At 45.9% G+C, this 71,783-nt stretch overlaps 2 protein-coding genes and 1 pseudogene across 2 annotated transcripts; 2 read left to right on the top strand and 1 right to left on the bottom strand.

The window, feature by feature from the left end:
- The first annotated feature begins 4,110 nt into the window (after window positions 1-4,110).
- LOC122125523 (serine/threonine-protein phosphatase 2A 65 kDa regulatory subunit A alpha isoform-like) lies at window positions 4,111-8,354 on the top strand. The gene is made up of 9 exons (XM_042700062.1): window positions 4,111-4,122; window positions 4,794-4,851; window positions 4,939-5,009; window positions 5,214-5,350; window positions 5,554-5,725; window positions 5,825-5,885; window positions 7,141-7,295; window positions 7,656-7,798; window positions 8,309-8,354. The coding sequence occupies exons 1-9, from the start codon at window positions 4,111-4,113 to the stop codon at window positions 8,352-8,354; spliced, it is 855 nt and encodes a 284-aa protein (XP_042555996.1).
- Window positions 8,355-41,824: 33,470 nt separating this feature from the next.
- On the bottom strand, window positions 41,825-68,595 carry LOC122125522 (annotated as a pseudogene).
- Window positions 68,596-69,448: 853 nt separating this feature from the next.
- On the top strand, window positions 69,449-70,090 carry LOC122125521 (vomeronasal type-1 receptor 4-like). Its single transcript, XM_042700061.1, has one exon. The coding sequence runs from the start codon at window positions 69,449-69,451 to the stop codon at window positions 70,088-70,090; it is 642 nt and encodes a 213-aa protein (XP_042555995.1).
- Window positions 70,091-71,783: the final 1,693 nt, after the last annotated feature.

Raw genomic sequence — 71,783 nt, 5'->3', positions numbered from 1 at the left:
ATACTATACAGAGGGTTACAGTTACGTTAGCAAGGTAATGAGTACAGTTCCTATTGAGTATTGTTTCCCCCTCCATTGTTTTCCCCCTACCATCCCTTCGCTCCCTACTTTCCCTGATGTTCTTTTTTTTTAAAAATTGTGGTTAAGTGAATACATGATTTCCCAAATTTCACAGTACTGTGGAATAATGATGCTCATTTAAAGTCACAAGTTCATTCTAACTTTCCTGGGGCAAATTGTCTATCAAAGTCTATAACATATAGTGGTGTACACTATACACCATACATGTGATCAGCAGCATGGGAAGCTCAGTATTTTTATCTCACTCTGTAAATTTAACTAATTGGTTGGTAGAATTTTAGTCATTCTCATAACAATTTCTAAAAATTTAGTTCATAGATTCCATTTGGTAAAGGAATCAATATCAGAGGTAATATTAAGTTATTAAACTAGGAAATGAGATCCACTAATATAGCTTATGGTTATTAGATTTGAAATACTTTAATCATGGGATAATCTTATGTTCTAGTATAAGATTTCATAAATGACTTTAACTATATGAAGATGTAATTGTCGTACTGCAAACATCCCTTTTGCATCCCTTTTGTGACCTAAATTTACAAACATTTAAAATTGTGTTGCATTTCTGCTTTGCTGTTTAATAAAAAGATGTTTCACACACACAAAAAAGAAGATGTAGTCTATTTCCATCACAAAGTACAACTAGGCCAGGAACAAGAAGGAAATCCTGTCATTTGCTGCCACATGTGTAGAACTACAGATCGCTGTGGGAAATGCAAGAAGTCAGACACAGAAAGGCAAATGCATGTTCTTGAAACAGACAAGAACAGGGCAGAAGAATTGTCAGCAAGACTAGGAGGGTCCAGGTGAGGAATGGAGTCACATGCAATGAGGTAGACCAGAAACCCAGGGTGAGGAGTCACTGCTGATCCTCTCCTGAGCACAGTGACAAATTTCTGCTTCAAAATCACCACTGCTAAGATGAAAATGAGCAGGGAATTAGAGAATGAAGCTACCTCCTCAGAAACGACCAGGCATGAAAAGAGATCACCCTGCTTTCAGGAATATGCATGAAATGCTTACCTCTAATCTCCAAATGAGTTCTCTGGGGATGAAAACATTTTTAGAAAAAAATGGCCATTATTGCCAAAGAAATTCCTGCACAGAAATGTCTCATTCTATTTTCTTTCTTTTGTGCCAGTCCAGTGGTTTGAACTGGGCCTGGATACTGTTGCTGAGCTTTTTTGTTCCAGGCTGGCACTCTACCACCAGAGAGTGGAGATAAGAATTGGAGATAAGAATTTCATGGGCTGAACAAGTTTACACTCCCACCAACAATGAAGTAAGCTTCCCTTCTGTCCACATCCCCTCCACCATCTGTTGTTATTGGAGTTCTTGATTTTTGCCATTCTAACTGGGGTGAGGTGGTATCTCAATGTTGTTTTGATTAGCATTTCTTTTATGGCTAGGGAGGTTGAGCATTTCTTCATGTGTCTGTTGGCCATCCTTCTTTCCTCTTCAGAGAAGTTTCTCTTTAAGTCTTTAGTCCACTTATTTATTGGGCAGTTGTTTCTTTGAAGATTTGTTGTTGGGGGATTTAATTTTTTGAATTCCAGGTATATTTTAGATATGAGACCCTTGTCTGTTGTATAGCTAGTGCAGATCTTCTCCCAATCTGTGGGCTTTCTATTGATATTGCTAGCTATGTCCTTTGCCATGCAGAAGCTCTGCAATTTCATGCAATCCCATTTGTCCAACCTTTCTTTGATTTGTTGTGTTTCTGGATCTCTATTAAGAAAATTTCTGCCTGTGCCAAGGAGACCAATGGTTTCTCCTATTCCATCCTGTAATATTTTCAGAGTGTCTGCTTTGACTCCAAGGTCTTTGATCCATTTGGAGTTGATTCTGGTGCAGAGTGATATATAAGGATCTAGTTTTAGTTTTCTACAAGTAGTTAACCAATTTTGCCAACATCATTTACTGAAGAGGCTGTCGTTCTTCAATTCAATTTTTTTTTTCTCCCTTATCGAAGATTAGATGGCTATACATCTGTAGGTTCATTTCTGGGTTTTCAATTCTATTCCATTGGTCCTGAGGTCTGTTCTTGTGCCAATACCAAGCTGTTTTGATTACTATGGCTTTATAGTAGAGTTTGAAATTTGGTATTGATATTCCTTCAGCACTGTTCTTTCTGTTAAGGATTATTTTTGCTATTCGGGGTCTTTTATTGTTCCATATGAAATTTTGGATTGCCTCCTCTATTTCCTTGAAGAATGAGGTTGGAATATTGATAGGTATCACATTGAATTTGTACATAGCTTTGGGAAGTATTGCCATTTTCCAATCCAGGAGCATGGGAGTTTTTGCCACTTTCTACGTTCTGTTTTGATTTCCTTTTTCAAGTTTTTAAAGTTTTCATCATAGAGGTCCTTCACTTCTTTGGTTAAGTTAATTCATAGGTATTTTATTTTTTGTGGGGCTATTATGAATGGAGTTGCTTTCCTAATTTTAGCCACACTTTTCTCCTTGTTAGCATACAAAAAGCCATTGATTTTTGAGGGTTAATTTTATACCCTGCTGCTTTGCCAAAGTTTTGAATCAGCTTGAGTAATTTGGGAATGGAGTCTGTGGGATTCTTTAAATACAAGATCATGTCATCTGCAAATATGGAGAGTTTTATTTCTTCTTTCCCTATTTGGATCCCCTTTATGTTTGCATCTTGTCCTATTGCTGTAGCTAGGCATTCTAATACTAGATTGAAGAGCAGTGGAGAGAGTGGACATCCTTGTCTCGTTCCTGAGTTTAGAGGAAATGGCTTTAGTTTTTTACCATTAAGTACAATGCTGGCTGTAGGTTTGTCATATACAGCCTTTATTGTATTGAGGAAGGTCCCATGGATTCCTAATTTTTCCAGAACCTTTATCACAAAGTGGTGTTGGATCTTGTCAAATGCTTTTTCTGCACCTATTGAGAAAACCATGTGGTTCTTATCCTTGCTCTTGTTGATGTGATGAATTATATTAATTGATTTGGGTATATTGAACCAGCTTTGCATCCCTGAAATGAATCCTGTTTGATCGTGGTGTATGATTTTTTGGATGAATTGTTGAAGTTGGCCAAACTTTTGTTGAGAAGTTTTGCATCAATGTTCATCAAAGAAATGGGTGTATAGTTCTCTTTCTTTGATGAGTCCCTGCCTGGTTTTGGGAAGAGGGTTATGATGGCTTCATAGAATGAGTTCGGTAGTGAACTTTCTCTTTTAATTTCATTGAAGTGTTGGAGGAGTGTTGGTGTGAGTTCTGCTTTGAAGGCCTTGTAGAATTCCACTGTAAAACCATCTGGTCCTGGACTTTTCTTAGATGGGAGGACTCTTATTGCTGTTTCTATTTCAATACTTGATATGGCCCTGTTAAGATGGTTTAACTCATCTTGGTTTAGTTTCGACAGGACATTTTCTTTTGTGCAGTGAGTCCCTGCTGTTCTCTCATTCCCTCCCAGGCCCTCCCTCCCGTCTCTACCCACCAGCTGAGCAGTTCACTTTCATCAATGTCCAGTGAGCTCCATGGATGCACTTTTTTCCATCCTTTTTCCCTCCTTGGACCCTCCCAAACATAACATGAGAACAGGCTGTTTATCAGATAAAGAACACAGAAAAATCAAAAGCTAAAACCAAAATATATATATGTATTTTGTTTCCACATCTTGGGATTTGTTTCCATATGTGTAATATTTTATATGAATATGAAGAGACGCTTAGGCATTGGGCCTTTGTGATTCTCTCCTAAGACTATTCTCCTTTGGTCTCACTGTGTGTGAGTCTCTGGAATCCTGTGGCATTTGTCATATCCCAGTGCATTTTAGATCTAACTTCCTTATATCAGAAAATGTGCGCTGTTAATCTCCAATCTTGACTTACCTCACTTCACATGATTTGTTCTAGTTCCATCCATTTCCCTGCAAGTGACATTATCTTATTCTTTCTAATGGCTGTGTAAAGTTCCATTGGCCACATTGTGGGTCCACTCATCTACTGTGGGGCATCTGGGCTGTTTCCATATCTTGGCTATTGTGAGTACTGTGGCAGTGAACATGGGTGTGCAGGTGTCCTTGTCATGACATTCAGCGTAGATGCCCAGGAATGGGTGGGAGGGAATGTCTGTGTTTAGTATTTGGAGGAACCTGCAGACTGCTGTGCTGAGTGGCTGCACTAGTTCACATTCCCACCAGCTGCACAGTAGGGCTCCTTTTCTCCACATCCCTGCCAGCATTTGTTCGAATTCACAATGCTGGCCAATCTAACTGGATTAAGATGGAATCTCAGGGTTGTTGTGATTTGTACTTCCTTCAAGCCCAGGAATGATGAGCATATCCTCCTGTGTTTCTTTGCCATTCTTCTCTCTTCTGAGAAGTCTCTCCTTAGCTCCCCTGCCCATTTAGTGACTCAGCCCACTATATTTTAGTGTAAATGTAAAAGCGGGAGAGTCTGCATCGCTGGCATGTTTGTGGATCCGGTCACAGAAAGCCCACTTGGGACAGTGTGAACTAAGGTCTTTGGTTTTGGCACATGCTGCTGGGGACGTGGCCTGGCTCTGGGGAGAGCAGCCTGCCTAGTCTCCACACCTCTGCACCACTTCTGCCTGGATTTTGTCCTCAATAACTGAGAGAGGCTGCCAGACCTCCACACATCCCGCCTCTCCCTGGTTCCAGGTTGACAGCTCCAGAAAGCAGTGGGGCTTGAGATCACCAGGACAGACCTGGTGCCTGCTTTCTAGAAGCTGATAAAGGACTGTGAGGCCAAGGTGAGGGCCGCGGACTCCCACAAGGTGAAAGGTGGGTGCCCGTGACCCATGCTTGAGGAGGGGGGGCTCAGGGTGGAGGTGTAGCCGGCACCATCTCATCCCCCGCCCTGGCCTGCAGCGTTCTGCGAGAACCTCTCTGCAGATTGTCGGGAGAAAGTGATCATGACCCAGATCTTGCTGTGCATCAAGGTAACCGGATTGGAGGAGGGAGTCAGCTGGGCATTAAAGAGGGCCCAGAACAGGCTGTGGAAATGCCCCAGGCACCTGGGTCATGGTCTTCAGCCAAGGAGATGGAGACAGGACCCCTGCAGCCCGCCCCCAAACCCCCTGCCAATCATGTGCAGAGGAGGCTGAGGCAGGTCCCCTTGGGCCTCCCTCCCCGCTCCCTCCCAGGAACTGGGGTCAGATGCCAACCAGCACGTGAAGTCTGCCCTGGCCTCTGTCATCATCGGCCTCTCTCCCCTTCTGGGCAAAGACAACACCATTGATCACCTCCTGCCACTCTTCCTGGCCCAGCTGAGGGACAGGTGAGTATTCCCTCCCCGAGTCCCCCACCCAGGTTATCGATGGCCATTGCGGAGTCCAGCAGGTATCCCCAGGGCCAGTTTGGGGCTGGGGCAGTGACCTTGGGGATATGGCAGGTCTGTAGGGTGTTGCTGTGGGGTGGCACACCCCTCCCCCCATTCAGGGCCGCCTTGGGCCAGGCATCACTGGATCCCCATCCTCTGCAGTCCCTTGAGGTGCGGCTGAACATCATCTCCAACCTGGACTATGTGAAGGAGATTTTCGCCATCCGGCAGCTGTCCCAGTCGCTTCTGCCAGCCATCGTGGAGCTAGCCCAGAACGCCAAGTGGCGGGTGCATTTGGCCATTATTGAGTACATGTTCCTGGTGGCTAGGCAGCTGGTGCGTGATCCAGGGCATGCCGGGTAGGGCAGGGAGGGGAGAGGAGGCTGGCTATCCTCCTTCACCCTCTGAGCCCTCACCACCTCTCTCCTCTGGCAGGGAGTGGAATTCTTTGATGAGAAACTCAACTCATTGTGCATAGCATGGCTGGTGGACCATGGTGAGTCCTGCCATAAGGAGCTGGCAGCCAGTGGGCGGGGCACGCCACTGTTCTGTCTGTGTAGCCCCCTGCTGTTGGAACCTTGAGGGATGCTGGTGCTGAGCCCTGACCCACTCTAACACTCCCCCATGGCCTTCTGCCACGGACCGGGTTCTGTCGGGATGACGGAGGATACCTAGGGGAGGAACCTGGAATAGGATGGGGAGATGGCAAACAGACAACTCACACACATTAGGAGTGGATGCTGAGTGCTGAGTGTGAGTGCGATTTAATGCAGAGGATAACAAACTTTTATAACAGAAGTCTTCATAAGAAAGGGGCAAAAGGTTACACAATCTTGCTGCAAGGCTTCGTTCTTGGATGGTCACCAGCTGGTCGCCTGAAAGGGCAAAAGTTTACACAATCTTGCTGCAGGGCTTCATTCTTAGGTGGTCACCAGCTGGTCGCCTGAAAGGCACTTGTTTCCGGCTTATCTCTAAGAAATATAATGGGTTTCGACGTTTGTCACCAACTAACCATTACCTTATTTCTATAGAGGCCTTAATTATCCCATAAGATTTTTCCTGGTCCTTCTTTAATAGTAAGGTCACGGAGGCCTAGATCTAGCAAGTCTCAGTAAATGAGAGTACCAGGAAGTTCTTTCTCCTAAGTAGTTATCTCAGCAATTGCCATACATTCCTTCTGTTCTAGCCGTGCCTACAGCTTCTTGTAAATTTCTTACAATTCCTTCTGCTGGAGTGACTTTGTGAAACCCCCAATACTTTTATATTTGCTTATAACTTGTCTACTAGCCTTCATAAGAGGGGTTGCAGGGTAGCACTTAACTCTGGTGAGTTAGTCATATTTTTGAGACATTCATCAGATATTGGAGTCGTCAACACTCTTAAGAAAGAGCTTTGAATAAGGGAACGTTGACAATGAGTAAGCACAATGAGCAGCAGAAACAGTAAAAGATTAATAGGCACTCTTATACAGTGAGGAAAAGAAAGGCAGAAACACATCTTTCCCAGGGGCTTGACAGCCTTTTTCCAGGAGTAGGCCTCTTAGAAGCCCTATTCTCCAAGGTAGACTTTGGTGAAGCCCCAAAACTTGGAGATAGGTTTCTGTAAAGCCCCATTCTCTGAGGTAGACTTCAGTGAAGTCCCAAAACTCAGAGATAGGTCTCTGAAGCCCCTATCTTGGTCTGATAGATGGTTTCCCATGCTAAGCAGACTCCACTGGAGTCGGCGTGGCAGCCTTCCTGTCCCCCTTGCAGTCTATGCCATCTGTAAGGCAGCCACCAGCAACCTCAAGAAGCTGGTGGACAAGTTCAGGAAGGAGTGGGCCCATGCCACCATCATCCCCAAAGTGCTGGCCATGTCTGGAGACCCCAACTACCTGCATCGCATGACCATGCTCTTCTGCATAAACGTGAGTGTGGCTCGCGCGCCAACTGTACCCAGGAGCCGGATTGCCAGGGGAGAGGCACACACAGCCCCGTCGTGACACCAAATTTGGGAGTGGAGAGGCCGGGGGCCAGGGCCAGCTCTACACATCCAGAGCTGGGTGGACTCCAGGCCTCCGGCACCCTTGGACTGGGTGTGGGTGACCTGGTGTGAGACACACCGTTGGCTGCGTGTTCAGAGTTGAGCTCATTGTAAATCGTAGTTGCGGGGAGGTGGTGTCAATTGTGTGTGCCTTTTGGATGCCGGTGAGGGTTCTTGCCGCCTTGACACCCGGGCCCAGCTGTCAGGCACTGACTGTACTGATTGTGTGCCCATGCTTGGCCAGGTTCTGTCAGAGGTGTGCAGGCAGGACATCACCACCAAGCACATGTTGCCCACCGTTGTTCGAATGGCAGGGGACCCCGTCGCCAAAGTCCGCTTCAATGTGGCCAACTCCCTGCAGAAGATCAGGCCCATCCTCCACAACAGGTGAGCTGGGACTCGCTGTTGTTATGCTCCTCTCCAGCTACACTGTTCCTTCCTTTGTAGTGATAGAGAGGGTTGACCTCACTTGGCAAGCATTCTGCCACTTGAGCCATGCGCCCAGTGCTTTTTACCTTGGTTATATTTCACAGAGTGCATGTGTAGGCCCAGGCTGCCTGGTCTGTGCATGCTGCTCACACTGCTAGGAATAGGGGTGCCACCACACCCAGCTATTGCTAGGGCTTCCTCAGTGGCTGGGATTCCAGATGTGCACCACTGTGTTCAGCTGCCACTGCTCCCTGCTGCTTCCTGCCAGTGTTGGCTTCACTGTAGACTGAAGAGTCAGCAGTGGAGGCGGCGAGCCTAATGGGGAGGGGGTGTGAAGGGAAGGGAGGTGAGGGGTGGCTCAGCATGGCTAGCAGTCTGGAGATGCAAGGGGGTGGCCAGGCCTGAACTGAGTTCCCAGCTGTGGGCCCCATCAGCTTCAGGCTCCAGCCCTTTCACCTCTGCTTCCAGCACCCTGCAGAGCGAGGTCAAGCCAGTCCTGGAGAATCTGACCTAGGACCAGGACTTTGCCCTGGAGGCCTTGACTGGTGCGGGCTGTGGGTGGGCGGGCAGTGGCAGGTGGGAGGGGTGGTGGTGCCCGGGCAGGGGCCCGGGAGGGCCAGAGTGTGGCAGTGCCCATGCAGGGTCTGGGGGCCAGATAGGCAGGTGGATGGGGAAAGGGTGGTGGGGCCTAGGCAGGAGCGCAAGAGGGCCAGGCTGGGCTTCTGAGCCGGCCCTTTCCTGTTCCTCCAATTCTGTCTCTTGCCTGATGCTGGAAGAAGAGCCAGTGCTTGGGCCTCCAGTGCCTGGCTCCGGCCCACCCTCCGCTCAGCCCTCACTGATCTCCTCCCTCAAGGAGCCAGTGTGTCGCTGACAGCCCTCCCTGTGCATGGCCTGAACCCAGACCTGGACCTATGCAGGTTCCCTGAGGTCCCTGGGGAGATGGCACCTGGCCCCCTCCCAAAGGCTGAGGGACACGTGATGGGATGGACAGCAGCCAGGAGGAAGGTGCCACTCTGCCCTGTAGGGAGAGACGCGAGTATCCGGGTCACTGCCTCTTGCTGCTGAGATGGGGACCCCATCCCCACCTCCCTCCCACTTCCCTCCCCTTCCCTCCCCCCACCCCCTACCCTGGTGGTTTATTTGTGTCAACTGTACTTTTTATATTTTATTTCCTTTCCCCCTCTTTTCACAAAGAAATAAAGGTATAGAAACAGTTGACCCTCAGGTCTTAGTGAGGGTTGGGGGGAGTGTCCTGGGGCCTTGGTCTCTGCCCTTTTCTGTGAGGACAATTAGTCCTAAGTGCTCACACTGAGTGTCCTGACCCCTAGGCATGCTGCCTGCTGTGGCAGAGCTGGCCAAGGACCCGGGCTGCCTGCGGAGGCCCTACTGTTCACAACCTCCTATTATTCACATCCTCCTACTGCTCAAGTCCTCTTACTGTTCACTGAGCCACACCCCTGCCCTGGGGAAATCATCCATGTATTTTGATGAGCACATAGCATTGTCAAAAAGCCTGGGTTTCCCACTGGGTACGGCAAGCATTCCCAAGGCCCCTGTGGTCGAGGACATCAGTGTGAGTCTCCTTTACGGCTTTATATCTTTTTTTGTTTTTGGTTACTCATGTGTATTAAACTCTGGTCCTGGCTGCTGGACCTCAGCTCATCAGCTGAGAGCGAGCACTCTACCACCTGAGCCACAGCCTCACTTCTGGTTTTCCGGCACCTGGCTAGGTTTGTGTCTTTTAAAGTCTGGATTCTACTTGAGAAAAACATATTTACGTTTCTTGTCTGGCTTGTTTTCCTTCCCAAGATGTATGATGAAATACAGGTTCATCCATTTTCCTGCAGGTGCCAGGCTTTGTTCTTCATGGAAAGTTGTTTTTTTTTAGCAGAACAGACAAATATATGAGATAGAAAGGAGTAGATGGCAATAGATAGCATATGAAAAATTTGGAGCTATTTGGTGGTGGGGAATTGATATACAGCATAAAGCAGACAGTATTTTCCGGATCTGTATACACCTGCCTGAACTATAAAGCTGTGACCCAGCTCTACCCTGTGCCTCTCAGCCAGGAGGGAGAGCTGGCCTGGCCCAGTTATAAACCAGCACTGCATAGAGATGACATTTCACCAGCCAAGACTGAAAACTGAAAGTTCAGTGTGGAAAACCATGCCAAGCAAATGGGAACTGACCTGAAAGGGAGCCCCAGTTGCATGTCCCATGAGAGCAGGGGAGATATCAAACCCAAGTTAGGCTGATGAGATAAAGACTGTCACCCTCTGCTGACAGACAGTGAGCCAGTGCACAGATGCCTACTGCTGCCCTGGTTTCATGAGCTAGTACTACTGGAGGCCATAGACCCTTAAGTCCAGGCCAAGTTAGAATGTTGGCTTAAGACCCCTCTCATCAAGTGATAGGCTGTCGAGCCCAAAGTCAGCCATAAGACTTAAGGATCAAATAAAGGAACAAGTTTACAAATTCAAGAATCAAAACCATAGCACAACTTTCCAGAACCTCTGGGATGCAGCAAAAGCTTCTCAGGAATTTACAGCTATTTGGGCCTGGCATGAAAACAGTTGTCTCAAATGCAATCAATGATGAAGCACAATATGAAAGCAAATCCAGAACAGTGGATAGAAATACAATCATAAGGTCTGGGAAGGTGACTCAGTGGTAGAGCACTTGCCTTGCATGCTTGAGGCCCTAGGTTCAATTCCTCAGCACCACATAAGCAGGAAAAAAAAGCCGGAAGTGGAGCTGTGTATCATCTGGAAGACTGCTAGCCTTGAGCTAAAGAGCTGAGGTACAGTGCCCAGGCCCAGAGTTCAAGTCTTAGAACTGGAAAAAAAGAGAAGGGACACTTTGGGTAAGAAACTTTGGGGACACATGGCTTACACACCGCTGAGGTTGTTTACAGACAGTAATCTCAAGTTGGGTCTCAGTGTCTCCTGCCGGCCTACTGGGATGCAGGAGAGGTAAGTGACTGCAGCACTCCCCTGCCCCCTGGAGAAGCACCCACATGAAAGTGAAAAGTGTCTTGATAATTGTCACATGGGGGAAAAGAAAAAGTTTACTGAGAACTTGGTCTGCCACCCCAGGTGAAGGGAAAATCACCGCTCCCGTGGGAGATAACCTTGGCTGCCGACCTCCTGGACCCTATCTAAGGAGCCCTCTGCAGCTCTGAAGTGCCCATGTGCATCTCAGAAATGACCCGCCCTGCCACGCACATCCTGAGAGAAGAGGCGAGCACTTGTGTTCATTGCCACTGGAGAGGTGCAGCCTTCAGGAGAGACCCCAGGTTCCACACTCTGGGTAAGAAATCACCTTAGGAGCAGGGATTCTGGATTGAAACCGGATGCATGACAAAGAAACAGGGAAGGATAGGAATGGGCTAGGATAGTGAAAAGAACTGGGGTTCTAGGCCCCCCCACCCCCAAGCCCTGTGGGTTCCTCACTTCCTCTTCCTCACAGAGTCTGTCCTGGTTTATGACAAATGAGGAGGAATCCTGATTGTCCAGGGGCTGGGGAAGATGTGTTCACATCAGTGACTCTAGAATGGCATTTGAACCTAAAATTGCCCCTCTCGTTCTCTGTCATCCACCTCCTCCTTCAACCGCACCATCCCCACCGCAGACCTGGTTCATCTTCCTGGTATTTCTTCTGTGAAATGTGGGCTCCGTGTTGAGGAAACGGTGACACCTGGGACCCACGCCCCCAGCCAGTGTATTGAGGTATAAGTGCATGTGACCCCAGGAATGTGTCACACGTTTCAAGTTTCTTTCTTTAGCCAGTCAGAGAGCTTGAACTTGGGGCTTGCCCATGTTCCTTGAGCCCTTTTTGCTCATGGCTAGGCCTCTACCACTTTGAGCACAGGTCTACTTCTGGCTTGCTGGTGCTTAACTGGAGAGAAGAGTCTCACAGACTTTACTTCTCTGGTCTGGCTTTGAATTGTGCATCCAAGGTCTCAGCCCTTGAGTAGCTAGGATTACAGGCTTGAGACACTAGGGACTTGCTTGTTTAGAATCTTAGATCTGATTCTACAGAGGAGAAATGTAGCTGCCTTCATCTCAGAACCTGATTCACCTTCCCTTAATGCCATTCTCCAGGTTCACCCATTTCCCTGAACATGCCGTCTTCCTCTTCCCAATGGATGAATAGAATTGGATTTTTCCTAATACATGAGAGACAGTAGGACAGTATTTCCAGTGGTGTGAATGCGGGATGGAGAATGTTGAGTTCCCTTGGGACCATGAAGGCCTCAGTTTCCCAAGCCAGAGGCTCTGAATGAGACTCAAGGAACAGAGAGGATGGAAGATGCCTATGTGTCTATGGGAGTGATCCTCTTAGGCCAGACTGTGGTTGGGTTTGTGGGTAATTTGTCTCTTCTCTCCCATTATCTATTCCTTTTCTGCATGGGTACCAGGATGAGAGCCACAGACTTGATTCTTAGGCACTTAATTGTGGCCAACTTCCTAAGTCTTCTGTGTAGGAGTGTTCCCCAAACCATGGTGGCTTTGTGCTGGAGAATTTTCTTAAATGATGTGTGGTGCAAAATTGTCTTCTATCTTCACTGAGTGTGCAGGGTGGTATCGATTGTTAGAACTTGCTCCCTGAGCATCTTCCTTGCTGTCAGCATCAGTCAGGGAGACTCCAGGTGGGCAGGGCTGAAGGGGAGAGCCACAAGCACATTGTCTCCACAGTGTACCTCAGCTGGGGGGGATCTTCCTCCTCCTGAGAATTGTTTGTGTCATGTACATGATCGGACCCAAAGCACATGACAATATGACGAGCTTAAAAGCCTATGGATACTGTTCTTCCATGTGTAATGATCCAGTTGCTGACGTGCTGCATGTGGCCATACTCTCGGTGCCTGATGTTCTGTGTCTGGGGCTCATGCTCTGGGCCAGCACCTCCATGCTCTTCATCCTGTACAGACACAAGCAGAGAATGCGACACATCCAGAGGACCAGTGTCTCCACCAGAGCCCCTCTGGAGTCCAGAGCCACCATAAGCATCCTCCTCCTGGTGAGTGCCTTCGTCTCCTTTTATACCATGTCCTGCATCTGTCAGATTTGCTTATCTGTAATTTACAACCCCAGCCCTGTGCTGCACCATATAGCGGAATTTGCTATGGGCTGTTTCCCAGCCCTCAGCCCTTTCCTGCTCATGAGCGGACACTCCATTCCCTGCAGCTTCCTCTTCACCTGCACAAAGAAGAAGAAAGTGGTTCTCCCCTGAGGACCACCAAGCTCGCATCTCTGCTTAACTTTGCTTGGCCATTCAACAATCTGCACACCTAGATAAAAGTCATCTGCTGAGAGATAGAGGTGTGCGCACATGTCCACACCTGTGCATTTGTGTGCTATATATCTCTGTGTGTGTTCATCTGTCTCTGTTCTGCTGGCCCACAGAATTATATGAATGTGGAAATATGAGATTTTGAATAATGCTTATTAGGTCACGTCAAGTTCCTCCCGAGAATCTGCCCCATTAATTGGTAGTCGTGTCAAATTCAAGATATACTGGTTAAACTCGCTTAACAGGTTTTCCTAATTACATTTTGAGTCTTTTGATTTTTTTTCTTTCTTTCATAATAGTTCCCTATGCAATGAAGCAAATAATTCTTAAAGCCCTTTCTGTTCTGGAGAAGAAAATAGTTGGAAAGAAAATATCAGCTGGCAATTGTTTCTAACATATTTATAAGATGATTTCTATGTTGCTTTGTATGTCCTTCCTCCATGGTATAACCCATGCTTTCACTGTATTTGATGTTGGTATAATTTGTGGAGGGGGAGGGAAAAAACAAATCTTTTAACTAGGGATACAGGTGGACCCATTGCAACAATGAGATGTACAGTTGTTATGTGGAAAAATGAACTTTACAACTTTGGTGTGGGGGAGAATCGGGTCGGGGGAGGGCAGGAGTATGGGAAGGGATGGGAAGGGGAAACAAAGAGGAGGCAACAATGCTTGATAGGAAACATACTCGTTATCTTGCCCATATAATTGTAACTCCTCTGTAGGGTATTCTCACAATAAAAAAAAAATAAAGGAAAGAAAATAGCAGCTGGGTGTGGTGGTTGATGCTTGTGTTCTGAGTTCATTAGGAGGCGAGATCTAAGGATCACATTTCAAAGCCAGTCTAGGCAGAAAACTCTCTGAGACTCTCATCTCCAATAAACCACTAAACAAACAAACAAACATGGAGGTGGTGCTGTGGCTGAAGTGGTAGAGCATTAGCTTTGAGCAAAATCTTCCCAGGGACAGAATGGAGGCCCAGATTTTAAGCCCCAGGCCTGGCACAAAGAAGGAAAGTGAGAATGAGGGACACAGACACACAGACAGAGACAGAGAAGAGAGAGGGCAAGCCAGCAAAGAAGGAAGGAAGGAAGGAGGGAAAGAAGGAAGGAAGGAAGGAAGGAAGAAAGGAAGGAAGGAAGCAAGGAAGGAAGGAAGGAAGCAAGGAAGGAGGAAGGAAGCAAGGAAGGAGGAAGGAGGGAAGGAGGGAGGAAGGAAGGAAGGAAGAAAGGAAGGAAGGAAGAAAAAAAGGGAGTCCTGCTGGTGTACCACTGAACACAAATATTAAGGCTCCTTCCTGACAGTTACTCCCTTCGTCTTGTCCATGCTTATTTCTTGCACATAATTTATTTTCACAACTCTTTCTTTTCCTTGGCAGTCTATGTTACATATCTCTAGACTCTTTGCTAATTCAACAAGGACATCAAGTGTACTTTTGAAAAGCACCTTTTAAATATAAAGTTGTTTTTAAAACACGAAGGCTCCTTGAGAAAGTCCTTTGCTTGGCTATTGTGACATTTCCTGCAGTGCTCCTCATGTCTCTTGTTATGAGGTCACTATACCACAGCCTCTTGGGTGCAGGTCAGGGTTGCTGTGCTGAATATGAGGAGGGGACTCCTGTCCAGGGCTCTCCACCTCCACCCTTCTGTTCTCAGGAATGAATTGCAGGGTGACAGCAAGCCAGAAGTAGCACTGATTTCCCGGGGACAGTCAACAACCTTGAGCACAAAGCTCAGGGATAGGACCCAGGCCCTGAGTTCAAGTCCTGGGACCGGCACAGAAAAGGGAAGCAAGCAGATGGCAGGCCTGCCTCCAGGAACCATCCAGGGACTGTATGCCGGGTGTTGAGTGGACTGTGGGCTCTGAGCCAGGCGCCTCCTCCTGATCCTGAAGTTCCTACAGCCACCCCACTGCAGAAAGGCTTGAACCACAGGTCCCGCCCCTGCACTCCCTCCCCCCACACTCGCTTTAGCTAGATTCCCTCCATGCCCCATGCCCTTAATCCAGCCCAAAGTCATTCCACCCAGCACACGCATGCTCTGGTCTCCATGGGGAGCTGTCTGGTGTCATCATTAACCTCACACACACCTGGTCCTCTCCTGACCCCTGGTGTTCCCGTCCCCATAGGTCCTCCCCGTCTGTGTCACCTTGGAGAGTGTGGATGTGGACTTAGCCTCCTGACCTAGGGGCAGCGCGTGTCCTCCACCAGCTCCCTGCCTTGTGAGGGGACACAGGCATTCCCTGCCCCCAACCCACCCCCTCTCAGCACCCGATCCCCAGCAGCACCCCACCCTCCACCCACCTCACACTCTGTCTTGAGCATGATCCAAATCCAAGACAACCCAAGCCCTGCACTACCCCTCCCCCACAGCGCTCCGCAAGCTCCACACGCTTTTCCTCTTTTATTTTTTGGTTGACCTTGGGGCTTGAACTCTGGGCCTAGGTGCTGTCCCTCAGCTATTCAGCTCAAGGTTAGGCTCTGCACCCCATGCACTCCTGCAGTACACTGGATGCACAGACACCCATCGTCATGCTGACATGCAGCCCTGTCTGGACTCATTACTTCTGGAGAGTTCCCACATTTAGGAGGTTTTTCTCTGCTGCGGACCTGCTCTGTCGGGATGACGGAGGACACCTAGTGGAGGTAACTGGAATAGGTGGGGAGATGGCAAACAGACAACTCACACACAAGAGGCTTTGTCGGGACGACGGAGGACACCTAGTGGAGGTAACTGGAATAGGTGGGGAGATGGCAAACAGACAACTCACACACAAGAGGAGTGAATGCTGAGTGCGATTTATTGCAGAGGATAACAAGCTTTTATAGCAAAAGTCTCCATGAGAAAGGGCAAAATTTTACACAATGTTGCTGCAAGACTTCGTTCTTGGGTGGTCACCAGCTGGTCGCCTGATCTTGTTTTTTGGATGACGAGGTATGATGATAGGCACTTGTTCCAGGCTTTACCTCTATTTTTAAGAAATACAATTGGTTTCGATGTTTATCACCTATTAACCACTAACCAGAGCATATGGGCAAGCTGCTGAACAGAAAGGCATGAAGTCTAGTACTTCATAGTTACTTTTGTTTAGTTTTATACTTTATAAGTTTCAAATCTTTTCTGAGCAATTGTGCTTCTTTGCCATTCTTTAGAGGGTCCCCAATTTGTGGCCCAAAATCATGATATTCAGTATACTTAGTTAAATCTGGCCATATATCAAATTTAAGCTCATAGTGTCTTTTCTGTAACCCTTTCACATAATCGTTTACTCTTCTCCATAGAGGCCTTAACTGTCTCATAAGATCTTTCTTGTTCCTTCTTTGATAGTAAGCACCAAGGAGGCCTAGATCTAGCAAGTCTCTCAGTAAATGAAAGAGAGTAATAGGAAGTTCTTTCTCCTAAGTAGTTTTCCCAACGGTTGCGATCCTTATCATACACACCTGTTAAAGGCTATGGATCTGGGGGAAGTCTTTAGGGTCCTCTAGATAATGGAGAATCCCACCATTTTCCTCTGATATGCCATTGCCACCTTCCATCTACCAACTTTTTAGGAATGTTATTTAGCTTTTGGTCTAAATAGCCCTCTACAGCTTTCTTATCTACAGGATATCTATATGAGTCTATTGTATATGCTTTAGGATTAAACGGAAGTCTCCAATAGCCATACACTCTTTCTGCTCTAGCTGTGCCTACAGCTTCTTGTAAATCTCTTACAAACAATTCCTTCTGCTGAAGTGACGTCATGAAACCCCCAATACTTTTATATTTACTTATGACTTGTCTACTAGCCTCCATAAGAGGGGCTTTCAGAGTAGCACTTAACTCTGGTGAGTTAGTCATATTCTCAGGACACTCATCAGATGTTGGAGTCGTCAACACTTCCAAGAAAGAGCCTTGAATAAGGGAACGTTGAGCATGAGTAAGTAGAACAAGCAGCAGAAACAGTAAAAGATTAATAGGCACTCCTATACAGTGAAGAAAAGAAAAACAGGAATAGAAACACATCTTTCCCAGGGGTTTGCCAGCCTTTTCCAGGAAGTAGGCCTCTTTGAAGCCCCATTCTCAGATCTGAAAGCAGGTTTCCCATGCTAAGCAGACTCCACCGGAGTAGGCGTGGCATTTCTCCATCTCTGTCTCTTCCTTTTCTCCTGAGCACCCTCAGTTCTGCGCCACCATCTTGTACGAGTCCCTTTCCTGTCTCCTATGTCCTTGCCACACTGTGGCCGGACCCCCCGACTCTTGTTCCCCCGCCGCACACCTGCCAGCAAGAGCTCACAGCCAGCTCCTGACTTGGATTCATTCACAGCAGCATCTCGTGACTATGCTCAATATGAAGGAGGCATGCTCACCTCTCACTCGTGGGGATGACTTGAAGCTCCTAACAAAGCCTTCCAGGAAAAATGGGTTGTGACACAAAGGTGCGACTCAGCTCATGAACCAGCTGGGAGGTCAGCTCCCCCCCACACCCTGCATGCTTAGCTTGGGGGCTCCAGGCCCCACCCCTTGTGCACCTCCTGCTGGTAGAGCATGCCACACTGTGGTTGCCATCCTTGCAAAAGAACCAGCCTGGAGAAGTGCGGCCATTGGGAGTCAAACAGTGGAATTCTGAAGGGCCAAGAAAGTCCTGTCCTGGGGAATTTTGGGGGGGAAGCCCTCATGCCTGGTTAGATTTGGGAGTAACCATTGACTGATGCCTAGGACAGGCGCCATCTGACTTTGTTCCTGGGTCACACCCGAGTCCAGGCATGATGGTAGCCACTATTGCACATTGCACACACCTTGCCTAGTCAAGTCCCTGCCAGACTGTATCTACCTTCCCATTGTTTCTACTTCATTAAAATCCCAACTACTCACTTCTTACAGCTGATAGTGCTTTGGCGGAGAAACCTTTAAAGCAGATGGATCCTTGTTATAATGACTTTTTTGGGGGGAGATTGGCAGCGGGAAATCAGTAGTGGAGCTTGAACTCAGAGCCTGGGTGCTGTCCCTGAGCTCTTTTACTCATGGCTAGTGCTCTACTACTTGGAGCTTAGTGCCACTTCCAGTTTCCTGGGGTCCCTGCACCCTGGGATCCCGGCCCCAAGATGCAAAAGCTAGCTGTCAGTACCCAGAGTTTTCTCATATGGCCAGCACAGAGAAAAAGATATGAGCTGGAGGTGGGTGGGGCAGCACTGTGTGACAGGGCCACTCTACACCCCTCAGGGAGGGGAGACTGAGTCCCATCCTGTGCAACACTGTGGCATGCAGATTTCCTGCTCAGGTACAGCTTACACTCTCAGCACTGTTCTCTGCCAAAAATCCTTTTCTATCGGTTCAGACTCGGTTCAGCTACTGCCTCCTGGAGGCTTTGCAGGCTGTCCCTCCCCCAGCCTGCCCCCAACCACCGGCCCCTTACCCAGCTTCCACCCGAAGACAGCGCCAAGCCCAGCCACAGACACAGGCCTCAGGGCTGGGCAGGGGAGGCTGGGGCACCGGCAATCTCAGGGATTCTTCCTAGGACTCACCACAGGAAGAGAAGCACCCAGGCTCAGAGCACCACCTACAGAACAGCGACACTACACTGCTGTCCTTTAAGATGCCAGCCTGGCATTTTGCTCTAGTCCACAATCATGCTGCAGTAATCACTCACAAAACCAATCCTGCATGTTCTGCAGGCGTGAGGCCGAGGCTTCTGCTTTTCTGTGTGGACAGCACCACGTTTTCCCATAGACGGCTCCTGCCACATGTGACTGGAGAAGCTCCCAGGCAGCAAGTACAGAGAAGAAGGAACCGAAAGCCACTTGGGACTCTGACCCCAAGTGTCTGGATTCCCTGGTAGCTCTTGGTCTGAAGCTCCCACATTCCCGCCATCCACTGCCCCAGTTCTTTCCATTCAGGCAAGCAGAACATTGTCTGATGAGACTGTCCTCACAGCTGACACTTATTTGTTGAATGGACTGAATGCTCTCCATGTCTCTAGTATGAGTCACATGACTGTTTCCACCTTGCAGAGCCCAAGGCAGGTCTCAGGCTGGGGGCCTCACTCCTGGTCTGCAGCTGTCTTCCAGCAGACTTCCGAGAGGACATCCTGCCTCCATCTTCTTCCTCAGCCTTCCCCTCAACACAGTCCTGCAGTACATAAAGCTTGTCTACCTGCACCTCACCCTCTTACCCCATTATCCAAGGCCCAAGCCGTGGGCTTCTCTTATTAAGCAGAAGCCATCTCGAGGCACCCCAACTGCACTGTGCCCCAAGAGTCCCCACCTGTAAGGAAGGGGAGGAGTTCACTTCTGGTCTTTTCTACTCCAAAGGCCAAGGTGATGGTGGAAAGCTTCTTGATGCTGTTGAGGCGAAGCTGAGGAGAGAATAAGAAGGGAGAATGTCAGTAATCCCAGACTCAAGGGAGCTCCACAGTGCTGGGAGCAGACGCTCAGCACACCCTCCATGCAATCCTCTGACCTGGATCTCACAGTTCAGTAGAAACAGCGCACTTTCTGAGTTCACGTAAGATCACACATGCTTCTCACCACTGGCTACTACACCACATACTCCACTTAGTAGCTGCGGCTGCATACCATGCTCTGGGCACGGCCCTAGACAAGGCACACACACCTGAGACCTCACTGAACCCTCAAAGCAATCATACAAGGCGTGAAGCTGGCTCACAGCGTCAATCCTGTGAGGCACAGCACAAGGCAGAACCTCTTGCCAGCTGACAGAGCTAAGAGGATGGTTGGCAGAGCAGGCATTTAAACTCAAGATGTGACTTACGGTGATGATGAGAGAACAAACAATAGGATACTATTACTACAAAAGCAAAAGTCATGTAGGCTGATGCACACCTGTAATCCCAGTATTCAGCAGAGTGATGTGGAAGAATCGTGACTTCAAAACCAGCCTGAGGTACATAGGAAGATCTTTTCTCAAACTAGCAATGACAACAGAGGGGCAACCTCAGCCGTGTTGTGGGCAGCACCATGGGTGAACAGAAACCCAAGACTGTACAGGTGGGTCTGGGTGCACAGTTTCTTGCTCATTAACTCCCTCCGGAATGCAGGCCATAGGACCAGAGCTTTGTTTCAGAAGAGGGCCATGGTAACTACTGCGCCCAGCGTTTCCATCTCAGAGCCATGGCAGTAGAACACTGATCAGTTTCAGATGGTACATCCCAACATCCGTTACGAGATGGGTCCAACCCAATGTGCCAACAGAAGGGCCACAGGGTGCAGGTGGAGGTGCTGCTAGGCCCCCAGCCTGACCCTGCCTGCACCCTGTCACACCCTTTCTGCTTGATCATACTTTGACACAGTCTTCCCCATCCAATGAAATCTGCATTAAAAAAAGTACAAAAATGAGAGGAAAAAGCACAACATTAATCAAGTATTGGAACTCCAACACACACTTGAAGATCTCTCAGCAAGAGTAGATGCAGTTAAGGAAGAAACCCTGAGGCTAAAATCAGAAGACCACGTTTTTGGACAATATATAGAAAACCTCATGTCTGCTTCTAGTGTTTTCCAAACAACTGACATGAAAAGCAAAAGAAAGTAAGGGATTGAGTTCCGTTCTCATTTATGGAATTGCTGCTTCTCTCTCCTTCTCTCTCTCTCCCTTTCCTTCTCTCCATCCCTTCACCTACCCTCCTTCTCTCCCCCTTTAAAACTTGGGTAGATTCCAAATGTTACAGTACTTTTGTTTGTGGCTTCATTGAATTTTTATGAAAATAATTTCAAATCTAGGCAAAATTAACTACTTAAGAGGAGACTTCCATGAGTCTGTGTATTATGTTAGTCTAAGAAAATGTGCAGATGTGTAGTAGAGACTTTAGAATTGCATATGTTTATGAAACTTGAAAATGAATGTTTTTTTGAATTTGCTTTGATATATAGGCTTAGTCTTTTATTACACGCTTACTTAATAAGATATACAAGAAAATAACCGTGTTGTGAAAATGTGACCAAAATCATGTACTGAATGCATAGCTTTATGTATGTATCTGTTCACCATTGTGTACCTCTCCTCCATCTGCCTCATCCTCCCCATTTACCTTCTCCTAAGTCAAGATAGTTTCACATTTGTAAAAGTACTTTGAGTAGTAATCACCAGACAGTAATCTGATCTGTAAGTCCTGAAGTTAACCAAACCTTGCCTAAAGTTTGTCAGTTGTACCTTCTAATCATAAGATAGGACCAATGGTTTCTCTTTAATCATTTGAAAACAGATTTGGGCTATAAAGAGGATTTTATGTTGAAACTAAGCTATCAAATTGAGATCTGTTTAAAAACAAAGAACCAACTTGCTTTTGCAGGAAATAATGCACTTGCTACCTGAAAAGATAAGAATATTGGTTATGGGTGCTGAAGGTGGCTCAGTGGTAGAGTGCTTGCCTTGCATGTATGAGTCCCTGGGTTTGATTCCTCAGCACCACATAAGCAAAAAGAAAAAAGCGGGAAGTGGCACTATGGTTCAAGTTGTAGAGCGCTAGCCTTGAGCTGAAGAGCTGAGGGACAGCACCCAGACCTAGAGTTCAGGACCCATGACCGGCCCCCGCCCCCTAAAATAAAGAATATTGGTTTTGTATCAATTAGAAGTAGAAAGTCTGGGAGGAATACACAGAAATAGGTAAAAAATAATGTGATAAATGTAGCAACCAATTCCAAATGTTTTCTCTCCAGATTTGTATTATCTCTGCACAGAACAGATCTTTCGGAAAATATATATATATATGAAAATGGGTTAAGTTTGACTTATCTTACATATACCACATGCTATGCTATTCCAGCTCTAGGGTTTGGTGGCAAAGTTTATTTGTTGTACCTAGCCAATTAAATATTACCAAATTCCTTGAAGAGTGTACTGGTTTTAGAATCATGAATGAGAGAATTTTATATGTATAATAATTGGTAAGCTCAGTATTTTTATCTCACTCTGTAAATTCAACTAATTGGTTGGTAGAATTTTAGTCATTCTCATAACAATTTCTAAAAATTTAGTTCATAGATTCCATTTGGTAAAGGAATCAATATCAGAGGTAATATTAAGATATTATACTAGGAAACGAGATCCACTAATATAATTTACAGTTATTAGATTTGAACTACTTTAATCATGGGATAATCTTATGTGTTAGTATAAGATTTCCTAAATGAGAGTTCTGGGTAGATGGCAGAGGAGAAGCTGGAGGCAAAACAAGCTCTCACCTAGAAAGCAGTTTTAGAGTTCCAGTGAACAGTCCTAAGCCAGAGAATCACACCAAGTGTGCCATCACAGGACAGAGAGTTAGGCCAGAGAGGGAAAATCCAGACAAGGAGACAGATTGGAGCTCTTGTCAGCTGCTGCCGCTGTGGCGGCAGCGGCGGCACCAGTGGTGCTGCCATTCCTGAAACAAAGACAGTCTGGGACGAAAGAGCCAGGCGTGGCGGGCGAGTGGATTCTACTCAACACCAGCAAGAACTGACAAGGAGCAGACATCTTCATCCTGCAGTTCGAAGACCAGAGACGACCCAGGAACCAAGACTCGGCGTGAGTAGAAACCTGATGTCCTCACTCCTTCTCAGGGAGCAGAGGAGGGAAGGCCACCAATCCCCCCGCCCCAGGACCGGAGATCTCCATCTTGGATACTGATAAAGCTCAGCGGAGCTGCTAGCTCCAACTCAGGCCTTGGAATAAAACTAGGGTCATTTAGCAGGTCACAAGAACTTAATGGCGTGACCTGCCAGACTCAGCTCCACCCAGGGAAAAGTCACCCAGTTTGGGCGCCAGCCCTAGGAGTGGCTTTCTTCACCGGGTAATCAGAGCCAGAGGCTGACCCTCTCTTTAGTAGCCTTGACATCAATAAACAGAAACCCTGAGAGTGGCTCCAGGCTGGGCTCTGTGAGTTTCTTACAAACTAGCACCCAGGAAAAGCTACTGTTTGCTGAAAGGCCTCAACTCTACCCAGAACCTAGCCTCATCACAGCATCTCCAAACTTGAGGAAAAAGCCATCTCCCTCTTTTGTGATACTCAAAGCACATCCCCCTCCCATTGAACTAACTTGGGAGGAGGATCACAAAATCCTGGGTAAAGCAGAGCATTTTTCTGCCTGTCCAAACAAACTGACTTAAGAAATCAACCAAGGGCGTTCCGGGAAGATGGCGGAGGAGAAGCTGGAATCTGAACAAGCTCTTGCATAGAAAGCAGTTTCAGAGTTCCAGTGAACAGTCCCAAGCCAGAGAATCACACCAAGTGTGCCATCACAGGACAGAGAGTTAGCCAAGAGAGGGGAAGCCAAGCAGACACATCTGAGCGTCTGCCAGCAGCTGCTGCTGCGGCGGCAGGGTCGCAGCGGCGACCGCAGCCGCGGCCATACCTGAGCGCTCACACAGAGAGTCCGGGACGAAGGAGCCAGACGCAGCGGGCGAGTGGATTCTACTCAACACCAGCAAGAACCGACAAGGAGCGGACAACTTCATCCTGCACTTTGCAGACCAGAGACGACCCAGGATCCAAGACTCGGCGTGAGTAGCCCCACTTCCTCACTCCTTCCCAGGGAGCAGAGGAGGGAAGGCCACCCCTCCCCCCCCCCCAGCACCGGTGATCTCCATCTTGGATACCGACAAAGCTCGGAGGAGTGGCTAGCTCCAGCTCAGGCCTTGGAATAAAACGAGTCATTTAGCAGGTCACAAGAACTTAACGGCGAAGTGACCTCACAGACTCAGTTCCATCCAGGGAAAAGTCACCCAGCTCAGGCGCCAGCCATTGGAGTGGCTCTCCTCACCGGGTAACCAGAGCCAGAGGCTGCCCCTCCCTCTAGCAGCCTCCACAATCAGTTGAAAAACAGAAACCCTGAGAATGGCTCCAGGCTGGGTGCTGTGAGTTTTTTTTCACAAAATAGCCCCAGGGAAAAGCTACGGTTTGTTGAAAGGCCTCAACTCTACCCAGAACCTAGCCTCATCACTGCATCACCCTCTTTTGTGATTCTCAAAGCAGATCACCCTCCCAGTAAACTAACCTGGGAGGGGGAATCTCAAAATCTTGGGTAAAGCAGAGCATTTTTCTGCCTGTTCCAACAAACTGACTTAAGAAACCAATCAAGCCACAGGACCTCAAGCCGACCAGAGACTCCAACCACACTCTGGTTACAGACAAAAGGGAGATACAGGACTCTTCCCACCCCTCCCAAAAAAAAAAAAAAAAATCAAAGAACTTTTTTTTTTCTTCTTCTTCTTCTTTTCTTTTTTCTTTTTTTGTTTTGTTTTTTTTTTCTTCGTCCTATGTTACCTTATATATATAAAAAAAATTTTTTTGCTTTTCTAAAACTTTTATTAATCCTTAATTTTTGCCTCTTCTGAAAAAATAATTGTTTTCCATTAACTTTTTTTTTTTCTTTCTCCTCTTATAATTTTTATTTTAGGAATACGTGAATGTGTGTTTTCCTTTCTTTTCTTGTCTTCTTTCTCTTTTTCTTTCATTCTTAATTATCTTTTTGTTTTTTGTCTAGCTCTACTGAATTTCTGATCATTTCTTCTCACTCTCCTATCCTTTCCATCTTTTCCTCTTTATTCTTCTTTATATGACTTAACTCTTGTTCTGCACATCCTCAGATAAACCCGTAGTTAACCAGTAGACCCTATCCCCCATTGTGTACACACTTAATCCACAAACTTATTACTCAATTCAAAACCTCTGAGACTTAAATTCATTAATAGCAGTACTACCTCTTTATACCTATATAATATTTTAAGCATTTTTTTAAAGTTTTTCACATCTCCTCTATGTCCCTCCCTTTCTCTCAACATATTCATATTCCTCTATAAATAGATGGTCCTTTAATCTCTAAAATAACATTAATTTTTACGTTTCTTTTTTTTTTCTGGTCTCTTTTCATTCCCCTTTCCCTTTCTTCTTTTTCTCTCTCTCTCTACTTGCATCCTACCCAACCTATTTCCTGCATTGTGATTAGGACATAGTTAACTCTCCCTGTGCCTCCCCACACCAATCTATTCCTATTTTTTACCCACATCTCTCCCTAACCCTAATAATTTCTGGTTTTCCAAATTCTTCTCTGCGGTTCGAAGCCCTTTAACATATAGTTGTTTGATGTCGAATAGATGTATCTGTTGAACTAGATTGTATCTGTAGACTATTGACTGTACAAATGCAAACTTTGGTTGATGGTTGCCTTAAGATAGTGTTCTAGCACAAAACTGGTGCTATCTTCATCTCAAATGGGCAGAGTAAGCCGGAAAAACACAAGAAAAATGGCAAATTCGGGTATCTCAATTCCCAATCTTGATAATCAGGGGTTAGAAGAGATAATGAATAATCCAGAGGAGAGTTCCCAAACAGCTCTACAAACTCTGGTGGCAAACATGATAAATGAAAAGTTTGACAACGTACAAAGGACTCTGTATGAGCGTGATAGGGAGAGAGAGGAAGCATCCCAGAAGTTTATACAGGAATATCATAAGCGTGAGGAAGCTACTCAAAAACTGATACAGGATTTGCGTGAACAACTTGAGAATACTCAAAGAGAAAGGGAGGAATGGCGTGAGCAGGCTGAGAACACTCAAAGAGATCTGCAGGAATCCCACGAACGGGAGGAAGCTAATCAAAGAGTAATACAGGAATTGAGAGACCAGGTAGAGAACACACAAAGATCACTAAAGGCATTCATGGAATCCATTAACAAAGAGCTGAAGGAAGTCAGGGAGACCACAAAGGGAATGCTGAATGGAACCCAACAGAAGGAATGGGAGCCCAAAGAAACCATAACCAATCAACTAAGCGATTTGAGGACAAACACTGAACACCAAATTAAGGAAGTAAAGAAATTCATACAAGACCTAAAACAGAGCTTCAACAAAGAACTTGAAGCCATCAAAGCTGACCAACTAGAAGGAAAAGAGATAAAAAACAAAGTAGAGAGTCTTGACAGCAGGTTAGACAATGCAGAAGATCGAATCTCAGGGATTGAAGACAGGCTAGATATTATAGAGAAAGAACATACAACCATCCAAGACAAGTCCAAGAAATATGATAGATCTATCCAATACCTGGAAGACACCATCAGAAGGCCTAATCTAAGGATAATGGGTGTAGAGGAGCACCTAGAAACAGAAGTTAATGGTCTAGGAAATTTGTTTAACAGGATCCTAGCAGAGAACTTCCCAAACATGCAAAAAGATAGGCCTGTCCAGATACAAGAAGCCTTTAGAACCCCAAATAGACCAGACCAGAATAGGACATCCCACCGCCACATTATAATCCACACAGGATCAACTCAGAACAAGGAAAAGATCCTTAAAGCTGTCAGAGAGAAAAGGGTAATCACTTATAAAGGGAAACCAATTAGAATCACCTCAGATTTCTCAGCAGAGACAATCAAAGCAAGAAGAGCCTGGAATGATGTATGCCAAGCCCTAAAAACAAACAACTATCAACCAAGAATACTGTACCCAGCTAAGCTCTCCTTCATAACTGAAGGCCAAATAAAAACCTTCCATAGCAAAGAAAAATTGAAACAATACATCTCCACCAAACCAGCCCTACAAAAGATTCTTAAAGATGTCCTACACATAGAAAACCAACAAGACCGCAATAAAGGCCAAGAAACTGCACCCAAACTGAGAATCCAAGAACCATAGGAAGAACCCAGTTTTCGCAGCCCCCAAGAAGGTAGATAACATGGCAGGAACTCCCAAATACCTCTCAGTCCTATCTCTTAATGTTAACGGACTGAACTCTCCAATTAAGCGACATAGACTGTCTAGTTGGATTAAAAAACAAGACCCTTCTATCTGCTGCCTGCAGGAGTCACATCTTGCCCGTAAAAACAAACACATTTTCAATGTTAAAGGCTGGAACAAAATCTACCAAGCAAACGGACCGCATAAACAGGCGGGAGTTGCAATCCTAATATCAGATAAAATAGACTTCAAATTAAAATTCGTGAAAAGAGATAAAGAAGGTCGCTACATACTAATTAAAGGATCTCTCCTTCAGGAGGATATTACAATTCTAAATATCTATTCGCCAAACAATGGAGCACCCAAATTTATCAAAGAAACACTACTTTCCCTCAAATCCCATGTAGATCCAAAGACATTAAGTGTTGGGGATTTTAACACACCACTCTCCCCACTAGATAGATCAACTCGGCAAAAACTCAACAGAGAAACCGCAGATCTAAACAGCTGCATAGATCAACTAGACTTAACAGACATTTACCGAACATTTCACCCAGCAGCATCAGAATACACGTTTTTCTCAGCAGCACATGGAACGTTTTCTAAAATAGACCACATTTTAGGCCACAAAGCAAACTTGTCTAAATTCAGAAACATTGAAGTTATACCTTGCATTCTCTCTGACCACAAGGGAATAAAATTAGAACTCAACACCAAAAGCCACCAAAGAAAGTCCTGTATCACATGGAGGCTGAACAACACACTGCTGAATCATGAGTGGGTCATGGAAGAGATTAGAAAGGAAATTCAAATGTTCATGCTATTCAACAAAAATGAACACACAAAATACCAGCTCCTCTGGGACACAGCAAAGGCAGTAGTCAGAGGCAAGTTTATAGCTCTGAGCTCCTACATCAACAAATTGGAGAGATCTGAAACTAACAATTTAATGACACATCTAAACCTCCTTGAAAAAGAACAGCAAGATAAACCCCAATCCAGTAGACGGAAAGAAATAATCAAAATTAAATCAGAATTAAATGAATTAGAATCCAAAAAAACTATAGAAAGAATCAACAAAACAAAGAGTTGGTTCTTAGAAAAACTTAACAAAATTGACAGACCCTTAGCAAATCTTATCAGAAAAAGAAGAGAACACACCCAAATTAATAAACTCAGAGATGAGAATGGAAACATCACCACGGAAACAACAAAGATTCAGAACATTATAAGGGAATACTTCTCAAAACTTTATGCTAATAAGTTTGAGAACTTGACAGAAATGGACCTCTTCCTAGCAAATATTGACATGCCAAAACTAAACCAAGATGAGTTAAACTATCTTAACAGGCCCATATCAAGCATTGAAATAGAAACAGCAATAAGAGACCTCCCAGCTAAGAAAAGTCCAGGACCAGATGGTTTTACAGCGGAATTTTACAAGGCCTTCAAAGCAGAGCTCACACCAATTCTCCTCCAACTCTTCAATGAAATTGAAAGAGAAAGCTCACTACCGAACACATTCTATGAAGCCATCATAACCCTCATCCCAAAACCAGGCAGGGACTCATCAAAGAAAGAGAACTATAGACCCATTTCTTTGATGAACATTGATGCAAAACTTCTCAACAAAATTTTGGCCAACCGACTTCAACAATTCATCCAAAAAATCATACATCACGATCAAACAGGATTCATTTTAGGGATGCAAAGCTGGTTCAATATACGCAAATCAATTAATATTATTCATCACATCAACAGGAGCAAGAATAAGAACCACATGGTTATCTCAATAGATGCAGAAAAAGCATTCGACAAGATCCAACACCCCTTTATGATGAAGGTTTTGGAAAAATTAGGAATCCATGGAACATTCCTCAATACAATAAAGGCTGTATATGACAAACCTACAGCCAGCATTATACTCAATGGTGAAAAACTAAAGCCATTTCCTCTTAACTCAGGAACAAGACAAGGATGCCCACTCTCTCCACTTCTCTTCAATCTAGTATTAGAATGCCTAGCTACAGCAATAAGACAAGATGCAGACATAAAGGGGATCCAAATAGGGAAAGAAGAAATAAAACTCTCCCTCTTTGCAGATGACATGATCTTGTATTTAAAGAATCCCATAGACTCCACTTCCAAATTACTCAAGCTGATTCAAAACTTTGGCAAAGTAGCAGGTTATAAAATTAACCCCCAAAAATCAATGGCTTTTCTGTATGCCAACAATGAGAAAAGTGTGGCTGAAATTAGGAAAGCAACTCCATTTGTAATAGCCCCACAAAAAATAAATTACCTAGGAATTAACTTAACTAAAGAAGTGAAGGACCTCTATGATGAAAACTTTAAAATCTTGAAAAAGGAAATCAACACAGAACTTAAAAAATGGCAAAACCTCCCATGCTCCTGGATTGGAAAGATTAACATCGTGAAAATGGCAATACTTCCCAAGGCTATCTACAAATTCAACGCAATACCTATCAAAATTCCACCCTCATTCTTCAAGGAAATAGAAGAGGCAATCCAAAAATTCAGATGGAACAATAAAAGACCCCGAATAGCAAAAACGCTCCTCAACGGAAAGAACACTGCTGGAGGAATATCAATACCAAATTTCAAACTCTACTATAAAGCCATAGTAATCAAAACAGCTTGGTATTGGTATAAGAACAGACCTCAGGACCAATGGAATAGAATTGAAAACCCAGAAATGAACCTACAGACCTATAGCCATCTAATCTTCGATAAGGGAGCTAAAACAATAGAATGGAAGACAGACAGCCTCTTCAGTAAATGGTGCTGGCAAAACTGGTTAACTACATGTAGAAAACTAAAGCTAGATCCTTATATATCACCCTGCACCAGAATCAACTCCAAATGGATCAAAGACCTTGAACTCAAAGCAGACACTCTGAAAACATTACAGGATGGAATAGGAGAAACCCTGGGTCTCCTTGGCTCAGGCCGAAATTTTCTGAATAGAGACCCGGAAACACAACAAATCAAAGAAAGGTTGGACAAATGGGATTGTATAAGGTTGCAGAGCTTCTGCAGGGCAAATGACATAGCTAGCAAGATCAATAGAAAGCCCACGGACTGGGAGAAGATCTTTACTAGCCATACAACGGACAAGGGTCTCATATCTAAAATATACTTGGAACTCAAAAAATTAAACCACCCAACAACAAATCCTCAAAGAAACAACTGCCCAATAAGTAAGTGGGCGAAAGACTTAAAGAGAAGCTTCTCTGAAGAAGAAAGAAGGATGGCCAATAGACACATGAAGAAATGTTCAACATCCCTAGCCATAAAAGAAATGCAAATCAAAACAACATTGAGATATCACCTCACTCCAGTTAGAACAGCAAAAATCAAGAACTCTAACAACAACAGATGCTGGAGGGGATGTGGACAGAAAGGAACCTTACTTCATTGTTGGTGGGAATGTAAACTTGTTCAAACACTTTGGAAAGCAGTATGGAGGTTCCTCAAAAGACTCCACATAGAGCTCCCCTATGACCCAGCAATCCCACTTTTGGGCTTTTACCCTAATGTTTACAAAAAAGACCACACTAAAGCTACCAGCACAACTATGTTTATTGCAGCATTATTTACCATAGCTAAGATATGGAACCAACCCAGATGCCCCTCAATAGATGAATGGATCAAGAAAATGTGGTATATATACACAATGGAATTCTATGCCTCCATCAGAAAGAATGACATTGCCCCATTTGTTAGGAAATGGAAAGGCTTGGAAAAAATTATATTAAGTGAAGTAAGCCAGGCCCAAAGAAACATAGGTCCCATGGTTTCCCTTATTTGCAATATCTAGTATAGGTATGAGTCAAGCAGAAAAAGTCAGAGAAGGTGATGTTAGGAAAACGAACCCTCAAATATGTATTTTAATGTTTTTGTTTCTTTCATGCATGTGTTTCTAACGCATTTATAAGATTATTTCTTGGTTGCTTTGTATGTCCCTCCCCCACAGTGTAACCCCTGCTTTCACTATATTTGATGTCAGTATAACAGGTGGAAGAGATGGGGACAAACAAGTCGTTTAAGGATTCAGGTGGACCTGTTGCAACAATGAGAAGTACAAAATGTCATGTCAAAACCAGCTTTACAATGTCGGAGGGGGGGGAGGGGGGGTATGATTGGGTGGGGGGGGAGGGGGGAGGCTGGGAAGGGAGGTGAAGGGTAAACAAAGGAGGAGGCTGCAATGCTTGGTAAGAAATGTATGCATTATCCTGACCATGTAATTGTAACCCCTCTGTACAGTATGTTCTCAAATAAAATAAAATAAAATTAAAAAAAAAAAAAAAAAAAAAAAAAAAAGAAATCAACCAAGCCACAGGACCACAAGCAGACCAGAGACTCCAACCAGAGACTGATTACAGACACAAGGGAGATACAGTATTTTTCCCAACCCTCCCCAAAATATCAAAGAACTTTTTCCCCCCTTTTTCCTCTTCTTCTTCTCTTTTTTAAATACCTTTTACAAAATTTTTTTTTCTTTTCTAAAACTTTTTTTAATTTTTAATTTTTACCTTTTTTGGAAAAAATTGTTTTCTAGTAATTATTTCCCTCTCATAATCTTTATTTTAGGGATACATGCGTGTGTGCATTTTTCTTTCTTTTTTTGAAAAAAAATTTCTTTTTGTTTTTTGCTTAGCTCGACCGAACTTCTGATCTTTTTTTTCTTTCTTCCTTATCCTTCTCACCTTTTCCTCTCTTTTGTTCTTCTTTATGGGACTTAATTGTTGCTCTGCACATCCTCAGATAAACCTGTAGTTGACTATTAGACCCTATCTCCCATTGTGTACACACTTAATCCACAAATTTATTTCTCAATGCAAAACTTCTGAGACTTAAATTCCTTAATAGCAGTACTACCTCTTTATACCTATATAATATTTTAAGTATTTTTATTTTTAAGTTTTTCACATCTCCTTTATATCCCTCCCCTTCTCTCATTATGTTCACGTTCTTTGAAGAGTTTGTTCTCAAATCTGCATATTAATAATTTTTATTTTTCTATTTTTTCTGGTCTCTTTTTTTTCCTTTCTCTTTCTTCTTGTTTTCTCTCTCTTCTTTCATCCTATCCAACCTATTTCCTGCTTTGAGACTAGGACTTAGTTAACTCTCCCTGTACCTTCCCACATCACTCTATTCCTATTTTTACCCACATCTCTCCCTAACCCTAATAATTTCTGGTTTACCAAATTCTTCTTTGTGGTTCATAGCCATTAATATATAGTTGTTTGATGTTGAATAGAGGTATCTGTTGAACTAGATTGTATCTGCAGACTATTGACTGTGCAAATTCAGACTTTGGTTGATGCTTGCCTTAAGTTAGTGTTCTAGCACAAAACTGGTGTTACTTTCATCCCAAATGGGCAGAGTAAACCGGAAAACCACAAGAAAAATGGCAAGTCCAGGTATCTACACTCCCACTCATGATAATCAGGGGACAGAACAGATAATGAATAATCCAGAGGAGAGTTCCCAAATAGCTCTACAAACACTGCTGGCAAATATGATAAATGAAAAGATTGAAAACATACAAAGAACTCTGTATGAGAGTGATAGGGAGAGAGAGGAGGCAATCCAAATGTTTATACAGGAATATCATGAGCGTGAGGAAGCTACTCAAAAACTGATACAGGATTTGCATGAGCAGCTTGAGAATACTCAAAGAGAAAGGCAGGAATGGCGTGAACAGCCTGAGAACACTCAAAGAGAACTACAAGAATGGCATGAATGGGAGGAAGTTAAGCAAAGAGTAATACAGGAATTGAGAGAGCAGGATGAGAATACACAAAGATCACTAAAGGCATTCATGGGATCCATTAACAAAGAGCTGAAGGAAGTCAGGGAGACCACAAAGGGAATGCTGAATGGAACCCAACAGAAGGAATGGGAGTCCAAGGAAACCATCACCAATCAACTAAGTGATTTGAGAATAAACACTGAACACCAAATTAAGGAAGTAAAGAAGTCCATACAAGATCTAAAACAAAGCTTCAACAAAGAATGTGAAGCCATCAAACCTGACCAATTAGAAGGAAAAGAAATAAAAAACAAAGTAGAAAGTCTTGACAGCAGGTTAGACCATGCAGAAGATGGAACCTCTGGGATTGAAGACAGCCTAGATATTATAGAGAAAGAACATACAACCATCCAAGACAAGTCCAAGAAATATGATAGATCTATCCAACACTTGGAAGACACCATCAGAAGGCCTAATCTAAGGATAATGGGTGTAGAGGAGCACCTAGAAACAGAAGTTAATGGTCTAGGAAATTTGTTTAACAGGATCCTAGCAGAGAACTTCCCAAACATGCAAAAAGATAGGCCTATTCAGATACAAGAAGCTTTTAGAACTCCAAATAGACCAGATCAGAATAGGACATCCCACCATCACATTATAATCCACACAGGATCAACTCAGACCAAGGAAAAGATCCTTAAAGCTGTCAAGGAGAAAAGATTAATCACCTATAAAGGGAAACCAATTAGAATCACCTCAGATTTCTCAGCAGAGACAATCAAAGCAAGAAGAGCCTGGAATGATGTATGCCAAGCCCTAAAAACAAACAACTATCAACCAAGAATACTGTACCCAGCTAAACTCTCCTTCATAACTGAAGGCCAAATGAAAACCTTCCATAGAAAAGAAAAATTGAAACAATACATCTCCACCAAACCAGCCCTACAAAAGATTCTTAAAGATGTCCTACACATAGAAAACCAACAAGACCACAATAAAGGCCAAGAAACTGCACCCAAACTGAGAATCCAAGAACCATAGGAAGAACCCAGTGTTCGCAACCCCCAAGAAGGTGGATAACATGGCAGTAACTCCCAAATATCTCTCAATCCTATCTCTTAACATTAACGGACTTAACTCTCCAATTAAGCAACATAGACTGTCTAGTTGGATTAAAAAACAAGATCCTTCTATCTACTGCCTTCAGGAGTCACATCTTGCCCATGAAAACAAACACATTTTCAATGTTAAAGGCTGGAACAAAATCTACCAAGCAAATGGCCCCCATAAACAGGCGGGAGTTGCAATCCTAATATCAGATAAAGTAGACTTCAAATTAAAATTCGTGAGAAGAGATAAAGAAGGTCGCTACATACTAATTAAGGGATCTCTCCTTCAGGAGGATATTACAATTCTAAATATCTATTCGCCAAACAATGGAGCACCCAAATTTATCCAAGAAACACTACTTTCCCTCAAATCCCACATAGATCCAAAGACATTAATTGTTGGGGATTTTAACACACCACTCTCCCCACTAGATAGATCAACTTGGCAAAAACTCAACAGAGAAACCGCAGATCTAAACAGCTGCTTAGATCAACTAGATTTAACAGACATCTACCGAACATTTCACCCAGCAGCATCAGAATACACGTTTTTCTCAGCAGCACATGGAACATTTTCTAAAATAGACCACATTTTAGGCCACAAAGCAAACTTGTCTAAATTCAGAAACATTGAACTTATACCTTGCATTCTCTCTGACCACAAGGGAATAAAATTAGAACTCAACACCAAAAACCACCAAAGAAAGTCTGGTAACACATGGAGGGTGAACAACACACTGCTGAATCTCGAGTGGGTCATTGAAGAGATTAGAAAGGAAATTCAAATGTTCATGCTATTCAACAAAAATGAGCACACAAATTACCAGCTCCTCTGGGACACAGCAAAGGCAGTACTCAGAGGCAAGTTTATAGCTCTGAGCTCCTACATCAACAAATTGGAGAGATCTGAAACCAACAATTTAATGAGACATCTGAACCTCCTTGAAAAAAAGCAGCAAGATAAACCCCAATCCAGTATATGGAAAAAAATAATTAAAATTAAATCAGAATTAAATGAATTAGAATCCAAAAAAAATATAGAAAGAATCAACAAAACAAAGAGTTGGTTCTTTGAAAAAATTAACAAAATTGACAGACCCTTCACATATCTTATCAGAAAAAGAAGAAAACACACCCAAATTAATAAACTCAGAGATGAGAATGGAAACATCACCACGGAAACAACCAAGATTCAGAACATTATAAGGGAATACTTCTCAAAACTTTATGCTAATAAGTTTGAGAACTTGACAGAAATGGACCTTTTCCTAGCAAATATTGACATGCCAAAACTAAACCAAGATGAGTTAAACCAGCTTAACAGGCCTATATCAAGCATTGAAATAGAAACAGCAATAAGAGACCTCCCAGCTAAGAAAAGTCCAGGACCAGATGGTTTTACAGCGGAATTCTACAAGGCCTTCAAAACAGAGCTCACACTAATACTCCTCCAACTCTTCGATGAAATTGAAAGAGAAAGTTCATTACTGAACACATTCTATGAAGCCATCATAACCCTCATCCCAAAACGAGGCAGGGACTCATCAAAGAAAGAGAACTATAGACCCATTTCTTTGTTGAACATTGATGCAAAACTTCTCAACAAAATTTTGGCCAATCGACTTCAACAATTCATCCAAAAAGGGCTGGGAAGGTGGCTCAGTGGTAGAGCGCTTGCCTTGCATGCATGAGACCCTGGGTTCGATTCCTCAGCACCACATATGCAGAAAAAGCCGCAAGTGGTGTTGTGGCTCAAGTGGTAGAGGGCTAGCTTTCAGCTGAAGAGCTGAGGGACAGCACCCAGGCCCAGAGTTCAGGCCCCACAATAGGCAAAAAAAAAAAAAAAAAATTCAACAATTCACCAAAAAATCATACACCACGATCAGACAGGATTCATTTCAGGGATGCAAAGCTGGTTCAATATACGCAAATCAATTAATATAATTCATCACATCAACAGGAGCAAGGATAAGAACCACATGCTTATCTCAATAGATGCAGAAAAAGCATTCGACAAGATACAACACCCCTTTATGATGAAGGTTTTGGAAAAATTAGGAATCCATGGAACATTCTTCAATACAATAAAGGTTGTATATGACAAACCTACAGCCAGCATTATACTTAATGGTGAAAAACTAAAGCCATTTTCTCTCTTTTTTTTTTTTTAAATTTTATTTTATTTTATTTGAGAACATACTGTACAGAGGGCTTACAATTACATGGGCAGGATAAAGCATACATTTCTTACCAAGCATTGCAGCCTCCTCCTTTGTTTACCCTTCACCTCCCTTCCCACCCTCCCCCCTCCTCCCCACCCAATCATACCCCCCTTTCCCCCCACTCCGACATTGTAAAGCTGGTTTTGACATGACATTTTGTACTTCTCATTGTTGCAACAGGTCCACCTGAATCCTTAAACGACTTGTTTGTCCCCGTCTCCTCCATATGTTATACTGACATCAAATATAGTGAAAGCGGGGGTTATACGGTGGGGGAGGGACATACAAAGCAACAAAGAAATAATCTTATGAATTCGTTAGAAACACATGCATGAAAGAAACAAAAACATTAAAATACATATTTGAGGGTTCGTTTTCCTAACATCACATTATCTGACTTTTTCCGCTTGACTCATACCTATACTAGATATTGCAAATAAGGGAAACCATGGGACCTATGTTTCTTTAAGCCATTTTCTCTTAACTCAGGAACAAGACAAGGATGCCCACTCTCTCCACTTCTCTTCAATCTAGTATTAGAATGCCTAGCTACAGCAATAAGACAAGATGCAATATAAACAGGATCCAAATAGGGAAAGAAGAAATAAAACTCTCCCTCTTTGCAGATGACATGATCTTGTATTTAAAGAATCCCATAGACTCCACTCCCAAATTACTCAAGCTGATTCACAACTTTGGCAAAGTAGCAGGGTATAAAATTAACCCCCCAAAATCAATGGCTTTTCTGTATGCCAAAAATGAGAAAAGTGTGGCTGAAATTAGGAAAGTAACTCCATTTGTAATAGCCCCTCAAAAAATAAAATACCTAGGAATTAACTTAAGCAAAGAAGTGAAGGATCTCTATGATGAAAACTTTAAAATCTTGAAAAAGGAAATCAACACAGAACTTAGAAAATCGCAAAACCTCCCATGATCCTGGATTGGAAAGATTAACATCGTGAAAATGGCAATACTTCCCAAGGCTATCTACAAATTCAATGAGATACCTATCAAAATTCCAACCTCATTCTTCAAGGAAATAGAAGACGCAATCCAAAAATAAATATGGAACAATAAAAGACCCCGAATAGCAAAAACGCTCCTCAACGGAAAGAACACTGCTGGAGGAATATCAATACCAAATTTCAAACTCTACTATAAAGCCATAGTAATCAAAACAGCTTGGTATTGGCATAAGAGCAGACCTCAGGACCAATGGAATAGAATTGAAAACCCAGAAATGAACCTACAGACCTATAGCCAACTAATCTTCCATAAGGGAGCTAAAATAATAGAATGGAAGAAAGACAGCCTCTTCAGTAAATGGTGCTGGCAAAATTGGTTAACTACTTGTAGAAAACTAAAGCTAGATCCTTATAAATCACCCTGCACCAGAATCAACTCCAAATGGATCAAAGACCTCAGATCAAAGCAGACACTCTGAAAATATTACAGGATGGAATAGGAGAAACCCTAGGTCTCCTTGGCTCAGGCCGAAATTTTCTTAATAGAGACCTGGAAATACAACAAATCAAAGAAAGGTTGGACAAATGGGATTGCATGAAATTGCAGAGCTTCTGCATGGCAAAGGACATAGCTAGCAAGATCAATTGAAAGCCCACAGATTGGGAGAAGATCTACACTAGCCATACAACGGACCAGGGTCTCATATCTGAAATATACTTGGAAATCAAAAAATTAAATCCCCCAACAACAAATCCTCAAAGAAACAACTGCCCAATAAATAAGTGGGCTAAAGACTTGAAGAGAAACTTCTCTGAAGAAGATAGGAGGATGGCCAATAGACACATGAAGAAATGCTCAACCTCCCTAGCCATAAAAGAAATGCAAATCAAAACAACATTGAGATACCACCTCAACCCAGTTAGAATGGCTATAATCAAGAACTCTAACAACAACAGATGCTGGAGGGGATGTGGACAGAAGGGAACCTTACTTCATTGTTGGTGGGAGTGTAAACTTGTTCAACCACTTTAGAAAGCAATGTGGAGTTTCCTGAAAAGACTTCACATAGACCTCCCCTATGACCCAGCAATCCCACTTTTGGGCATTTACCCAAATGTCTACAAAAAAGACCACACTAAAGCTACCATCACAACTATGTTTATTGCAGCATTATTTACCATAGCTAAGATATGGAACCAACCCAGATGCCCCTCAGTAGATGAATGGATCAAGAAAATGTGGTATATATACACAATGGAATTCTATGCCTCCATCAGAAAAAATGACATTGCCCCATTTGTTAAGAATGGAAAGGCTTGGAAAAAATTATATTAAGTGAAGTAAGCCAAGCCCAAAGAAACATAGGTCCCATGGTTTCCCTTATTTGCAATATCTAGTATATGTATGAGTCAAGCAGGAAAGGTCAGATAAAGTGATGTTAGGAAAATGAACCCTTAGATATGTATTGAAATGTTTTTTTCTTTCATGCATTTGTTTCTAACTCATTTATAAGGTTATTTCTTTGTAGCTTTGTATGTCCTTCCCCCACAGTGTAACCCCTGCTTTAACTATATTTGATGTCGGTATAATTTGTGGAGGAGATGGGGAAAAACAAGTCGTTTAAGGATACAGGTGGACCCGATGCAACTATGAGAAGTACAAGTTGTCATGTCAAAAACGAACTTTACAACTTTGTTGGGGGAGGGTATGAGGGGGGGGATTGGGTGGGGGGGGCGGTGGGAGGTTGGGAAGGGATGTGAAGGGTAAACAAAGGAGGAGGCTGCAATGCTTGATAAGAAATGTACTCATTATCTTGCCCATGTAATTGTAACCCCTCTGTACAGTATGTTCACAAAAAAAATTAAAAAAAGATTTCATAAATGACGTTAACTATATGAAGATGTAATAGTCATACTGCAATCATCCCTCTTGCATCCCTTTTGTGACCTAATTTTACAAATATTTAACATTGTGTTTCATTTCTGCTTTGCTGTTTAATAAAAAGATGTTTCACATACACACAATAAAGAAGATATAGCCTATTTCCATCACAAACTACGACTAGGCCAGGAACAAGAAGGAAATTCTATCATTAGCTTCCACATCTGTAGAACTACAGATCCCTGTGGAAAATGCAAGAAGTCAGACACAGAGAGGCAAATGCATGTTCTTGAAACAGACAAGAACAGGGCAGAGGAATTGTCAGCAAGACCTGAAGGGTCCAGGTAAGGAAAGGAGTCACATGCAATGAGGTAGGGTAGAAACTCAGGGTGAATAGTCATTGCTGATCCTCTCCTGATCACAGTGAGAAATTTCTGCTTCAAAATCATCAGTGATAACCATGAAAATGAGTAGGGAATTAGAGAATGAAGCTACCTCCTCAGAACTGACCAGGCATGAAAAGAGATCACCCTGCTTTCAGGAATATGCATGAAATGCTTACCTCTAAGCTCCAAATGGGTTCTCTAGGGATGAAAACATTTTTAGAAGAAAATGGCCATTATTGCCAAAGAAATTACTGTACATAAATGTCTCATTCTATTTTCTTTCTTTCTTTCTTTTGTTCCAGTCCAGCAGTTTGAACTCTGGGCCTGGATGCTGTTGCTGAGCTCTTTTATTCCAGACTGGCACTCTACCACCAGAGAGTAGAAATAAGAATCTCATGGGCTTTCTTCACCAGGCTGGCTTTGAACCTTGATTCTCTAATATCAGGCTCCTGAGATTGCATCAGTACAAGGTTTCATTTTTCTTTTCTAACAGCATATATGATGATAAAACAAAAGCAGACTGAGATGGGGAGGGCTGGGAAGGTGGCTCATTGGTAGAGTGCTTGCCTAGCATGCATGAAGCCCTGGGTTCAATTCCTCAGCAGCACATACAGAGAAAAAGCCAGAAGTGGTGCTGTGGCACCAATGGTAGAGTGCTACCTTGAGCAAAAGCAGCTCAGGAACAGTGCCCAAGCCCTGAGTTCAAGTCTCAGAACCGGAAAAATATATGGAAGGGACACTTTGGGTAAGACAGTTTGGAGACACATGGCTTACACAAGTCTGAGGTTGTTTATAGACAATCATCTAGCGTTGGGCCCCAGTGTCTCCTGCCGGCCTCTTGGGATCAAGTAGAGGTAAGCGACTGCACCACTCCCCTGTCCCCTGGAGAAGCACCCACATGAAAGTGAAAAGTGTCTTGATAATTGTCACATGGGGGAAAAGAAAAAGTTTACTGAGAACTTGGTTTGCCACCCCAGGTGTAGGGAAAATCACTGCTCCCGTGGGAGATGACCTCAGCTGCCTCCCTCCTGGACCCCTATGTAAAGAGCTCTCTGCAGCTCTGAAGTGCTCATGTGCATCTCAGAAATGACCCACCGTGCCACGCAAATCCTGAAACAAGAGGCCAGCACTTGTTTTCACTGCCACTGGAGAGACACAGCCTGCAGGAGAGACCCCAGGTTCCACACTGTGGGTAAGGGATCACCTTTGGAGCAGGGATTCTGGATTGAACCCAGATGCATGACAAAGCCACAGGGAAGAAATGGGCTAGGACAGTGAAAAGAACTGGGGTTCTAGGCTCCCTACCCCCAAGCCCTGTTGGTTCCTCACTTCTTCTTCCTCATATAGTCTGTCCAGGTTTATGACAAGTGAGGAGGAATCCTGATTGTCCAGGGGTTGAGAGTCACATCAGTGACTCTAGAATGGCATTTGAACCTAAAATTGCCCCTCTCATTCTTTGTCATCAACCTCCTCCATCACCCACACCATCCCCACTACAGACCTGGTTCATCTTCCTGGTATTTCTTCTGTGAAATGTGGGCTCCGTGTTAAGGAAAGTGTGACACCTGCGACCCAGTCCCGCAGCCATTGTTTTGAGGTATAAGCGCATGTGATCCAGGGAATTTGTCACCCATGTTTCAAGTTTCTTTCTTTAGTCAGTCAGAGAGCTTGAACTTGGGGCTTGCCCATGTTCCTTGAGCCCTTTTTGCTCAAGGTTAGGCCACTATCAGTGGGGCCACAGGTCTACTTCTGGTTTGCTGGTGCTTAACTGGAGAGAAGAGTCTCACAGACTTTCCTTCTCTGGGCTGGCTTTGAATTGGGAATCCGAGGTCTCAGCCCCTGAGTAGCTAGGATTACAGGCTTGAACCACTAGAGCCTTGCTTGTTTAGAATCTTAGATCTGATTCTACAGAGGAGAAATGTAGCCACCTTCATCTCAGAACCTGACTTACCTTCCCTTAATGCCATTCCTCCAGGTTCACCCATTTCCCTGAACATGCCATCTTCCTCTTCCTGATGGATGAATAGAATTGGATTTTTCCTAATACATGAGAGATAGTAGGACAGTATTTCCAGTCGTCTGAATGCTGAATGGAGAATGTTGAGTTCCCTTGGCCCCGTGCAGGCCTCAGTTTCCTAACCCAGAGCCTCTGGATGAGACTCAAGGAACAGAGAGGATGGGAGCTACCCATGTGTCTATGGGGGTGATCCTCTTAGGCCAAACTGTGGTTGGGTTTGTGGGTAATTTATCTCTCCTCTCCCATTATCTATTCCTGTCCTGCATGGGGAACAGAATGAGAGCCACAGACTTGATTCTTATGAACTTAATTGTGGCCAACTTCCTATGTCTTCTGTGTAGGGGTTTTCCCCAAACAAGGGTGGCTTTGGGCTGGAGAATTTTCTTCAATGATGTGGGGTGCAAATGGTCTTCTATCTTCACCGAGTGGGCAGGGGGGTGTCGATCAGTAGCACTTACTCCCTGGGCCTCTTCCTTGCTGTCAGCATCAGTCAGGGGGACTCCAGGTGGGCAGGGCTGAAGGGGAGAGCCCACAAGCACATTGTTTCCACTGTCTACCTCAGCTGGGGGGTCTCCCTCCTGGTGAGCATTGTTTGTCTTATGTACACGACCGGACCCAAAGCGCACAACAACATGACGAGCTTAAAGGCCTATGGATACTGTTCTGCAGTGCGTCACGATCTAGCTGCTGATGTGCTGCACATGGCCATACTCTCGGGGCCTAATGTTCTGTGTCTGGGGCTCATGCTCTGGGCCAGCAGCTCCATGCTTTTTGTCCTGTACAGATACAAGCAGACAATGCGACACATCCAGGGGATCAGTGTCTCCAACAGAGTCTCTCTCGAGTCCAGAGCTACCATAAGCATCCTCCTCGTGATGAGCACCTTTGTCTCCTTTTATACCATGTCCTGCATCTTTCAGATTTGCTCGTCTGTGATTTACAACACCAGGCCTGTGGTGCACCATATGTCGGTGTTTGCTATGGGCTGTTTCCCATCCCTCAGCCCTTTCCTGCTCATGAGCAGACACTCCACTCCCTTCAGCCTCCTCTTCACCTGCACAAAGAAGAAGAAAGTGGTCCTCCCCTGAGGACCACCAAGCTTGCATCTCTGCTGAGCTTTGCTTGGCCATTCAACAATTTCCACACCTAGATAAAAGTCATCTGCTGAGAGATAGAGGTGTGCACACATGTCCACACTTGCGCTTTTGTGTGCTATATATCTCTGTGTGTGTTCATCTGTCTCTATTGTGCTGGCCTACAAAATTATATGAAAGTGGAAATGTTAGATTTTGAAATAATGCATATTAGGTCATGTTAACTACTTCCAGAGAATCTGCCCCATTAATTGGTAGTCTTGTCAAATTCAAGATAAACTGGATAAACTCACCTAACATGTGTTCCTAATTCCATTTTGAGTCTTTGATTTCTTTCTTTCTTTCTTTTTTTTTAAATTTAATTTAATTTTATTTGTGAACATACTGTACAGAGGAGTTACAGTTACATGGGCAGGATAATGCGTACATTTCTTACCAAGCATTGCAGCCTCCTCCTTTGTTTACCCTTCACATCCCTTCCCAGCCTCCCCCCTCCCCCCTAATCCCAATCCTTCTCCTTCCCCCCCTTTCTCCCCCTTCCCCACCCCCGCACCAACGTTGTAAAGCTCGTTTTGGACATGACAACTTGTACTTCTCATTGTTGCAACAGGTCCACCTGTATCCTTAAACAACTGGTTTTCCCCCATCTCCTCCACAAGTTATACTGACATCAAATATAGTGAAAGCAGGGGTTATACTGTGGGGGAGGGACATACAAAGCAACAAAGAGATAATCTTATAAATGTGTTAGAAACACATTTATGAAAGAAAAAAAACATTAAAATACACATCTAAGGGTTCATTTTCCTGACATCACATTATCTGACCTTTTCCGCTTGACTCATACATATACTAGATATTACAAATAAGGGAAACCATGGGACCTACGTTCCTTTGGGCCTGGCTTACTTCAATTAATATAATTTTTTCCAAGTTTTTCCATTTCCTAACAAATGGGGCAATGTCATTCTTTCTGATGGAGGCATAGAATTCCATTGTGTATATATACCACATTTTCTTAATCCATTCATCTACTGAGGGGCATCTGGGTTGGTTCCATATCTTAGCTATGGTAAATAATGCTGCAATAAACATAGTTGTGCTGGTAGCTTTAGTGTGGTCTTGTTTGTAAACATTAGGGTAAATGCCCAAAAGTGGGATTGCTGGGTCATAGGGGAGCTCTATGTGAAGTCTTTTGAGGAACCTCCATACTGCTTTCCAAAGTGGTTGAACAAGTTTACATTCCCACCAACAATGAAGTAAGGTTCCTTTCTGTCCACATCCCCTCCAGCATCTGTTGTTGTTAGAGTTCTTGATTTTTGCCGTTCTAACTGGAGTGAGGTGATATCTCAATGTTGTTTTGATTTGCATTTCTTTTATGGCTAGGGATGTTGAACATTTCTTCATGTGTCTACTGGCCATCCTTCTTTCTTCTGCAGAGAAGTTTCTCTTTAAGTCTTTTGCCCACTTATTTATTGGGCAGTTGTTTCTTTGAGGATTTCTTGTTGGGGGGATTAATTTTTTGAGTTTCAAGTATATTTTAGATATGAGACCCTTGTCCGTTGTATGGCTAGTAAAAATCTGAGGTGATTCTAATTGGTTTCCCTTTATAGGTGAATAACCTTTTCTCCTTGACAGCTTTAAGGATCTTTTCCTTGGTCTGAGTTGATCCTGTGTGGATTATAATGTGACGGTGGGATGTCCTATTCTGGTCTGGTCTATTTGGGGTTCTACAAGCTTCTTGTACCTGAATAGGCCTATCTTTTTGTATGTTTGGGAAGTTCTCTGCTAGGATCCTGTTAAACAAATTTCCTAGACCATTAACTTCTGTTTCTAGGTTACCCTCTACATCCATTATCCTTAGATTAGGCCTTCTGATGGTGTCTTCCAGGTGTTGGATAGATCTATCATACTTCTTGGGCTTGTCTTGGATGGTTGTATGTTCTTTCTCTATAATATCTAGCCTGTCTTCAATCCCTGAGATTCGATCTTCTGCATGGTCTAACCTGCTGTCAAGACTCTCTACTTTTTTTTTTTTTATCTCTTTTCCTTCTAATTGGTCAGCTTTGATGGCTTCAAGTTCTTTGTTGAAGCTCTGTTTTAGGTCTTGTATGAATTTCTTTACTTCCTTAATTTGGTGTTCAGTGTTTGTTCTCAAATCACTTAGTTGATTGGTTATGGTTTCTTTGGACTCCCATTCTTTCTGTTGGGTTCCATTCAGCATTCCCTTTGTGGTCTCCCTGACTTCCTTCAGCTCTTTGTTAATGGATTCCATGAATGCCTTTAGTGATCTTTGTGTGTTCTCTACCTGGTCTCTCAATTCCTGAATTACTCTTTGATTAGCTTCCTCCCGTTTGTGGGATTCTTGCAGTTCTCTTTCCTCCCGTTCGTGGGATTTCTGCAGTTCTCTTTGAGTGTTCTCAGCCTGCTCACGCCATTCCTCCCTTTCTCTTTGAGTATTCTCAAGTTGTTCACGCAAATCCTGTATCAGTTTTTGAGTAGCTTCCTCACGCTTATGATATTCCTGTATAAACTTTTGGGATGCCTCCTCTCTCTCCCTATCACGCTCATACAGAGTCCTTTGTAAGTTGTCAAACTTCTCATTTATCATGTTTGCCACCAGTGTTTGTAGAGCTATTTGGGAACTCTCCTCTGGATTGTTCATTATCTGATCTGACCCCTGATTATCAAGATTGGGAATTGAGATACCCGGATTTGCCATTTTTCTTGTGTTTTTCCGGCTTACTCTGCCCATTTGAGATGAAAATAGCACCAGTTTTGTGCTAGAACACTATCTTAAGGCAACCATCAACCAACGTTTGCATTTATACAGTCAATAGTCTACAGATACAATCTAGTTCAACAGATACATCTATTCAACATCAAAAAACTATATGTTAATGGGCTTCGAACCGCAGAGAAGAATTTGGAAAACCAGAAATTTTTAGGGTTAGGGAGAGATGTGGGTAAAAATTAGGAATAGATTGGTGTAGGGAGGCACAGGGAGAGTTAACTATGTCCTAATCTCAATGCAGGAAATAGTTTGGGTAGGATGCAAGTAGAGAGAGAGAGAAAAAGAAGAAAGGGAAAGGGAAATGAAAAGAGACCAGAAAAAAAAATTAGAAACGTAAAAATTAATATAGTTATGGAGATTGAAAGACCATCTATTTAGAGAGGAATGTGAATATAATGAGAAAACAGGAGGGAGATAGAGGAGATGTGAAAAACTTAAAAAATGCTTAAAATATTATATAGGTATAAAGAGGTAGTACTGCTATTAAGGAATTTAAGTCTCAGAGGTTTTGGATTGAGTAATAAATTTGTGGATTAAGTGTGTACACAATGGGGGATAGGGTCTACTAGTTAACTATGGGTTTATCTGAGGATGTGCAGGACAAGAGTTAAGTCACATACAGAAGAACAAAAGAAAGGAAAAGGTGAAAAAGATAAGAAAGGGAGAAAAAAAAGGATCAGAAGTTCAGTAGAGCTAGACAAAAAACAAAAAGATAATTAAGAAAGAAAGAAAAAGAGAGAGAAGACAAGAAAAGAAAGGAAAACGTACATTCACGTATTCCTAAAATAAAAATTATAAGAGGGAAAAAAAATTACTGGAAAACAATTATTTTTCAAAAAAGGCAAAAATTAAAGATTAATAAAAGTTTTAGAAAAGGAAAAAAATTTTTTTTATATATATAAGGTACCAAAAAAAAAAAAAAGAAAAAAGAAAAGAAGAAAAAAAAGTTCTTTGATTTTTTTTTTTTATTTTTTTGAGAAGGGTGGGAAGAATCCTGTATCTCCCTTTTGTCTGTAACCAGCCTCTTGTTGGAGTCTCTGGTCAGCTTGAGGTCCTGTGGCTTGATTGGTTTCTTAAGTCAGTTTGTTCGAACAGGCAGAAAAATGCTCTGCTTGACCCAAGATTTTGAGATCCCCCTCCTAGGTTAGTTTAATGGGAGGGTGATCTGCTTTGAGAATCACAAAAGAGGGGTGATGAGGCTAGGTTCTGGTAGAGTTGAGGCCTTTCAACAAACAGTAGCTTTTCCCTGGGGCTATTTTGTGAAAAATTCACAGAGCCCACCCTGGAGCCATTCTCAGGGTTTCTGTTTTTCAATTGATTGTGGAGGCTGCTAGAGGGAGGGGCAGCCTCTGGCTCTGGTTACCCAGTGAGGAAAGCCACTCCAATGGCTGGTGCCTGAGCTGGGTGACTTTTCCCTGGATAGAGCTGAGTCTGGCAGGTCACTTCGCCGTTAAGTTCTTGTGACCTGTTAAATGACTCGTTTTATTCCAAGGCCTGAGTTGGAGCTAGCAGCTCCTCCGAGCTTTGTCGGTATCCAAGATGGAGATCACCGGTGCTGGGGGGCGAGGGGTGGCCTTCCCTCCTCTGCTCCCTGAGAAGGAGTGAGGACGTCTGGCTTCTACTCACGCCGAGACTTGGAACCTGGGTCGTCCCTGGTCTGCAAACTGCAGGATGAAGATGTCCGCTCCTTGTCGGTTCTTGCTGGTGTTGAGTAGAATCCTCTCGCCCGCTGCGTCTGGCTCCTTCATCCCGGACTCTCTGTGTGAGCTCTCAGGTATGGCCGCAGCTGCGGTCGCCGCTGCGACCCTGCCGCCGCCGCGGCGGCTGCTGGCAGGCGCTCAGATGTGTCTCCTTGTCTTGGCTTCCCCTCTCTTGTCTAACTCTCTGTCCTGGGATCGCACACTTGGTGTGATTCTCTGGCTTAGGACTGTTCACTGGAACTCTAAAACTGCTTTCTATTCAAGAGCTTGTTCAGATTCCAGCTTCTCCTCCGCCATCTTCCCGGAACTCCCTCTTTCTTTCTTTAATAGTTCCCTATGCAATGAAGTGAATCATTCCTAAAGCCCCTTCTGTTCTGGAGAAGAAAGTAGTTGGAAAGAAAATATCAGCTGGCAATTATTTCTAACATATTTATAAGATGATTTCTATGTTGCTTTGTATGTCCTTCCCACACAGTATAACCAATGCTTTTACTGTATTTGATGTTGGTATAATTTGTGGAGGGTAAGGGAAAAAACAAATCTTTTAACTAGGGATACAGGTGGACCCATTGCAACAATGAGACATACAAGTCGTTATGTCGTAAAATGAACTTTACAACTTTGGTGTGAGGGGAATTGGGTTGGGGAGGGTGAGAGTATGGGAAAGGATTGGAAGGGGAAACAAAGAGGATGCAACAATGGTTGATAAGAAATGTAGTCATCATCTTGCCCATATAATGGTAACTCTTCTGTTGAGTATTCTCACAATAAAAAAAAAAAAGAAAATAGCAGCTTGGTGTTGGTGGTTGATGCCTGTGTTCTGAGTTCCTGAGAAGGCGAGATCTTAGGATCACAGTTAAGAGCCAGTCTAGGCAGATAACCCTCTGAGACTCTCATCTCCAATAAACCACTAAAAAACAAAAAAAGAACAAAGGAGGAGGCTACAATTCTTGATAGGAAATGTACTCATTATCTTGCCCATGTAATTGTAACCCCTCCGTACAGTATGTTCACAATAATAAAAAAAAGAAGAAAAAAAGAAAAAAAAGATGGAAGTGGTGCTGTGGGTGAAGTGGAAGAGAGCTAACCTTGAGCAAAATCATCCTAGGGACTTAACGGAGGCCCAGAGTTCAAGCCTCAGTCCTGGCACAAAGAAGGAAAGAGAGAATCACGGACATAGACACACAGACAGACAGAGACAGACAGAGAAGAGAGATGGAAAGCCAGCAAAGAAGAAGGATGGAAGGAAGGAAGGAAGCAAAGAAGGAAGGAAGGAAGGAAGAAGGAAAGAAGCAAGGAAAGAAGGGAGTCCTGCTTGTGTAGCTCTGACCACAAACATCAAGGCTCTTTCCTGACAGTTACTCCCTTAATCTTGTCTGTGCTTATTTCTTCCACATAATTTATTTTCACAACTCTTTATTTTCCTTGGCGGTCTATGTTACAAATCTCTAGACTCTCTGCTAATTCAAAAAGGACATTAAGTGTACTTTGAAAAGCACATTTTTTAATGTAAAGTTGTTTTTAAAACACGAAGGCTCTTTGAGAAAGTCCCTTGCTTGTCTATTGTGACATTTCCTGCAGTGCTCCTCATGTCCCTTGTTATGAGATCACTTTACCACAGCCTCTGGGGTGCAGGTCAGGGCTGCTGTGCTGAATGACAGGCAGGGCGCTCTGACCCGGGTTCTCCACCTCCACCCTTTTCTTCTCTGGAATGAATTGCAGGGTGACAGAAAGCCAGAAGTAGCACTGATGTCCCAGGGAGAGTCACCAGCCCTGAGCACAAAAGCTCAGGGACAGGCCCCAGGCCCTGAGTTCAAGTCCTAGGGCCTGCACAGAAAAGGAAAGCAAGCAGATGGCAGGCCTGCCTCCAGGAACCATCCAGGGACTATGCCGGGTGTTGAGTGGACTGTGGGCTCTGAGCCAGGCGCCTCCTCCTGATCCTGAAGTTCCCACAGCCACCCCACCACAGAGAGGCTTGAACCACAGGCCTTGCCATCCCTGCACTCCCTCCCCCCACACTGGCTTTAGCCAGATTCCATACCTGCCCCACTCCCTTAATCCAGCCCAAAGTCATTCCACCCAGCACACGCGTGCTCTGGTCTCCTTGGGGAGCTGTCTGGTGTCATCATTAGCCTCACACACACCTGGTCCTCTCCTGACCCCTGGTGTTCCTGTCCTCAGAGGTCCTCCCCATCTGTGTCACCTTGGAATGCGTGGATGTGGACTTACCCTCCTGACCTAGGTGGACCGCGTGTCCTCCACCAGCTCCCTGCCTTCTGAGGGGACTCAGGCTTTCCCTGCCCCCACCCTACCCCCTCTCAACACCTGGTCCCCAGCAGCACCCCACCCTCCAGCCATCTCACACTCTGTCTTGAGCATGATCCAAATCCAAGACAGCCCATGCGCCGAGCTTCCCCTCCCCTACAGCACTCAGCAATGCTCCACGTGCTTTTCCTCTTTTTTTTGCCCGGCTATATGGCTTGAACTCTGGGCCTAGGCGCTGTTCCTCAGCTCTTCCGCTCAAGGTTAGGCTCTGCACCCCACGCACCCCTGCAGTCTGCTGGAAGCACACCCGCCTGTCGTCACGCTGACATGCAGCCCTGCCTGGACTCGTTACTTCTAGAGAGTTCGCACTTTCAGGACACCTCTCTCCATCTGTGTCTCCTTTCTTCCTGTGCACCCTCAGTTCTGCACCACCATCTTGTATGAATCCCTTTCCTGTCTCCTGTGTCCTTGCCATGCCGTGGCATGACTCCTGCTCCCCTGCCGCACACCTGCTGGCCAGAGCTCACATCCAGCTCCTGACTTGGCTTCATTCACAGCAGCACCTGGTGACTATGATCAATATGAATGAGGGATGAGACACGCTCACCTCTCACTCGTGGGGATGACTTGAAGCTCCTGACAAAGCCTTTCAGGAAAAATGGGTTGTGACACAAAGGTACGACTCAGCCTGTGAACTGGCTGGGAGGTCAGCTTCTCCCCCCCACACCCTGCATCCTTAGCTTGGGGGTTCTGGGCCCACCCCTTGAACACCTCCTGCTGGTAGAGCAGGCCACAATGTGGTGGCCATCCTCACAAAACCACCAGCCTGGCGAATCATCTTCCATCGCAATCAAAACAGCAGAATCCAGAAGGGCCAAGAAAGTCCTGGGGAGGTTTTGGGGGGAAGCACTCATGCCAGGTCTGATCTGGGAGTAACCATTGACTGATGCCTAGGACAGGTGCCATCTGACTTCTGTTCCTGGGTCACACCCGAGTCCTGGCATGATAGTGGCCACTATTGCACACTGCACACACCTTGCCTTGTCAGGTCCCGGCCGGACTGTATCTACCTTCCCATTGCTTCTACTTCATTAAAATACCTAACTACTCACTTCTTACAGCTGATAATGGGTTAGCGGAAAAACCTTTAAAGCAGACGGATCCTTGGTATAATGACTTTTTGGGGGGAGGGAATCAGTATTGGGGCTTGAACTCAGGGCCTGGGTGCTGTCCCTAAGCTCTTTTCCTCATGGCTAGTGCTCTACCACTTGGAGCTTAGTGCCACCTCCAGTGTTCTGGTAGGGAATTGAAGAGTCTCCTGGACTTTTCTGCCCAGGCTGGCTTTGAACTGTGATCCTCAGATCTCAGCCTCAGTCGCTAGGATGACAGGTGCAAGCCACAGGTGTCCAATGTCTTACTCTTCAAATTGTCCAGGACTGGTTGAGCCACACTTGCAATTATGGGTGGAATGCAATGTGGGCATGGTGCATGAACTTTCAATGCATTGTTGAAATTACTTGTAGGTATGTTATGAAATATTTTACATCTGTGCTCTTCAAGGAAATAGGTGTCTAATCTTGTCTCTAGTCTGTTCTCATTTTGGTATGAGAGGGAGTTTGGTAGCCTTCCTCCTTTCCTAGTTTTTGAACCTGTCTGAGGGACATTGGTGGTAACTCTGAACACCTGGTGTATCCCATCACTGAATCATCATACTGCTTGATTACAAATGAAGTTAGGTGATTAAAGTCACCTTGGATCAAACCTGATGGGTCAACGTGCAAAGACTGAATCCATTCCTCGTATGTTTTCTAATGTGTTGGACTAATTTTCTAATATATCCTCCAGTGACAATTTGAATTTAAACTGTTATGATATTCTAGTTTTCTTTTTTTTTTTGTCGGTCGTGGGGCTTGAACTCTGGCCCTGGGCGCTGTCCCTCAGCTCTTCAGCTCAAGGCGAGCGCTCTACCATTTGAGCTACAGCGCCACTTCCGGTTTTCTGGTGGTTTATTGGAGATAGGAGTCTCATGGTCTTTCCTGCCCGGGCTGGCTTTGAACCGCGATCCTCAGATCTCAGCCTCCTGAGTAGCTAGGATTACAGGTGTGACTTCCTAGTTTTCTTAGTTGATGCCTTCACTGTTCTTGGATGAAGGCTTGTCAGTCTTAGCTATCAAGAAAACTTCTTACATTCACTGATTTTTTTTTTGTCTGTCCTGAAGCTTGAACTATGGGCCCGGGCACTGTCTCTCAGCTCTTCAGCTCAAGGCAGGCACTCTATCACTTGAGCCATAGTTGCCACTTCCAGTTTTCTGGTGAGATGAGTCTCATGAACTTTCCTGCCTCGGCTGGCTTTGAACCATGCTCCTCAGATCTCAGCCTGCAGAGTAGCTAGGATTACAGGCGTGAGCCCCCAGGCCTCCGCTTCTTTCACTGATTTTTTTTACGTTGTTCATTTAACCTCCTTTTTTTTCATTTTTACCCTTATTTGTGTGTGTGTGTGTGTGTGTGTGTGTGTGTGTTTATGTGTGTGCCTGTCCTAGGGCTTGAACTCAGTGCCTGGCACTGTTGCTAAGCTTCTTTAGCTCCAGGCTAGTGTGCTACCACTTGAGCCACTGCTCTGCTTTGTAAATTCTGGGGATAGTTTATTGAAAATGAGCCTTGTGGGGCTGGGAAGGTGGCTCAGTGGTAGAGCTCTTGCCTTGCATGCGTGAGGCCCTGGGTTTGATTCCACAGCACCACATAAGCAAAAAGAAAAAAGCCAGAAGTGGCGCCATGGCTCAAGTGGTAGAGCACTAGCTTTGAGCTGAAGAGCTGAGGGACAGAGCCCAGGCCTAGAGTTCAGGCTCCACGACAGGAACCAAAAAATAAAAAAATAAAAAAAAATAGAAAATGAGCCTGGTGGACTTTTCTGCTGATTTTGAACCATAATCCTCAGATCTGAGCTTCTGGAGTAGCTCTGATTAGTGGTGAGCAGCCATCAGTGTCAGGCTGGCTCTATCCTGATTTTTATGATTATCTCTCTATCCACTGTTCTGGGTTTGCTTTTAGACTGTGCTTTGTTGTTGATGACATTTGAAACACCTGACTTTTTTCATGCCAGGCCCAGATAGCTGTAAATTCCCTCAGAGAAGCTTTTGCTGCATCCCAGATGTTCTGGAAAGTTGTGGTATGGCTTTGATTTTTGATTTTGTAAACTTGTTCCTTCATTTGATCCTTAAGTCTTATGACTGACTTTGGGCTCGACAGCCTATCACTTGATGAGAGGGGGGTCGTAAGCCAACATTCTAACTTGGTCTGGACTTACTGGTCCATGGCATCCAGTAGTACTAGTTCATGAAACTGGGGCAGCAGTAGGCATCTATGTGCTGGCTTGCTGTCAGCAGAGGGTGACAGTCTTTATCTCATCAACCTAGCTTGGGTTTGATGTCTCTCCTGCTCTCGTGGGACAAGCAACTGGGGCTCCCTTTCAGGTCAGTTCCCATTTGCTTGGAACAGTTTTCCACCCTGAACTTTCAGTTTTCAGGCTTGGCTGATGAAGTGTCATCTCTATGCAGTGTTGGTTTATAACTGGGCCAGGCCAGCTCTCCCTCCTAGCTGACAGGCACAAGGTAGAGCTGGGTCACTGCTTTACAGTTCAGGCAGGTATATACAGATCCAGAAAATACTGTCAGCTTTATGTTGTATATCAATTTCCCACCACCAAATAGCTCCAAATTTTTAATATACTTTCTATTGCCGTCTACTCCTTTCTATCTTGTATATTTGTCTGTTCTCCTAAAAAACAGCTTTCCATGAAGAACAAAGCATGGCAACTGCAGGAAAATGGATGGAACTGGAATTCATCATACATCTTGGGAAGGAAAACAGGCCAGACAAGAAATGTAAATCTGTTTTTCTCTGGTAGAATCCAGACTTTAAAAGACAAAAATCTAGCCTCATGCCAATGGCTCACTATTGTCATCCTAGCTACTCAGAAGGGTGATATATGAGGATCATGGTTCAAAGCCAGCCAGGGCAGGAAAGTCCATGACACTCTTATCTCCAATAAACCACCAGAAAACCAGAAGTGAGGCTGTGGCTCAGGTGGTAGAGTGCTCGCCCTCAGCTGAAGAGCTGAGGCACAGCAACCAGGACCATAGTTCAATCCACATGAGTAACCAAAAAAAAAAAAAAAAAGATATAAAGCTCATAGTGATGTCCTCAACCACAGGGGCCTTGGGCATGCTTGAGGTACCCAGTGTGAAACTCAGGATTTGAGACAGTGCTATGTGCTCATCAAAAAAATGGTTGATTTTCCCAGGGCAGGGGTGTGGCTCAGTGAACAGTAAGAAGACTTGAGCAGTAGGAGGATGTGAATAATAGGAGGATGTGAACAGTAGGGCCTCCAAAGGCAGCCCGGGTCCTTAGCCAGCTCTGCCACAGCAGGCAGCATGCCTAGGGGTCAGAACACTCAGCGTGACTGCTTAGAACTAAGTGTCCTCACAGAAAAGGGCAGAGACCAAGGCCCCAGGACCCTCCCCCCAACTCCCACTAAGACCTGAGGTCCGACTGTTTCTACACCTTTATTTTTTTGTGAAAAGAGGGAAAAAAGGAATAAAATATAAACAATACAGTTGACACAAATAAACCACCTGGGGGGGGGTTGGGCGGCAGGAAGGGGAGGGAGGTGGGAGGCAGGTGGGGATGGGGTTCCCATCTCAGCAGCAAGAGGCAGTGACCCGGATGCTCGATTCTCTCCCTACAGGGCAGGAGTGCCACCTTCCTCCTGGCTGCTGTCCATCACACTGCGTGTCCCTCAGCCTTTGGGAGGGGGCCGGGCGCCATCTCCCCAGGCAGCTCAGGGAACGTGCGTGGGGCCAGGTCTGGGATCAAGCCAAGCACAGGGAGGGCTGTCAGGGACACATAGCTCCGTGAGGGAGGATCTCAGAGAGGGCTAAGCCGAGGGTGGGCCAGAGGCTGGCACTGAAGGCCCAAGCACTGGCTCTTCTTCCAGTATCAGGCAAGAGACAGAACTGGAGGAACAGGAATGGGCCGGCTCAGAAGCCCAGCCTGGCCCTCTTGCGCCCCTGCCCAGGCCCCACCACCCTCTCCCCATCCAACTGCCTGTCTGGCCCCCTGTCCCTTGCCTGGCACTGCCACCCTCTGGCCCTCCCGGGCCCCTGTCCGGGCACCACCACCCCTCCTACCTGCCACCGCCCGCCAACCCCCAACTCACCCTGGTCAAGGCCTCCTGGGCAAAGTACTTGACGGCCACATACTGGTCCTGGGTCAGCTTCTCCAGGACCGGCTTGACATAGCTCTTCAGGGTGCTGGAAGCAGAGGGGAAAGGGCCGGACATGAAGCTGATGGGTTCCACAGCTGGGAACTCAGTTCAGGCCTGGCCACCCCTTGGGGAATTACAACTTGCATCTCCAGATGACTAGCGATGCTGAGCCATCCTTCCCCTCCCTTCCCTTCACATCCCCCTCCCCAGAAGGCTCACCACAGCCACTGCTGACTCCTCAGTCTACAGTGAAGCCGACACTGGGAGGAAGCAGCAGGCAGCAGTGGCAGCTGAACACAGTGGTGCACATCTGGAATCCCAGTCACTGAGGAAGCCCTAGCAATAGCTGGGCGTGTTGGCACCCCCCGTTATCCTAGCGGTGTGAGCAGCATGCACAGACCAGGCAGCCTGGGCCACACATGCACTCTGTGAAATATAACAAAGGCAAAAAGTGCTGGGGGCATGGCTCAAGTGGCAGAATGCTTGCCTGGCAAGGTCAACCCTCAGAATCACCACAAAGGAAGAAACAGTGTAGCTGGAGAGGAGCATAAGAACAGCGGGTCCCAGCTCACCTGTTGTGGAGGATGGGCCTGATCTTCTGCAGGGAAGCGGACGTTGGCGATGGGGTCCCCAGCCAAGTGCACGACGGTGGGCAGCATGTGCTTGGTGGTGATGTCCTGCCTGCACACCTCCGACAGAACCTGGCCAAGCATGGGCACACGATCAGTACAGGCAGCGCCTGGCACCTGGGTCCGGGTGGCGAGGCTACGCCAATCCTCACCGGCATGGAAATGGTGTGCACAACTGACAACACCTCCCCGCGACTATGATTTACAACCAGTTGAACTCTGAACACCCAGCCAACAATGTGTCTCACACCAGCTCACCCACACCCAGGCCAAGGGTGCCGGAGGCCTGGAGCCCGCCCAGCTCCAGAAGTGTACTGCTGGCCCTGGCCTCCATCCTCTCCACTCCCAAGCTTGGTTTCACGGTGGGGCCGGCCGTGCCCCTCCCCTGGCAAGCTGGCACCTGGGTGCAGGTGTGGTGCGGGCCACACTTATGTTTATGCAGAAAAGGGTGGTCATGCAGTGCAGGTAGTTGGGGTGTCCGGAGATAGCCAGCATCTTGGGGATCATGGTGGCATATGCCCACTCCTTCCCAAACTTCTCCATCAGCTTCTTGAGGTTGCTGGTGGCTGCCTCATGGATGGCATAGACTGCAAGGGGGACAGGAGGTCCATGGGGGAGTTTTAGAGTGGGTCATGGCTCAGTGCCAGCCTTCCCCAGGGTTCCAACAGCGGGGGGCAGGGCACAGACAGAACAGCTGCGTGGCCCCAACCACTGGCTGCCAGCTCCTTCTGGCAGGACTCACCGTGGTCCACCAGCCATGCCATGCACAAAGATTTGAGTTTCCCGTCAAAGAATTCCACTCCCTGCCATAGGAGAGGGGGTGAGGGAGTCTGGCCTGCCTCCTCTCCCCTCCCCACCATACCGGGCATGCCCTGGATCATGCACCATCTGCCCAGCAAGCAGGGGCATGTACTCGATGATGGCCAGCCGCACCCGCCACTTGGCATCCTCGGCTAGCTCCACGATGGCGAGGAGCAGTGACTAGGACAGCTGGCCGGTTGTCGATCACCTTGTTCACGCAGTCCAGGTTGGAGATGATGTTCAGCCGCACCTCCGGGCACTGCAGAGGATGGCGGTCCAGTGATGCCTGGCCCAAGGCGGCCCAGAATGGGGGGAGGGGAGTGCCACCCCACAGCAACACCCTACAGACCTTCCATCTCCCCAGGGCCACTGCCCAGCCCCAACCTGTCCCCAGGGACACAGTGACAAGGCCACATACAGAGCCACACTTAAGTGATGGAGGCTTGGGCATCATATGACACCTGCAGTCATTCTGAGAGAACTTGCAGGAATCATGAGGAAAAATAACACATTGGGAGAAGAAAGGTGAGCCCCAGCTCTGCCCAGGACAGCTGTGTCAGGACCCAATTGAGGCTGGAGTCAGGAGGGCGGAGTCATGGCACTTGGCCCACCAGTACTGAGACTTGCCCCTTTCATTCCTGTCACCTCAACTCCCTCCACTGACATGAGATCCCACCAGAGCACAGCCCTGCCTCCAGGCCAAGCGTCATCCATGCCATGCTCCCACTATCCAGCAGGGCCGGGGCAAACACAGCAGGTGCTCCATGACAGAAAGAGTTTGAACTGCTTCTGCCTCCCAGATTGTGAGCTCTGATCAACCCCACACATACATGCTTACCCATCACACATCGACTCATCACTCAGCTCAGAAGCCCCCCCGCTGGACTCCATGATAGCCATTAATCACCTTGGCAGGGGGCTAGGGGAGGGGAGATTCACCTAGTCCCTCAGCTGGGCCAGGAAGAGGAGCAGGAGGTGCTCGAGGGTGTTGTCTTTGCCCAGGATGGGAGAGAGGCCCATGATGACGGAGGCAGGGCTGACTTCACCTATTGGTTGGCATCTGACACCAGTTCCTGGGAGGGAGAAGGGAAGGAGGCCCCAGGTGACCTGCTTCAGCCTTCTCTGCACATGATTGACAGGGGGCATGAATGTGGGCTCTAGGGTCCATGCCTCCATCTCCTTGGCTGCAGCCTGTGACCCAGGTGCCTAGGGCATTTCCACAGCCTGTTCTGTGCCCTCTTTCCTGTCCAGCTGACTCCCTCCGCCAAACCAGTTACCTTGATGCATGGCAAGATCTGGGTCATGATCACGATCTCCCGACAATCTGCGGAAGGGTTCTTGCAGAACTCTGCGGACCAGGGTGGGTGATGAGATGGAGCCCACTGCACCCCCACCCTAGCCCCCCTCCTTATGCATGGGCCATGGGCACCCACCTTTCACTTTGTGGGAGGCCACAGCCCTCACCTTGGCCTCACAGTCCTTCATCAGGTTCTGGAAGGCGGGCACCAGGTCTGTCTTGGTGATCTCAGGCCCCACTGCTTTCTGGAGCTGGAAACCCAGAACCAGGAAGAGGCGGGGTGTGTGGAGTGAATGGGGGTCTGGCAGCCTCTTTCAGCTATTGAGGCCAAAATCTTGGTGGAAGCGGTGCAGGTGTGGAGATGGGGCAGGCTGCTCTCCCCAGAGCCAGCCCTCGTCTCCAGCAGCATGCGCCAAAACCACAGACCTTAGTTCACATTATCCCAAGTGGGGCTTTCTGTGACCTGATCCACATGCCAGCGATGCAGAGTCTCCTGCTTTTACATTTATACTAAAATATAGTGTGCTGAGTCACTAAATGGGCAGGGGAGCTAAGGAGAGACTCTTCAGAAGAGGGAAGAATGGCAAAGAAACACATGAGGAAATGCTCATCATCTCTGGGCAGCACAATAACCCTGAGATTCCATCTTAATCCAGTTAGATTGGCCAGCATTGTGAATTCGAACAAATGCTGGTGGGGATGTGGAGAAAAGGAGCCCTACTGTGCAGCTGGTAGGAATGTGAACTAGTGCAGCCACTCAGCACAGCAGTCTGCAGGTTCCTCCAAATACTACACACAGACTTTCCCTCCCACCCACTCCTGGGCATCTACACTGAGCATCATGACAAGGACACCTGCACACCCATGTTCACTGCCACTGTACTCACAGTAGCCAAGATATGGAAACAGCCCAGATGCCCCACAGTAAATGAGTGGACCCACAAAATGTGAACAATGGTACTTTACACAGTCATTAGGAAAAATAAAATAATGACATTTGCAAGGAAATGGATGGAACTAGAACAAATCCTGAGAAGTGAGGTAAGTCAAGACTGGAGATTAATGGTGCACGTTCTCTCTGATATAAGGAAGTTAGATCTAAAATGCACTGGGATATGACAAATGCCACAGGATTCCAGAGACTCACACACAGTGAGACCAAAGGAGAGTAGTCTTAGGAGAGAATCACAAAGGCCCAATGCCTAAGTGTCTCTTCATATTTATATAAAATATATAAAACAAAACCCAAGATGTGGAAACAAAATACACATATATTTTTTGGGTTTAGCTTTTGATACTTCTGTGTTCTTTATCTGATAAAGAGTCTGTTCTCATGTTATCACTGGGAGGGTACAGGGAGGGAAAAAGGATAGAAAGAAAAGTGCATCCATGGACCTCACAGGACACTGATGAATGTGAACTGCACAACTCGTGGGTAGAGATGGGAGGGAGGGGCTGGGAGGGAATGAGAGAAGAGCAGACACTCACACTGTACAAAAGGAAATGTCCTCATTCTCTGACTCATGCATGCCATTGTAATCCCTCTGTATATCCCTTCTATAATAACAGTACACATGTACAAAATGGGCTGTGCACAGCAGCTCACACCTACAATCTAGCTAGCTATACAGGAGGCAGAGTTAGAGTAATGGAGTCCAAGGTTAGCTTAGGCAAAGGTGGAGATCCTAGCTGAAAAATAAATCCAAAGTGTAGGGTGTGCCTCAAGAAGGGGGGCACCTGCCCAGCGAGCACAAGACCCCAGTTCACAGCCCTAGTTGCCAGTATGAACACACGTCTGGATGAATGTGTGCCTAGTGACTCTGCCTTTTCTTGGTTGCCAGAGATGCCTTACACTTGCTCCTGACCATCGCTTGCTCCGGACCACCACCAGAGCCGATGGGTCCACACTAAGGGCACACACAAGGGTAGCTCCCCAAGGGCCTCATGCTCTTTTACCAGTGTAAGTGGTATGGAGTGCGAGTGGGCAGTCCTGTTTCTACCTCAGCTCCTTGTCTGTCTGCAGCTTCTACTCCTGGGCAGGACAAGAGTCTCCCTTGGAGCTCAGGACAGAGAGCTTCACTTTCCCACCTTTCCAGGTCCTTGCTGTGTACAAAGCAGGGTGAGTGACAGCTTCCCAGTGTGAATGTGCCCCCCTGACCCTGCCAAGATCCAGCCCTGGCTTCTCTGCCCAGGGACGTCAGGCTGCCCGCTCCCATGCAGGACAGACACGCGTCCCTCTTCCCTTCAGCCTTGGCCCTGCATGTGCACTGCAGGCCTCACGCACCTCAGTGAACTTGTCGGCCACCATGAAGCGGACATGCCAGGACCTGTCCTCGGCCACCTGGCGCAGTGTGGGCATCACCAGGGCCCCCAGGTCCTCCTGGGGCAGGAGCTGGGCAATGTTCACACTCACCTCCACCTCCAGCAGCCGCACAGAGACCTGGGGAGCAGAAGGAGTGCTGAGTGTCCATGGGGCATAAGGGCAGAGGGCCCAGTGGCGGAATGAGGGAGGGGGAAAAGTGGGGAGGAGGAAGGGTGGAGCAGGGACCCACTTGTTCATCAGAAGCTAGGTTGGAGAACATGGGGATGATCTCACTCTTGACGTTGTCCAGCTCTAGGACCTTGGCGAACTCCCCCAGCTTGGAAGATGCGGCCCGTCCCACCATGGGGGTGTCATCTGAACAGAGGTTTTGTAAGTACCTGGGGATCTAGACTGGCGCTGGGCAGGAAGAATTCAAGGAGCCAGAAGAGATCAGAGGGTGTGGACCCTTGGGTGCCATGGTTGTTTCCCAGGGCATAGGAGGCTTCACTCAGGATAGGAGGAAGAGTAGGAGGGGGGCCTTTGGCCAGGGCAGACAAGGGAGCAGCAGGTACGGTTACTGTGCATTCATACTCACATGGGAGGGGGAGGGGACTGCCACTGAGGCCCAGCAGGTGAGCTGACCTGAGGGGACAGGACAGGGGCAATTGGGCAGGTGGTGGCAATGGAGCCCCGGACTCACTGGTAGAGCTCTCCTTTCACAGCGCTGGACACTCACAGGTAGCAGAGGGAGAAGAGGCCGCAGGCCAAGGTGTGGGAAGTGAACCAGGTGCCCCCCGCCAGCCATTTCACCAGGGGCATGAAATGGGCTTCGAGGTCAGAGGGCAAGTGCTCATGGGAGATGGCCCGCAAGGACTCCATCGCGTTGTCCTGCACCACTGTCTCCTCCACCGTGGCCAGCGACTCCAGTGGGGGCTGCAGGGGCGGGGGAGGGGCGGGTGGCACTGATGCTCTGCTCAGTCCTCCAGCCTTGAGGCCATCCCCCTAGACAGCACCCCGCCCCCCTACCAACCCTGCTCCATGGCTCCTGTCTCTGCTCCAGGGATGAGAACAAGGACCCCGCATGCCACTCACCAACAGGCAGTGCACGTACTCTGGGCTCCCCACCAGGCCGGTAAAGGTTCCCAGCTGCTCAGCCAGGGACAGAAGAACCTCATCCTCATCATAGATGGTGTCTATAGGGGCAGGGTATTCCCATCACAGCCCACCCTGGGACTCCGGCACCCTGGGATCCCGGTCCCAAGATCACAGGCTTGCTGTCAGTACCCACAGTTTTCCCATATGGCCAGCACAGAGAACAAGATAGGAGCTGGGGATGGGTGGGGGAGCACTGAGTGACAGGACCACTCTACACCCCTCAGGGAGGGGAGACTGAGTCCCATCCTGTGCAACACTGTGGCAAGCAGATTTCCTGTTCAGGTCAGCTAACACTCTCAGCACTGTTCTCTGCCAAAAATCCTTTTCTATCTGTGCAGACTTGGTTCAGCTACTGCCTCCTGGAGACTTTGCAGGCTGTCCCCTTCCCCCAGCCTGCCCCCAACCACCGGCCCCTGTGCCCGGCTCCCACCCAAAGACAAGGTCAAGCCCAACCACAGTCTCAGGCCTCAGGCCTGGGCAGGGCAGGCCAGGACACCGGCGATCTCTGGGATTCTTCCTTTCTGACCTAGTACTCACCACAAGAAGCGCAGCACCCAGGGCTCAGAGCACCACCTCCAGAACCCTGAAACTACACTGCTGTCCTTTAAGATCCGAGCCTGGCATTTTGCTCTACCCCACAATCATGCTGCAGTAATCGCTTACAAAACCAATCCTGCATGTTCTGCTGGCGTGAGGCTGAGGCTTCTGCTTTTCTGTCTGGACAGCACCACCTTTTCCCAACGGACATGGCACCTGCCACATGCAACTGGAGATGCTCCCAGGCAGCAAGTCCAAAGAAGGGACCTTACATCCCTTGGAGCTCTGAGCCCCATGTGTCTAGATACCTGGCAGCTCTTGGTCTGAAGCTTCCACATTCCCCCCATCCCAGGCCCCAATTCTTTCCACCCATGCAGGCAGAACATTGTCTGATGAGACTGTCCTCCCAGCTGACACTTAGGTGTTAAACGGACTGAACGCTCTCCATGTCTCTAGTATGAGTCACACGACTGTGTCCACCTGGCAGAGCCCGAAGCAGGTCTCAGGCTGGGAGTCTCACTCCGGGTCTGCGGCTGCTTTCCAGCAGACCTTCAAGAGGACATCCTGCCTCCACCTTTCTCTTCCTCAGCCTTCCCCTCAACACAGTCCTGCAGTACATAAAGCTTGTCTACCTGCCCCTCAGCCTCTGTACCCCATCATCTAGGGCCTCTGTCAAGGGCTTCTCTTATTAAGCAGAAGCCATCTCCAGGCATCCCCACTGCACTGGGCCCCACGAGTACCCACCTGTAAGGAAGGGGAGGAGTTCACTTCAAGTCCTTTCCACTCCAAGGGCGAAGGCGATGGTGGACAGCTTCTTGATGCTGTTGAGGTGAAGCTGAGGAGAGAACAAGGAGGGAGAATGTCAGTAATCCCAGACTCAAGAGAGCTCCACAGTGCTGGGAGCAGACGCTCAGCACACCCACCATGCCCTCCTCTGACCTGGAGCTCACAGTTCAATAGAAACAGTGCACTTTCCGAGTTCACTTAAGATCAGACACGCTGCCCACCACTGGCTACTACACCACATACTCCACTTAGTAGCAGCCACAGCCTAGCATGCACGCATGCATGCTCTGGGCCAGGCCCTAGACAAGGCACACACACTGCGACTTCACTGAACCCTCAAAGCAATTGTACAAGGTGCTACGCTGGCTCACAACGTCAATCCTGTGAGGCACAGCATAAGGCAGAACCTCTAGCTAGCTCACAGAAGTAAGAGGATGGCTGGCGGAGCATGCATTTAAACACAAGACTTGTGGCTAATGGTGATGATGAGAGAACAAACAATAGCATAGTATTACTACAAAAACAAAAGTCAGGTATGCTGATGCACACCTGTAATCCCAGTACTCAGTGGACTGATGTGGAAGATTTGTGACTTCAAAACCATAGTAAAATCTTTTCTCAAAATAACAATGACAACAGAGGGGCAACCTCAGCCATGTTGTGGGCAACACCATGGGTGAATGGGAACCTGAGACTGTACAAGTGGTTCTGGGTGCACAGTTTCTGGCTCATTAACTCCCTCTGGAATGCAGGCCATAGAACCTGAGCTTTGTTTCTGAAGAGGGCCATGGTAATTACTGTGCCCAGCGTTTCCATCTCAGAGCCATCGCAGCAGAATCCTGACCAGTGTCTGATGGTACATCCCAAGACCCGTTACGGAATGGGTTCAGCCCCACGTGACAACAGGAGGGCCACAGGGTGCAGGTGGAGCCACTGCTAGGCCCCCAGCCTGGCCTTGTCAGCACCCTGTCACACCCTTTCTGCTTGATCACACTTTGACACAGTCTTCCCCATCCAATGAAGTCTGCATAAAAAAAAAGAACAAAACGAGAGGTTTTGGAGAGCTTCCAGAGAGCTGAAGATGTGAGGGTTTGTGGAGTGTAGGGAGTGTAGGCAAGACACTCGGCTCCCGGGGCATTGCCATACACATCTTTTCAGTAGCATCCTTTATGGTGAACCCATGAGGATTTGTCCCTGGTCCTGATTCCTTTGAGCTGATCAGCTGCATGTGGGGGCAGAGTCAGAAACACAGCAAGCAACCTGGGCCTTCACATCTGCAGCAGGGGAATTAGGGTGAGAACTGAACCAAATTAGAAGGGCCGGGCTGTGTCTGCTGTTGCATAAGGAAATGCTCTGGTGGTAGAGCACCAGCCAGTGAGCAAAAGCATCAGATACCCAGTTGAAGTTCTAATCTCAGATTAAAAAAAAGAAAGAAAAAAAGGAAATGCTTGCTTTCTACTCCGGAGAAACGATCACACAGAGGGCACAGTCTGGGAACAGAGGCAGTTGGAGGCTGAGGATACACCCATAAGCCCAAGAAAATCAAGAACCATAACTGGGCCTGAAGTGAGGAGAGGAGCTCAGAGTGGATCCCCATAGTATCTGTGAATGTAAGCCACTGGGTGAGGCTATTTCCCAGCAGCCCCAGAGAACAGGGGCATCAAATTCTTGTCGTGTGTTCATATGAGGAGAGAAGCAGCAGGGAGACCCTCCCTCCTCTGAGGAAACCAGGCTGGGAGCAAGGGACACCCGCCCAGGCCAGCCTGTGTATACAGGTTCCTAACCCCAAAGCTCCAATTGCGACCACTGCAGTGGACCGCAAACACTCCCTGTGTGCTTCTCCTGCCTAGCTCCAGTGCATGGAAAACAATGACATCACATGCGCTGAGTGCAGTGACATCACTGAGACCAGCTAACCCTGGTAGGCCCAGAAGGCCTCCTCCCCCAGGGCATGGCAGACCAGGAAGCTGCACTGAGGTGAAGAGTAGGCCCCACATCCCGGGAAGGCGAAGAGTGACTGAGAGCTTCCCTGCAGATGAGCCTCTCATCAAGGCATTATGCATCTCTTTGGGATCACAATGGAACTGATGAAGAGTTAGGTAAATAATGCAGCTGGGCTTAGTGATGTGCACCTGAAATGCCAGCACTGAGGAGGCTGAGGCAAGAGGATACTAGGTTCAAGGCTAGCCTGGACTACAGAGTTGAGACCCTGTCTTTAAAAGCAAAAAAGGGACTGGGAAAGTGGCTCAGTGATAGACTGTTTGCCTTGCATGCAGGAGGCCCTGGGTTTGATTCCTCAGCACCACATAAGCAGCAAATGCCTGAAGTGGCACTGTGGCTCAAATGTTAGAGCCATAGCCTTGAGTTGAAGAGTTGAAGGACAGTGTCCAGGCCAAGCTCAAGCCTCATTACTGACCAAAAAAAAAAAAGAATAGAAAATGAGGGGCTGGGAAGTAGCTCAGTGGTAGACTGATTGTATTGCATGCATGATGACCAGGGTTCAAATCCTCAGCATCACCTAAGCAGAAAAAGCCAGAAGTAGTGGTGTGGCTCTAGTTGTATAATGTTAGCCTTGAGCTGAAGAGCTGAAGAACATCACTCTGGCCCAGAGTTTAGGCCCCACAATGGACAGAAAAAAAAACAATAGAAAATGAAATATTTAGGCATATTCTCAAGAATATGTAGGTCCTTGAACACCATATCTACCATGGCACTATTCACCACAGCCAAGAAACAACCCAGAAGCTCCATGGTGTCTGCAGAGAAATGAGTGAAACTGAAAATGGTCATGTGGAGCAAAGTCAGCCACGTTTAGAGCACTGGAGTCAGAGGCCTAACTGTGGATGAATGCATAAAGAAGATGTAGCCTAGTCAGTCAGTGCTGGAGTCCCCGGCCAGAGGCGTGATCTTGAGATACCACCTCTCCGGGTGCCTCTGAGGACCTTTCATCAGGATTTTTCAATCTGAGGCACAGTTCAGTGTCCAGGATGATGAACGCTGACATGGATGTTGATGCTGAAAATCAGATGGAACTGGAGAAAAAAGCACGACATGAATCAAGTGTTGGAACTCCAACACACACTTGAAGATCTCTCAGGAAGAGTAGATGCAGTTAAGGAAGAAATCCTGAAGCTAAAATCAGGAGACCACGTTTTTGGACAATATATAGAAAACCTCATGTCTGCTTCTAGTGTTTTCCAAACAACTGACATGAAAGGCAAAAGAAAGTAAGGGATTGAGTTCCCCTCTCATTTACGGAATTGCTGCTTCTCTCTCCCTCTCTCTCCTTTTCCTTCTCTCCATCCCTTCCCCCACCCTCCTTCTCTCCCCCCTTTAAAACCTGGAAAGATTCCAAACGTTACAGTATCTTTGTTTGTGGCTTCATTGAATGTTTATAAAAATAATTTCAAATCTAGGCAAAATTAACTACTTAACAGGGGACTTTCATGAGTCTGGGTATTATGTTAGTCTAAGAAAATGTGCAGATGTGTTGTAGAGACTTTATAATTAGAATTGCATATATTTATGAAACTTGAAAATGAATGTTTTTTTGAATTTGCTTTTATTACATGCTTACTTAGTAAGATATTCAAGAAAATAACCATGTTGTGAAAATGTGACCAAAATCATGTACTGAATGCACAGCTGTATGTATGTACCTGTTCATCATTGTGTGCCTCTCCTCCATCTGCCTCATCCTCCCCATTTACCTTCTCCTAAGTCAAGATAGTTTCACATTTGTAAAAGTGCTTGGAGTAGTAATCACCCGACAGTAATCTGATCTGTAAGTCCTGAAGTTAACCAAAACCTTGCCTAAAGTTTGTCAGTTGTACTTTCTAATAATAAGATAGGAGTGGTGGTTTCTCTTTAACCATTTGAAAACAGATTTGGGCTATAAAGAGGATTTTAAGTTGAAACTAAATTATCAAATTGAGATCTGTTTAAAAACAAAAAACCAGCTTACTTTTGCACCAAATAACTCACTTGCTATCTGAAAAGATAAGAATTTTGGTTATGGGCTGTGAAGGTGGCTCAGTGGTAGAGTGCTTGCCTTGCATGTATGAGGCCTTGGGTTCCATTCCTCAGCACCACATAAGCAAAAAGAAAAAAGCCGGAAGTGGTGCTATGGCTCAAGTTGTAAAGCATTAGCCTTGAGCTGAAGAGCTGAGGGACAGCCCCCAGGCCTAGAGTTCAGGCCCAACGACCGGAACCCCTCCTCTAAAAAAAAGAATTTTGGTTATGTATCGATTGGAAGTAGAAAGTCTGGGAGGAATACATAGAAATAGGTAATGAATAATGTGATAAATGTAGCAACCAACTCCAAATGTTTTCACTCCAGATTTGTATTGTGTCTGGCACAGAACAGATTTCCAGTGAATAAATATATATAAATATAAATATATGAAAATGGGTTAATTTTGACTGATCTTACATACACCACATGCTATGCTATTCCAACTCTAGGTTTTGGTTGCAAGTTTTATTTGTTGTACCTAGTCAATTAACTGTTACCAAATTCCTTGAAGAGTATACTGGTATTAGAATCACGAATGAGATAATTTTATTTGTATAATAATTGGTAAGCTCAGTATTTTTATCTCACTCTGTAAAGGCAACTAATTGGTTGGTAGAATTTTCGTCATTCTCATAACAATTTCTAAAAATTTAGTTCATAGATTCCATTTGGTAAACCAATCAATATCAGCGGTAATATTAAGAGATTATACTAGGAAACGAGATCCACTAATATAGCTTATGGTTATTAGATTTGAACTACTTTAATCATGGCATAATCTTATGTGTTAGTGTAAGATTTCATAAATGCCTTTAACTATATGAAGATGTAATAGTCATACTGCAAACATCCCTTTTGCATCCCTTTTGTCACCTAATTTTACAAATATTTAATATGGTGTTGCATTTCTGCTTTGCTGTTTAAGAAAAAGATGTTTCACACACACACAAAAGATGTAGCCTATTTTCATCACAAAGTACGAATAGGCCAGGAACAAGAAGGAAATCCTGTCATGTGCTGCCACATGTGTAGAACTACAGATCGCTGTGGGAAATGCAAGAAGTCAGACACAGAAAGGTAAATGCATGTTCTTGAAACAGACAAAAACAAGGCAGAGGAATTGTCAGCAAGACCAGTAGGGTCCAGGTGAGGAATGGAGTCCATGCAATGAGGTAGACCAGAAACCCAGGGTGAGGAGTCACTGCTGATCCTCTCCTGAGCACAGTGACAAATTTCTGCTTCAAAATCACCACTGCTAATGATGAAAATGAGTAGGGAATTAGAGAATGAAGCTACCTCCTCAGAAACGACCAGGTATGAAAAGAGATCAACCTGCTTTCAGGAATATGCATGAAATACTTACTTCTAATCTCCAAATGGGGTCTCTAGGGATGAAAACATTTTAAGAAAAAAATGGCCATTATTGCCAAAGAAATTCCTGTACAGAAATGTCTCATTCTTTTTTCTTTCTTTCTTTTGGGCCAGTCCAGGGGTTTGAACTCTGGGCCTGGATGCTGTTGCTGAGCTCTTTTATTCCAGACAGGCACTCTACCACCAGAGAGTGGAGATAAGAATTGGAGATAAGAATCTCATGTGCTTTCTTCACCAGGCTGGCTTTGCACCTTGATTCTCTGATATCAGGCTCTTGAGATTGCATCAGTACAGGGTTCCATTTTTCTTTTCTAACACCATATATGATGATAAAACAAAAGGAGACTGAGATGAGGAAGGCTGGGAAGGTGGCTCAGGGGTAGAGTGCTTGCCTAGCATGCATGAAGCCCTGGGTTCAATTCCTCAGCAGCACACACATGAAAAAAGACAAATGGTGCTGTGGCGCCAGTGGTAGAGTGCTAGCCTTGAGCAAAAGCAGCTCAGGAACAGTGCCCAAACCCTGAGTTCAAGTCTCAGAACTGGAAAAAAAAAAGGGAAGAGACACTTTGGGTAAGAATCTTTGGGGACACATGCCTTATACACCGCTGAGATTGTTTACAGTCATCTCGCTTCAGGCCTTAGTGTCTCTTGCCAGCCTACTGGAATCCAGGAGAATTAAGCGACTGCACCACTCCCCTGTCCCCTGGAGAAGCACCCACAAGAAAGTGAAAAGTGTCTTGATAATTGTCACATGGGGGAAAAGAAAAAGTTTACTGAGAACTTGGCTTGCCACCCCAGGTGAAGGGAAAATCACCACTCCCGCAGGAGACGACCACAGCTGCCACCCTCCTGGACCCCTATCTAAGTAGCCCTCTGAAGCTCTGAAGTGCCCATGTGCATCTCAGAAATGACCCGCCCTGCCACGCATATCCTGAGAGAAGAGGCGAGCACTTGTGTTCACTGCCACTGGAAAGGCGCAGCCTGCAGGAGAGACCCCTGGTTCCCAACTCTGGGTAAGGTATCACCTTAGGATCAGGGATTCTGCATTGATCCTGGATGCATAACAAAGCCACAGGAAAGGATAGGAAAGGGCTAGGACAGTGAAAAGAACTGGGGTTCTAGGGCCCCCACCCCCAAGCTCTGTTGATTCCTCCCTTCTTCTTCCTAACAGAGTCTGTCCTGGTTTATGACAAGTGAGGAGGAATCCTGAATGTCCATGGGCTGGGGAAGATGTGTTCCCATCAGCGACTCTAGAATGGCATTTGAACCTAAAATTGCCCCTCTCGTTATCTGTCATTCACCTCTTCCTTCTCCCGCACCATCCCCACCACAGACCTGGTTCATCTTCCTGGTATTTCTTCTGTGCAATATGGGCTCGGTGTTGAGGAAAGGGTGACACCTAGGACCCACGCCCGCAGCCAGTGTATTGAGGTATAAGTGCATGTGACCATGGGTATGTGTCACCCATGTTTCAAGTTTCCTCCTTTAGTTAGTCAGAGAGCTTGAACTTGAGTCTTGCCCATGTTCCTTGAACCCATTTTGCTCAAAGCTAGGCCTTTACTACTTTGAGCCACAGGTCTACTTCTGGTTTGCTGGTGCTTAACTGGAGAAAAGAGTCTCACAGACTTTCCTTCTCTGGGCTAGCTTTGAATTGGGAATCCAAGGTCTCAGCCCCTGAGTAGCTAGGATTACAGGCTTGAACCACTAGAGCCTTGCTTGTTTAGAATCTTAGATCTGATTCTACAGAGGAGAAATGGAGCCGTCTTCATCTCAGAACCTGACTCACCTTCCTTTCATGCCATTTCTCCAGGCTCACCCATTTCCATGAACATGCCATCTTCCTCTTCTCCATGGATGAATAGAATTGGATTTTTCCTAATACATGAGATACATTAGGAAAGTATTTCTGGTGGTCTGAATGCTGGATGGAGAATGTTGAGTTCCCTTGGAACCATGCAGGCCTCAGTTTCCCAGGCCAGAGGGTCTGGATGAGACTCAAGGAACAGAGGGGATGGGAGATACCCATGTGCTTATGGGAGTGATCCTCTTAGGCCAGACTGTGGTTGGGTTTGTGGGTAATTTGTCTCTTCTCTCCCATTATCTATTCCTTTCCTGCATGGGGAACAGGATGAGAGCCACAGACTTGATTCTTAGGCACTTAATTGTGGCCAACCTCCTAACTCTTCTATTTAGGGGTGTTCCCCAAACCATGGAGGTTTGGGGCTGGAGAATTTTCTTCAATGATGTGGGGTGCAAAATGTTCTTCTATCTTTGCCGAGTGAGCAGGGGAGTGTCGATGGGTAGCACTTGCTCCCTCAGCATCTTCCTTGCTGTCAGCATCAGCCAGGGGGACTCCAGGTGGGCAGGGCTGAAGGGGAGAGCCCACAAGCACATTGTCTCCACCATCTACCTCAGCTGGGGGGTCTTCCTCCTGGTGAGCATTATTTTTCTTATGTACATGACTGGACCCAAAGCGCATGACAACATGACGAGCTTAAAGTCCTATGGATACTGTTCTTCCGTGCGTCACGATCCAGCTGCTGATGTGCTGTACATGGCCATACTGTCGGTGCCTGATGTTCTGTGTCTGGGGCTCATGCTCTGGGGCAGCACCTCCATGCTTTTTGTCCTGTACAGACACAAGCAGAAAATGCGACACATCCAGAGGACGAGTGTCTCCACCAGAGCCTCTCTCGAGTCCAGAGCCATCATAAGCGTCCTCCTCCTGGTGAGCGCCTTTGTCTCCTTTTATACGGTGTCCTTCATCTGTCAGATTTGCATGTCTGTGATTTACAACCCCAGCCCTGTGCTGCACCATATGGCAGCATTTGCTATGGGCTGTTTCCCAGCCCTCAGTCCTTTCCTGCTCATGAGCGGACACTCCACTCCCTGCAGCCTCCTCTTCACCTGCACAAAGAAGAACCAGGTCCTCCCCTGAGGACCACCAAGCTTGCATCTCTGCTGAACTTTGCTTGGCCATTCAACAATCTCCACACCTAGATAAAAGTCAGCTGCTGAGAGATAGAAGTGTGCACACATGTCCACACATGCACATTTGTGTGCTATATATCTGTGTGTGTGTTCATCTGTCTCTATTTTGCTGGCCCACAAAATTATATGAAAGTGGAAATGTTAAAATTTGAAATAATGCTTATTAGATCATGTCAACTTCTTCCAGAGAATCTGCCCCATTATGTGTTGGTGGTGTCAAGCTTAAGATAAACTGGTTAAATTCACCTAACATGTTTTCCTAATTCTATTGTGAGTCTTTTGATTTTTTCTTTCTCTCTTTAATAGTTCCCTATGCAATGAAGCAAATCATTCTTAAAGCCTTTTCTGTTCTGGAGAATAAAGTAATTGGAAAGAAAATAGCAGCTGGATGGTAGTGGTTGATGGCTGTGTTCTGATTTCCTGAGGAGGCGGGATATAAGAATCACAGTTCAAAACGAGTCTAGGCAGAAAACTCTCTGAGACTCTTGTTTCCAATAAACCACTAAAAGAAAAAAAAGATGGAGGTGGTGCTCTGGCTGAAGTGATAGAGCACTACCTTTGAGCAAAATCGTTCCAGGGATAGAAGAGATGCCAGAGTTCAAGCCCCACGATTGGCACAAAGAAGGAAAGAGAAAATGAGGGACACAGATAGACAGATAGACAGAGACAGACCGTGGAGAGCGAAGGAAAGCCAGCAAAAAAGGAAGGAAGGAAGGAAGAAAGAAACAAAGGAAGGTAGGTAGGAAAGAAGGAAAGAAGGAAGAAGGAGAAGGAAGCAAAGAGGAAGGAAGGAAGGAAAGAAGAAAGAAAGAAAGAAAGAAAGAAAGAAAGAAAGAAAGAAAGAAAGAAAGAAAGAAAGAAAGAAAGAAAGAAAGAAAGAAAGAAAGAAAGAAAGAAAGAAAGAAAGAAAGGAAGGAAGGAAGGAAGGAAGGAAGGAAGTCCTGCTGGTGTAGCACTGACCACAAACATCAAGGCTCCTTCCTGACAGTTACTCCCTTAGTCTTGTCCGTGTTTATTTCTTATACATAATTTATTTTCACAACTGTTTCTTTTTCTGTGTGGTCTATGATACATATTTCTAGAATTTCTGCTAATTCAACAAGGACATTAAGTGTACTTTTGAAAAAGCACAGTTTTTAATGTAAAGTTATTGTTGTAACACGAAGGCTCTTTGAGAAAGTCTCTTGCTTGGCTATTGTGAAATTTCCTGCAGTGCTCCTCATGTCCCTTTTTGTGAGGCCACCTTACCACAGCATCTGGGGTGCAGGTCAGGGCTGCTGTGCTGAATGACAGGAGGGCCTCTGGTCCAGGGCTCTCCACCTCTACCCTTTTCTTCTCAGGAACGAATTTCAGGGTGACAGCAAGCCAGAAGTAGCACTGATGCCCTGGAGACAGTCACCAGCCCTGAACACAAAAGCTCAGGGACATGCCCCAGGCCCTGAGTTCAATTCTTGGGATGGGCACAGAAAAGGAAAGGAAGCAGATGGCAGGCCTGCCTCCAGGAGCCATCCAGGGACTATGCCAGGAGATGAGTGGACTGTGGGCTCTGAGCTAGGCGCCTCCTCCTGATCCTGAAGTTCCCACAGCCACCCCACCACAGAAAGGCTTGAACCACAGGCCCTGCTGTCCATGCACTCCCT

Source organism: Dipodomys spectabilis, unplaced genomic scaffold, assembly GCF_019054845.1.
Source record: "Dipodomys spectabilis isolate Male_0828 unplaced genomic scaffold, ASM1905484v1 ptg000266l, whole genome shotgun sequence".
NCBI classification, from domain to species: Eukaryota; Metazoa; Chordata; class Mammalia; order Rodentia; family Heteromyidae; genus Dipodomys; species Dipodomys spectabilis.
This window is presented reverse-complemented; position numbering and strand designations above follow the sequence as displayed.

Bases quoted from the DNA above. Each gene is read 5' to 3' on its own strand.
- LOC122125523 (XM_042700062.1), top strand. The intron at 5,726-5,824 runs GTGCGTGATCCA...CTCCTCTGGCAG, and splicing joins TCCTGGTGGCTAGGCAGCTG to GGAGTGGAATTCTTTGATGA. The intron at 5,886-7,140 runs GTGAGTCCTGCC...TCCCCCTTGCAG, and splicing joins AGCATGGCTGGTGGACCATG to TCTATGCCATCTGTAAGGCA.
- LOC122125521 (XM_042700061.1), top strand. From the start codon at position 69,449: ATGGGTAGCACTTGCTCCCTCAGCATCTTCCTTGCTGTCAGCATCAGC.